We start from the raw sequence: 72,089 nt of genomic DNA, 5'->3' as shown, positions 1-72,089 counted from the left end.
AAGAGACTTTGCTCAGCCGCACTGACATACAATTTGAACACTGATTTTTCCTCTTGTGCATTTACATTTCCATCTTGACATTTATTATCTTAGAGTAAGGGCAGCCGTTGTTTTTTTTTTTAGTATAGACCACTTTTATTTGACTAAAGAATGACTATTACTGTGTTTTCTTTGGTTTGATGGTTGAGACTACTCCCATCTTATATATAGGGCTAGATAGGAATTTTCAAACCCCATATAAATATTCAAATAAAGTTTTTGAAAACTTGCAGCCCTTGGGTCTGTCATACTTTCGATACTGTGATTCTCTCACACCACCCAAAGGTTGTTTTGTGTGCAAGGAGCTGGGCCATAGGAAAGGGGATCCTGCTTGCAAGGGCTTACCTAAGCAAGCCAGAGTGAATTTTTTGGACTCATGGAGGAGGCCATCCTTAGTGTGGGCCTCCTAGAGGAGGACTTCCCACTAGGCCAGGGAGTGGCCGAATGTGGACTGGCTACACTGAGTGGGAATGGTACCGGGTCTCCAGAGGAGATCCCAGTTCCCAATAATACTCAACTCTATTTAGAACATGTGTAGATCCATGGACACAAAACTCCTGCCGTCCGAGAAACCGCGGCTAGCCTCACTGCTTTCACCTGGCAGTGGGAACAGCCACGCCAGTATATTGATGGGCCTAATTGTAGCGTGAGTGGGTTTGATAGAAAAAGTAAGTACCCCTTGGCGATAGTAGAGTTCAGCTGGTGAGGTGAAACGACCCAGCGCTGTGTAGCAGTCTGTTGGGTAATGCTCTTCCTGATCCTGAGATAGTCGCAGGGCCAAAGAGATTACCAGATTGAACACTGTCAGAGCCTTAGAGCCTGAGTGCTTCCCGAGAGCTTGTTGGAGGGACTGGTGTGGCCGGTAGCCCCTAGCCCAGTTCCACAGACTGCTGAGTCGCCTACTCCAGTGGGAGAGGGGCCAGTAGGCGTTTAGGACTGTACGTTGGTAGCAGGATATTCAATGGCTTCAGAGTTGCCTGGCGCAGCGCAGGAACTTGAGGTGGCGGACCAGGTGAGCGCATGGTTGGACTGGGACAAGAAATAGGCCCGGACACCAAAAATAAAGTGGCCCACCTCTCGCCTCAAAAAAGTGGCCCACCCCTCACCTCAAAAAGTGGCCCACCCTTTGCCTCAAAAAAGGTGGCCCTCAAACCATCATCCGTGAATCGCATCAATTCACGCCTTTACAGAAAATGCTACGTATGGAGGGTTCAGTACATTACAACACAACTCATAAAATAACATTACTTTGCATACAGTTCTGTGACAGGGTCCGTCCACAGCTCAGAGGTGCAGGAGTGGCATGAACCAACCACCCCCATTGCGGTTTTGGGACCTGCTGCAAGTTAATGCTTATACACTTATACAGGGCTCCGCAACCCCAGCAGGGAAGGAGGGTTAGGGTGACGATGGTTGGATAGGAAGGGGGAGGGGAGGGGAGTAGGGAAACCAGAATGAGGTTTAGGGAGAAGTTATGGATAGGTTGGGGATGTTAGAGTAAGGTTTTGATCAATGTGCACACTTCTAGCATGCTGTTACACTCATACAAATACACGTCTCTGCTTCTGACTCTACACACATATACAATATCATTATAGCACTATACAAAGGCAGAGCAATATAATAAACACACATGAGGTAGTGCAACACTTAGCTTAGGTTAGTTGTCACGAGAGTGTCCCTTGTTGTCTCCTGCGATTTCGTTGTGCCAGGATGTGTCGTAGTAGCTGTTCAAATGCTGCAATAAAGTGCTACAATTAGTGCACATATCAAACACTGCCACAAGTTGCTGTTCACAGGCTTGTACACAGAGAGGCCATACGCATGTGACTATTACTAAACATGCACAGTAGGGTTGCATGTGGCTCTGGTAAGTGGTGGTAAAGTGTTAGTGCTTGCAGGAGTAAGCAGTAATAGTAACGCCTTAGGAAGATGTTCCGAATTGTGTCCACAGCTAGCAAGCTGGCCCGCAATCCAATGATGTATGGTGCTGCGCATGGCTAGGAAGCGCTGATTAGTGTTGTGCTCTGTTACGTGGCATGCAGTGTCCTACTGGTACAGTTACCTTTGTAGGAAGCAGGTGCCAGTTGTCTCTGTCTGGTGGGGCTGGCTGGGCCCCCTGTGCGACCCCACTGCTCCCCGTGGTTATGCAGAGTGCTGCAGCACTTATCTGTGTCAGGCGAGGGTCCGGTATGTCGATCCGGTGGGGCGTGGCCCCTCGCAATGATATGAAGCCGGAGTTGCTCTGAGACATGTCTTCTTAGCAAGAGGACTTGAGCACAAGCACTGTGCCTTTTGTCCCTGGGCACGCATGATGACGTGCCACTCCCAACATGGCCTTCCTGTAGCTCTGGGGCGAGGTGCTGCTGGGAAACAGTTTGCTAGGTGGTTGCCCTACAAAAAGGGCAGAGAGAAGTCTTCTAAAAGTCTGTATTGTCCATTTGGGGTGCATTTTAGTTGGTGATGTGTCTTTGGCACTATTACAATGTCTTTGGCTTGACTATATATTGCTTGCTTGCCTTTCTTGCCGGTTGGGTGGTGCCTCCCCTTGCCCCCCCAGCCCTAGCATCTGTGAAAAGTCTTTTTCTGTTGAAAGTCATGTAGCTGGCCTGGACTCAAAATCTGATGATACACAAAGATGTAAAGCTGAATGATTCATATATTGTCCCCACTGATGCTAACACTGTCTTGATGAACGGTACTGTCTTCACAGAAACTTTATTAATCTAATTACTGTGTCACCCTTCCCACTTTGTTCTATGATTGGACACATCATCATGGTTTCAGAGTACATGATGTATTGCACATTTCAACTGAACCAAGTCAAGGTCCTAGTGATGATGGTCAATTGTGAATCCTGCAGGTGCCATACATTACGTTTTTAAGATGTTAGTTAGTGACTTATCCAAACTTAAATGTTTTGTTTTACTTTAAAAGACGAAATTAGGCTGTTTGCCTTCAAGAAATGTGGTTTGGCAAAGCAATCTAAGAACATTGTTGCATGCATTGACAAGCTGGCTCTAAAGTCTTTGTGGAAATCATGAAAAATCACTCAATCAAGAGGTCCCTCAACAATGCACTTTTTTGTGCAATCAAGTCGATTATGTCCGAATTTTGCAATTGGACAATCAAATTCCGCTCCACATCCATGAGCATAAAGGGTTCGAGGTTGTCCTGGCAGAGGTGATTTCATAGGCGGGTTTTAATATTCTTCAATTTCGAAAAACCTCTTTCACATGCTACCTGTGTGCAAGATAAGGTCAAGATGAGCTTGTATGCCAAATACAATTGCTTGTAAGCACTGCTTAAAAGTTCATACCTTTTTAGAATTGCATAGCAACATATTTCACAGTTACGGCATGTATTGCATTTCTGTACAAAATGTTTAGGTAGCTCTCCAAATTCTTGTAGTGCTGGATCTTCACTATGCAGGGCGTCAAACGCATTCTCTTCTGATAGTGTACTCCTCAGTTATTCCACTTGCTTGCAAAGTCTGAGAGTTCTTCCCTTAAACCCTGTAGCATTATGGAGTCATCCAGTCTTTCAAGCAAGGAGCAAATATTTGTAAGAGCATTGTAGGGTAGACACTCATTGACATTTTTGGGATCCAGGCATGCCATATCTGTGGCAAGAGATGAGTGGGTTTTAAAACGACTAGTTAGGTTGTGGCATTATGTACAATAACTCTAAACTGGTCTTTAGCCACAGTGATTGGCTCATCCCTTGCATTCATTCCAGGCATCCTCTTTTGTAGGACACTCTCTCCCCTCGAAGTGCAGTTTCCACTCCTTTATCATAGCCTCTCTCTTCCAAGCCCACGTTGGCCCATTCTGAAATTTTCTCAGCTGCACAATACACAGAATCAAAATTTCTTGATTGTGCAGCAAGTGCTTTTGTAGTGTCCGAGACAATTGTTTGTGCCTGGAGGATGTCCATTCCACTTGTCTCAGAAAAGTCTAAAGCTTGGTAACGGACGTTTGCATTGAATTTATCGGTATTTGAGCAAATATTATTGAGTGCAACAACCACATCAATGAACATTGCTTTGTTTGGGTTATTAAAGGAGCCAGAAACTTTCCATAGTGTTGCATCCTTTACCCACCACCTTGTTTCTCCTATTATTTGGATTGTGCGGCCTTCTACAGACAGCTCACGCCACACATCCATCCTTTTGTAGGACTCCCTGAAATAAATGGCACAGGAGTTTAACAGGCCAAACAAAGACATGGATTCATTTGATGCTTGTGTCCTTTTTACAAGTACAAGATTTAAGAAACATGTGCATAGCACCAGACATGTATTTGACCAGGGGATTCCTTACTGAGCCAGGATGTGAGACCATTCTACTGCCCCTGCATATTGGATGCACCATCGGTTGAATTTCCAATGCACTTTGCGTAGGTCCAGACCATTATCTTAAATAACACTCTGCACCAACTCAAACAGCCCCTTTCCAGTAGACAAAGTGCAGTTGGTTACTGCTAGCAGGCGTTCATGTACAGTTTCAGTAACATATCAAATAATTATAGAGCACTGATCAGTAACACTCACATCTTGGATTGAGTCTATCTGAATGGAAAATATTCCTTCTTCCTTTATTTCTTGACAGATTACCATTTTGATCAGTTTGGAAATGGCTTCAATCACATACCCAACTGTAGTCTTTGACATGAAGGTCACAGAAGCACCCCGTCCTTGCCCAGTTTTCCTTTTGGATTTGGTTTGAATGGCCTCAATATGTTCCTTTAGAGGTCTGTCATATTTACTTAGAAGCAGAAGGATTTCAAGGAAGTTGCCATGATCCAGCTCTTCGTTATCCAGCTCGGACATGGACTCTGATTTCCCACGAAAAAACTGAGCCCCCTTTTCCCAATGACTTTTACAATGTCAATAACACGCTCCAATATGTCTCTCCTTTTTCTGATTTGCTCACTTCGAGCTAATTTCTGTTGGTGAAAGAGTAAACCGCCTATGTCGACCCCTGAAAAGTTCAACATATATGAATCTGTGCACCTCCGGTGACCTTGGCCTGCCTCATGTTCTGCAATGCGCTGGTAAATACGCCTCCAGTTTTTCATCCCGTTGATGAAAAGACCCCTCAGTCCACGTTTAGTAAACGCTAAACAGACTGTGAAAAAAGGGCCTTTTGTATTTCAGAGTAACTTAACCAATACCGTTCTCCCCCATCTTTCCTCCAAAAGGCTAAGCTTGCTTTAATGTGTCTATGTTTGAGAGGTTGAATTGGATGGTGCTGAAAGAAATAGGAAGGTTGATCTAGTTTTGGAAGTTGAAACAAATATTCCACCACCTGTAGATCATCTTTTCGTGCTCTGTGCTTCACACGCCCGTTCCCTGAGTCTTCAGTATGTTGTAAAGCAGATAAAGATTCTTCCGAATGACTAATATCTGCCACTTCCTCTAGGGGGATGATGTTGTCTCCAATTATTTCTGGCAGACTTGATTCCGACACTTCTTCCTTGGGGGAATCTTCAATTGTTTGTGGCAGACTGGTATCACCACCGACTGCCTCTTCCTCGAGATGGACAGCCTCAGTTATTTCTGGCAGACTTGATTTCGACACTTCTTCCTTGGGCGAATCTTCATTTGTTTGTGGCAGACTGGTACCACCACTGGCTGCCTCTTCCTCGAGATGGACAGCCTCAATTATTTCTGGCAGACTTGATTCCGACTCTTCCTCTCCGGGGGCACCTTCAATGATTGCTGACATTGTAGTTGCTGCAGCATCTGCCTCTGTTGAGATGTCCCCAATAACTGCAGAGCCTATGGCTTCTAGTCTTCTCACATCTTGAGCTCTTGTTGATGGGTCCAGTGAAGAACCAGGTTTAACACTTGTACCTGAAGAAGATGGCTGGTCACCCTCATCTACTTTTCTCCCAGCAATACCACCACGTGACATTTTGATGGTCTGACCTGTAAACAGATCTTCATTTTTTTTGTTTTGCCGGATTTCCTCTTCAATTTGCTTTTTCTTATTTTCTCTTAGTTTTTCTGCTCCTCTCTTTCTTTTTTTTAATCCATTTCTCTCCTAAAAAATAAAATGAGCTTAATTGTGCATCAGATTCCTACCTTTATCACAGTAGGTCTAAGTAACCTGGCTGCCAACATCCAAAATATCATTTCATTAAGAGGAAACAAGTGGTTGTCAGCATTTTCAGATTTGACAGTCCCCAGCCTCACCATAACCCCCCTCCCAAAAAAGAGAACAATATCCAGCTGGGTCTATAAAATGCTGAGTCTAACAGTAACCAAGTCCCATGGCATGGTAAATGAACTGGATGCATGCATGTTATTTCTCCAGGCCAGCAGTGGCCTGGACGTTGTATTATGGTATGACGTCTCAGAAAAAATTAGTAGCCAAAAATGGAAAGCTGCATTGTAATTAACTTATGAAAAACACTAAGGGTGCATGCAGCAACATACATATTGCAAGTGAATTCCTGCTCCATGCACACAAATGCATACGTTTGTGTAACCATCCTACCCTCCATCCCAGTGTTTGAGAGAGGTATAATCCAGGTTTTCCTTTTGCCCTAGCACACATGAGGTCTGGATGCAATGCAAATTCACAATAACAAAACTTGGTCAGATTATGAGGAATAGGATAGGAGTTCTGCCTGGCCACTGTGCTGCTTATAGGCTGGACTGGAGCCTAGGGTGGCCTTGCTGGGGGAGACAACAGGTGTGCATAATAAAGGCTGCCAAAATGGTTTGAGTGTGCTATACAGGACCACCTTACATTGCACTGCATTGAAGACATACAGTCACTAGTGGTTACTTACCCACAGGGATGGGCTCACCTGGCTGGCTGTTACTGGTAGCTCCGCGCTAAGGCCTGTCTAGAATTGATACTTGAACAGCGACCTGTCTGCAAAAAGAAACAAGGTAAAGATGACGAAAAGCCAATAAACACAGTATATATCATATAAATACAGTGCATGGCTTGTAACAAAGACATGATGGGTGCCGAAGTATCCTCCAATAGCTAGGGGCTAAACCATAGATAGTCTGTCACAAAAAAAGGAGTAGAGCATCCAGGTCCATAAAGGCTGTATACAATTGTCAAATTGAGCTAAAAAACAATAGAGGATGATTTGTAATGTGTTGATGTATTCCTTGTTCAATTTGGAGGTTGATGTATTTCTTGTTTCATCTCTGGGGATAGACGGCCAAAGGGTGGTGTTCAGCGCCCTACCAAATGAAAAACAAACATTGGCAATCACAACAGTTTGGCCTTTTGTTTATATATGACAAAGGCATTTGCCAGGCGGTTTTAACTGCCTGATAACAGGTGCAAAATGGTGCGAGTACTCGGGCAACTAATAGCACCGCCAGGCAAATGCCTGATTTTTTTCTATTCAAGCCAAAACTGTTGGCGCTGCCAATGCGTGGCTAAAGGCAGACCTGGCTAAGAAATTTGTATCACACTAGTAGCACTTTACTGCTTCATTTAAGTCATTAACTCTCTGAAAACTGCTTTGCAGAAATACTGGCAGGAACTTCGAGTGCAAAGTTTGAAGGTAAGGCTTGATTAAAGCGAGCTGAAAGAGTTCCCATGAGGTGGTATTTTGGGCGTGGAGGGCCAGGAACTGGGTGGGAATGGCCATAGGGATGAGCGTGGCCATGGGAACTCAATCGGTGGGCAAATAACTAAACCACACCTACAAGCTTTGTGTCCCTCCTCATGCCATTTTTCCCTAGTTGTACTCTAATGCAGTAGTTTCAACGTATAGGTGGTGCAATATCCAAACTAACAAGAGGACCCTGGAGATATGTAAGACAATTACCAAGTGGCACTAAAAAGAGTAACAAAGCACTTTTACTTGAAAGGCGACATACTCAAGCACCATCTGCTATACCACAACAATTGCCTTAAAAAACCAGGTCAGACTGTGGATGACTTTGTGAATTGCTGTGGAAACCAGCAAGCAGGATAAGCACCTGCCAGTTTGGAAGACAACAGGTAAACAGGGGTGGACTGGGAACCAAAAGGGGTCCTGGAAATAATGTTCATTGTGGCCGCATTTTACACATTTTCAGCAAGCCCTGCCCAACCCGTATCCTATGAAAAATGTTTAAAATAAAATATTTTTCCCCACGAAAGAGGCCCAAGGTGCAAAGGCGTGCCGGGAAATCTCCATCATTCCCTGCAGGCCAGTCCACCCCTGGCAAAGGCGCACAAGGGGCTCCCAGCTTGAAACAACTTCCTCTCTGTCTCTAGAGCGACTGGAGGCCATGATGCAAATGGCAGTGGTGTGCGTGTGAAGTCCCAGTAACATCATAGCATAATATACCATGTCCCTACAGGTTGCACAAAGACATCTTCAGTCAGCGCATTAACTCACTCAGATGATATCTTAATGGAATCCAAAAGAGCGACATTTAGCTTGCACATAGATCAGTGCAAGAGATACATTAGCCCTCTGAGCTACCTAATGGGAATTCCATGCACCGAAGTGCCGTTGCAGTGCTGTTCGAGTGGGCGGTGGGCGTGCTTAGCCTTAGACCTCTTCATAGCACCTTAACTGTTGCAGCGTTATCTGCCGCTTCTTTATAGGGCTCAGCACTTCTGCATCTACTATGGGGAGCTTTTCTTGCATGCTGTGTAACGTTTTACCCAAGCTTCATTTGTGTATTCGCGGAGGGACTGGAGCAAGGGCTGGCTGGCGCGTTTCATGCATTGCTGTAAAATTGCAGCACATATTACTGTCTAGTTAAACTTTGCAGGTGTTTAGTGGACCGCCCACACATATTTGGTTGCGCTGTACTCTGCAAATCTCCCTATGCAACTCGGAGCTTGTTCTACAATTTCCACTACAAGTGGTGTGGTATTCTTAGTCTCGCCTACTTCCTATTGCCTGTAACTGCTACTTTGGGATTGGGGCCGAGCACTCCGCCATAGTGGCAGGATTTGTAAAGACCAAATCAGAAAAGGTAACACCCCGGTCTAGTGCCATCTTGCAAGGCGAGGCTATGCCGCAGCCTAAGGTGGATGCTTTTAAGCCGCACCACTTGAGCCCCTGGACTGCAACCCTAGATTTAGCATCAAGGCAGTCACGTTTTCGACCCGAAACTTGGCAAGATTTGTAAAGACCAAATCAGAAAAGGTAACACCCTCGTCTAGTGCCATCTTGCAAGGCGAGGCTATGGCTGGGCACCCCCTGGCTGGGTGGGCTGGCCCGGCCCCCCAGGCCCAGTTGTGACTGACATCGTGGTGTCAGTTTCCTTTGTTTCCTTTTCAAAGTTTTTGGGCCCGGCGCCCGAGGCTAGCTGGCTGCTCGGGCCGCACCCAGCGGCCCAGGCGCCACAGGCATGGCACGGCACATGCACTGTGCGCACTGCACACACACACCATCTTATCTAAAAAAAAAGGCCCAGCTAAGCTTGGGCCACCTGCCCGCGCGGTGCTGACCTAATATAAACAATAAAAAAAAACGGCCCAGACGTGGCCTCAGGAAAAAACTGGCCCCCAGGTCCCAAAGGTCATCGGCCAGTGGCCGATCGGCTGATACGGCCAGTCCAACCCTGGGTGAGCACAGATTTGAATGAGTTTGCATCAGCTAGGGGCCTGGATCAGACTGACTTCTTTAAAGCCCAGAAAGAGTGTCCCAGTCTGGCGGGTCTGCGGAAGCAGGCAGGGAAGTAGGCTAAGGGCAATGCCCCTGGACCGGTCAAAGTGTACTGCGAGGATGGACTCCTGTGTAGTGAGCCAAATGGCTCTGAGGGTGAAAGCACCAGAAGGTCGGTGATTTCCCAATGTCAGAGAAACCCCTTTATAGTCGGGATGACATGGTCATGGCATTAGTGACTGAAGGAGAGGCTGAAGAGGAGACCCTCCCCCCCGGCCTCCTGCACACTGAAGCCACAGATGGGTCAGTTGAAGGAGTCAACCTTGGAACGGACATGTCAGAACAGCAACTGACAGTCACTGGTTACTGGGACAATTTGCTGGTATGTTTTGCTGTCTCCAGGTCGCGTATATTGGGGCACCCATGATGTGGACACTAGAGACAGTGTGTCGGTGAAGAGTAAGACTAACTGGATGTCTGATAAGGTCAGAGACACCATCAAGGAACACGTTTCCAAGATGTTGTCCCTAGGAGTGATAGAGCCATCCCACAGCCCCTGGGCTAGCCCACTGATAAGGTCCCCAAAATGACCAGTGGTGAGAAGACTGAAGTTCACCTTTGTGTGGACTACAGGGGCTCAATTCTGTCACGAAGACAGATGCTCACCCCATTCCTCCGGCAGATAAACTCAATGAAAAGCACAGCGCTGCCAAGTACATGAGTGCCTTTGACCTCACAGCAGGGTATTGGCAGGTCGGTTTGACAGATGGAGCAAGAGAGAGATCTGCATTCTCAACCCCAGAAAGACATTATCAGTTCACTGTGATGCCCTTCGGATTGAAGAATGCCCCACCACTTTTCAGTAGATGGTTAACCATGTTTTTACTTGGCTGGAAAACTTCAGTGTCGCCTATTTAGATGACATTGCTGTGTTCAGCCACACCTGCAAAGATCACTTTTCCCACCTGAAACAAGTCCTTCAGGCACTCCAGAATGTAGGTCTGACAATCAAGGCCACAAAGGGCTGTGAAGGATTAGGACATCCTCAACACACAGACGCAGGTTAGAGCCTTTCTTGGTCTCACTGGGTACTACAGGTCGTTCATCAAGGGGTATAGGACCATTGCCATGCCCCTGAATGATGTAACTTCCAAGAAAGTGCAGAATAAGGTAACTTGGACCCCCTCCTGTTAAACCTCCTTTCAGGATCTAAAGGATGGATTGTGCATGGCCCCAGTTCTGAAAGTGCCAGACTATGGTCAGGAGTTCATTATCTAGAGAGACACCTGTGATTTTGGGATTGGAGCCGTGTTAGCTCTAAGTCAGGCCTGGCCTGGCGTTATGGTCTGGACATATTGGCAGTAGTAATTGATTCTGATTTCAGGGTAGATGTCAAGGTATTGATGCACAATAATGGGAAAAAACCCTATCAAGTTAGGGCAGCAGAATGAATAGCTCAAGGAATATTGGAGAACGCCCTGTTTCCAAAACCTCAAGAAATTAAGAATCAAGACTAAAGAGGAACTCAAGGTTTTGGAGAAGCAGATATGGAACCTCCATTAGAACCTATGGTAAAACAGTAGATTGAAGAGGACAAAATTATTCTTGACTTGGGGTTTGCACAAAGAAATGATCCTTTGTTGGCAGAACCCTTTCTTCAGCTCATACCAGAAGATGAGGGCAGAAAAAAGGCTGGTCCATTTTTTTTCTTAAGTCCGGATTATTATATAGAGGAGATGTGGGACCAGAGGGTACACCCCTTTCACAATTTGTAGTACCTAAACGTCAAAAAAATATTGTTTTGGAAATAGCTCATTCCCATCATACAGGAGGCCATTTAAGAACCACAAAAACTCAGGCACAAATTGTAAATATATTCTATTGGCCTGGAATTTATGCAGATATAAAAAAAAGTTCATCAGTACCTGTGCCGTATTTCACAACACTAGTACTCCAATTCCTACTCTGGTTCCCTTGCAGCCTTTACCTATTATAGACATTCCCTTTCACAAATAGGAATAGATATAGTAGACCCTTTAGAAAGTTCAAAACTAGTACATATTGGTGATTCTAGACTATGCAACTCGTTACCCTGAGGCCTTTTCCCTGTGAAATAATACTTTGCATCAGATCTTGAAACATTTACTTCTTTCTTCTCTAGAATTAGATTCCCTAAAGAAATTTTAACAGATCAAGGGTCCACATTTATGAGTAAACTCATGGCAGAAGTTAAGGAGATACTTCAGATGAAAACTTCGGACGCATCCATTTATCAACCTCAGACGGATGGATTCGTGGAACGATTTAATCAGACTTTAAAACACATCTTGAAGATATCAGTGGAAGCAGATGGGTAAGAATTTGGCCCTGTTTGCTGATAGGAAGACTCCTCAGTCTTCCACAGGAGTTTCCCCCTTTGAACTGTTGTATGGACGGGAGCCAAGGGATGTATTAGACATGTTGTGTGAAACATGGGAAGAGAGAGAACAAGCTACTATCCCCTTATCCCAAACGGCTCAATGCTTGAAAGAACATATGTCAGCTGTCCGAAATATAGTCTAAACCAATATGGCATGAACTCAGGAGCATCAAAAGGAATATTATAACAAGAAAGCAGGGATGATACCTTTCTCTATAGGTCAAAAGGTATTAGTTTTACTTCCATCTTTCAGAAAATAAATGCTTTCTAGAAGGCATGGTCCTTATGAAATCATAGAACAGATGGGACCTTTTTATTACAAAGTTTCCCAAACCAGACTGGAAAATTAAAATCCAGTGCTTGAATAGAGGGCTGCCATTTTGGAATGGTGAAGGCCCAAAACAGTGATGAGGCCCTAATCACGCTGCCACAAGAACTGAGAGCGCTCAAAGATGTCAAGCAGCACGAAATCGAATAAAAGTTAATAAAGTGCATTTATCGCACCAGTTCTTGAATAGCGCAGTCTGTTTTTGTGCCACCCCAAATGGGCTTACCTAGTGTGTTGGAGCTTGATGGAGATCCCAGCTGCTCCTGCGGGCTCGTGGTAGAGCATGGGGATTGTAAGTGGTGGATTCTTTGATGTGGCGGCCCTCCTTTGATGCAGGCCAGGATGTTAAGGAGAGAGAGGAGCATCAGAGAGGGGACTTAGGAGTGTGCCTTGTGTAGGGGGCTGGCATTTGCCTGCCAGCTTCCTAATTAGCTGTAATGCTCACCTGGTATCCACAGGGACGTCACTCAGCCTGTTCTGACCTCTTACGACCTCAAACCCTTCCCTGAAGTCTACTCGACTGGAGACTAGGCCTTGTTTTCTTGGAAAGTGTGCTCTCTGTCCTGCTTTCAGCGCAGGGGCGCGTTGATTGATGCAGGCTTGTTGCTGCCTAGTTACTTCACTGGCAAGAGTCCGACAGGTAAGTATAATGAGTCTTTTGAACAGTTCTCTAATTTCGTTCCTTTCCTTCCTTAGATGATGGCCGGCGTCCGGGGATGGCGACGTGCTGCTGAGATGAGTAGCGCTGAAGGTGAGTGAGAGCGCGATGCGACCCTTTTGTATTTGTATTGAACTGGATTCTTTTTCTTTGTCTTTTAGGTGCCGCGATGTTTTCAGCGTGGATGCCGGTTATGAAGAAGAAATGCGGTGAGTAAGCGCGGTATGCGGCGCCTCTAGATGTTTCTACGCTAACCTGGAGTGGTATCTTCCTTGTCCGTGGCCCCTACCGTCCTCCTCGTTGGCTTCACAGGGCACTCTTTTAGGCAATGGCCCGACCTTCCGCAGTAAAGACATAACTGCTGTTGTCTCCTTTTATCCCTTTCCGCTTTAGTCAAGGGGGATCTGACCCCCCGATTTGCATTGTTTCTCCTGAACCTTCCGTTGTTCGGGAAGTATTGTCCTTTGAACGCACATACATAGGACGAGGGTCCGGTCTGGTTCGATCTGCCTTTCGGTCCTGCAACATATGATCCAGTTGAACAACAAGGTCAATGAATTCTGAGCAGTCTTTCGGGGGTTCACTACTTGTGCGAGAACATCCTTGAGCTCCCCCTGCAAACCGATGAAATAACGTAGTTCTCTTCTCCACTGGCCATTCTGCTTCAACTACGAGTCTATTGAACGTGGCTATGTATGTTAATAGGTCTTGATTCCCTTGATGTAGGGACAGAATTCGTTGTCTAATGCCTGCCCATGAGTACGACGGGCGAACACGTTTTCCATCTCCTGCTGAAAGCCCCTAAAGTCATGCAGCAAAGGATCGTCTTGGGCCACAAAGGGTACAGACAAGTCCGCGGCGCTACCACTCAGGTGGGATAGCACAAAAGCGACCCGTGATTGGTCATTCGGAAAGGCCCCTGGCCTACAAAGGAAGTGCAGGCGGCACTGGTTCATGAACGTTGCAAACCTCTTGGGATCCCCCGTAAATCATTCGGGCGGGGCCAAGGTAACTGCCCCAGGAAGGGTTATTTGAACGGAATTGACTGATGGCGCAGGCATCGAGGGCACGCTTCCCGGCAATGGTGCATGCCCTGCTTGTGACTGGAGAAGTTGCCGGCTTAAATCATCAGTGCGTTCTTTGGCTACTATCAGCTCTCTCCTCAGGGTGTTGGTCTCCTGCCTGGCTGCATGTACTTCGGAACGTAGCTGTCCCAACATGTGGGCTAACTAGTCGGTTTCTGACTTTTCCATGACGCCCAGGTGGATTTTGATGTGAGTCTTTGCATTCTGTAACGCTCACCTGGTATCCACGGGGACGTCACTCAGCCTGTTCTGACCTCTTACGACCTCGAACTCTTCCCTGGAGGCTATTCGACTGGAGACTGGGCCTGAAACACAGGATTGGTAGAGTTTAACTCCCTATTGTCTCTGTGTGCTTGAACCCCTTCTTCCCCGGGGTCCAACCCTTCCCTTTGATCCACAGCTCACCTTGTTGGATAGTGTGCTCTCCGTCCTGCCTTCAGCGCAGGGGTGCTTTGATTGATGCAGGCTCGTTGCTGACTAGTTACTTCACTGGCAAGAGTCTGACAGGTAAGTATAATGAGTCTTTTGAACAGTTATCTAACTTCGTTCCTTTCCTTCCTTAGATGATGGCTGGCGTCCGGGGATGGCAGCGTGCTGCTGAGATGAGTAGCGCTGAAGGTGAGTGAGAGCGCGATGCGCGATGCACCCCTTTCGTATTTGCATTGAACTGAGTTCTTTTTCTGTGTCTTTTAGGTGCCGCAACGTTTTCAGCCTGGATGCTGGTTATGAAGAACAAATGCGGTGGGTAAGCGCGGTATGCGGCGCCTCTAGATGTTTCCACGCTAACCTGGAGTGTCTTTTCACTCTTGCAGATGGATGAGAAGTTCCAGAGACAGAGTTCCGCCAGAGCGGCTGGGATTCAGGTAAGCGTTTGAAGCTCGTACAGTATTTAAAAATAAGCAAAGATTTGCAGAATGCTTACTAATGCCTTTTTTCTGTTCTTTTCCCTTTTCCTTAGGAAGCGGCGTGCCGGGATGGGAATGACACCGCCGAAGATGCCCGCAGAACAGAAGGAGCAATGAATGATGGGCAGAAGCGCCACAAGGTAAGGCTGTTCCTAACAGTGTTCTTGTTCTTGCAGGAGCTGAGCACAGAAGAAAGATGCAGGTCTACTGGAGACCGATCTGAACACGGTGAGTGTCACGCTGCAGGTGCAGAAAACACAAAGCATGTTTCTCAATCTGGGTGTGGCTTAAATAGTCTCTGGGTATCCCAGGTGCATCTGGGCTGAACCACACCCAAAAGACTAGACCGCACATGCAGTTCTGGGAACCGAAAAATGTGGGGGCATCCATCTTGTCCCCATCAATGCACTACAAGTCCAATCCCCAATGTTATCCTATGGGAGTGAGTGAGTCTGGTGCCACAAGCGCCAAGTCTGACTCCAAGTGGGTCTTTGGAGGGATGGAGAGGCCCTTGAGGGCCATGTAGGTGATCGTGGCCTGGCTCCAGCCTGACATCTTAGAGGGCTGGGGACATAAGGGGCAGGAATCATGACATTAGCTCAAGTAAGGAGCTGCAGCCAATCAAATGCACAGTAGCATTCTGTGGACACCGGGCACTCCAGTGCTTGAATAGGGGGCCGCTATTTTGGAATGGTGAATGTCCAAAAGAGTAATAAGGCCCAAATTACGCTGCCACAAGAATTGAGATCACTCAAAGATGTTAAGGAGTAGAAAATCGAATAAAAGTTAATAACGTGCATTTATCGCACCAATTCTTGAATAGCGCAGCCTGTTTTTGTGCTAGCCCTAATGGGCTTACCTAGTGTGTTGAAGCTCGGTGGCGATCCTAGTTGCTCCTGCAGCCTTGTGGTGTAGCGAGGGGCTTGTAAGTGGTGGATTCTTTGATGCGACGGCCCTCCTCCGATGCAGGCGAGGATGTTAAGGAGAGAGAGGAGCATCAGACAGGGGCCTTAGGAGTGGGCCTTAGGTAGGGGGCCTGCGTTTGCCTGCCAGCTCCCTGATTAGCTTAAGTAAGCAGCTGCAGCCAATCAAATGCACAGTAGCAGGCTGTGGGCACCGGCACTCCAGTGCTTGAATAGGGGGGTGCTATTTTGGAATGATGCAGGCCCAAAGCAGTGATAAGGTCAAAATCACGCTGCCACAAGAATTGAGATCGCTCAAAGATGTTAAGGAGCACGAAATCAAATAAAAGTTAATAACGTGCATTTATCACACTAATTCTTGAATAGCACAGCCTGTTTTTGTGCTAGCCCAAATGGGCTTACCTAGTGTGTTGGAGCTCGGTGGAGATCCCAGCTGCTTCTGCAGCCTCATTGTGGAATGAGGGGCTCGGAAGTGGCAGATTCTTTGATGCGGTCCTCCTCCGATGCAGGCGAGGATGTTAAGGAGAGAGGCAATTTCGAATCCAGGTGTGTTTAACAACTGTATATCCCCCATTTTTTTCATTGCATTTGTGTGCTGTTTGGGCAATTTCCAATCTAGGTGTGTTTAACAACCGTACACCCCCTCCCCTTTTTGTACCCAAGTGTTTTTACTGCATCTGCTTGCTCTCCTTTCTGGCTACTAGGCCGCCTGGCGAGTTTGTGCTTGTGTCGTGCAGTCTCTCCTTCTATCCCACATCCTTATCTCTCTGCCACCCCTATGGCTCTCACTATCTAGCCTATCTATTCTAACTGCATTACTATCACCTATCTTCCTTCTCTCACAAAATCTGGAAGAACCTGCTTAATCTGGCCACGCTTAATGACTCTTCATCTTATCTCTACTCTCCCTTCTTTCCGATCCACACTCATTAATGGTGGCACTAGATGGGAAGTACTCTCGGCGGGCTTGTCATCATCCAGGTGTATCATTAATGTCTATCGCAATAGCACTGTCATGGCTCAGGGTCCTCAACCCAACCTCCTCCTCTTTGACCAGTGCCTGCCTCCTCGAAAAACCTTCATAGGCAGACACCTGATTTATTTTGCCACGCTTAATGCTCGCTCTGCTAGCAAACACTATGCTGACCTTTGCCTTTTCCTTGAAGACATTGGGGGTCATTCCGAGTTGGGTGGTAAGGGAAAAATGATGCCGGTAAAGGACTACCGGCATCGTTTCCTGTTACGGCCCATTCTGACCCACCAGACCGTTATTTACGGCGTCGCAAAGTACGATGCCGTAAATAGCGGTTTAGTGGCGCGCGCTTGACACGCCATGCCATAATTAGCGGCATGGCGTAAACCGGAGCTGATCCCAAGTAAAGCGGACATGGAAAAAACGGCCTCCACAAGACCGCAAAGTACCTTACCACCATGGAGTAAATACCGGCATCGCCGAGAAGGTGTTAAGGACCCTGAGCAGTGTTTCCAAGAGGAACAGGTGCACTCAATCAGCACAGGTGGAGGCAATGGAGTCTGGCACAGCACAAAAGGAGCACACCCACACACCACACCCCCTCCCACACCAAGATGATACCAATTGTAGCAGCATTCCTGGAGCTGGAGGCCCTGCTTGCAAGGCAGCAACTACAACAACAGCAACTACAACAACCACAACCCCCACCACAGAGGATACACAGGAGGAGAAGGAGGGTGAGACAGGTTCAGCATGCCCTACCTGTGCAGCCACCATTACCATGCCGGCAGCCCCCAGTCCGCCGCATCAGAGCCACCCCCTTCAACCTCACACCAGAGCAGATCCACACCCTGTACCGGCTTGACTGGGACACCATTACCAGCATAGTGGACATGATACATGATGATATAGTGAGCCGCATAGAAATCCGCACTGCCATCCCTCCTCTACTGAAGGTAGTGTCTGTGCTCCACTTCCTTGCCACAGGCAGCTACCAGCATACAGTGGGGCACATGCATGGCATTTCACAGCCCATATTTTCACGGATACTCAAAGAAGTGCTGGATGCCCTCCTCACCCACACAAGGGAATACATATCCCTACCCCGTACTCCCCAGGAGATATATGACACCAAAGCTGCCTTCCATGGACTGGCAGGCATGCCAAATTGCATAGGTGCCATCGACTGCACCCACGTGGAATTAGTGGTCCCGCATGCCATGGAGGTGCCGTATCGCAACCGCAAGCAATACCACTCCATCAACGTCCAGATGGTGTGTAATGCCAGTAAATCCATCACACATTGCAATGCCTGATACCTCGGATCAACTCATGACTCCTTGGTCCTGCGGAACTCAACACTACCACGCTACATGGAGCGACATGCCGGACGACGTGCCTGGCTGCTTGGTGAGTAACCTGAATGGGCCATGGCAGTGCATTGGGGCTATGAGTAGGTCGCCTGCATACTCCACCTGGGTGGGAAAAGGGGGGGGGGGGATGCATACTCCACCTGGGTGGGAAAGGGGGGGGGATGCATACTCCACCTGGGTGGGAAAGGGGGGGATGCATACTCATCCCAGTAGTCATCTGCGCCCATGTAAGACTAGTACAATTCTCCACCATGAATGCACACACAATTACCTCTTTTCCACTTCCATGCAGGTGATGCTGGCTACCCTCTAAAGCCGTGGCTCATGACCCCGGTCCGCAACCCACAGAACAGGCACGAGGAGGACTACAATAGATCCCATACCCGTACACGGGTGGTGATAGAGCAGACCTTCGGCCTGTTGAAGGCACGATTTCGTTGCCTCAGCCGGTCTGGTGGGGCACTCATCTACAGCCACGAGAAGGTGTCCAAGATCACCATGGCATGTGTAATGCTACACAACATGTGCATCCGTCGGAAACGTGCCACTGCCCCCTGACGTGGAACTGCTACCACCAGATGATGATGACGGGGAGGAGGAAGGAATGGCAGGACAGCAGCACGGTGCCGATGCACAGGAGGGACGTTCAGTGCTTCAATCATTGATTGGACAATATTTCTGACTCACAAGTCAGCTGAGGGTGTGAGGGTGAGAGGACATTGGGCACTGGGTGTGGGGATACATGTACACCATGCAATGTGCGACATTAAAAGACACAAGCAAAATGAGCAATGTCCACTCTGTTTTTTGGGAATGAACAATCAGTGTATTCAACATTTATGTAGGAACGTGTACAACAAAACCACCACCCTCACCCCCCTCCCCCTCCCTCCAACTCCCACACACACCCTCACCCCCCTCCCCCAACTCCCACACACACCCTCACCCCCCTCCCCCTCCCCCCACAACAACCCCACAATAGTCCCATCAGTGCAACATAGGCCACATGTGTGTGGCAGTATTTTCATTGTGTACTTCCAGAGCCAGGGGTATCCATGTTCTGGCGGCGGAGTGTGCGCATTGACCGACGGACAGGGCTGGTCTGCGTGGAGGAGCACTGTGAGGGTGGGTACTCCCACTGGGGCTGTGGTCTGGGGGGTGCTGCCTCCAGGGCATCAGCGATCCGGCCCAGCACCTCACAGAGCCGGTTTGTGTTGGCAGTGATGACTTCACCCAGGGCCTGCAGGTCATTGTGGCATTCCGACCTGGATTCACGGTTGTCCCCGGTAAAGTCCTCAATCAGGCCCGTGAGGCGCTGGGAGTGCAATCCATCCATGGCCTGTGTGGCAGATGTGCTTGGCAGCCGTGGTGTTGAGCCTACAGCCCTTTCGGGGCTTTCTGCATGGGAGGTGGATCCAGGACTGGCAGGTGGTGCTCCTTGGCCTGTGAGGCCTGGGGTGTCACTTTCCCCGGAGTCGCTATGTGCAACTTGACTGTAGGATGGGGTGTCTGGGCTGTGTACAATGTCATAGGGCTCCTCCACGTCGGATACGGGAACTGATGTTGGGCTATCTGGCTCCTCGAGGAGGCACATGGCAGCATTCTCCCCTGCCACACTGGACTCCTCTGAGTGCACCGTGGGGCATGTCTCCGTCGGCAGTGCAGGCATGGGTAGGGGTGTGGGTGTGGGTTGTGCAGCCTCCATGGGGGTTGCTGGTGCAGGTGGTGTTGCCTGTGCCTTCTTCCTTCCTGCAGGTTTACGCTGTCCCCTGGCTGTGCCCCTGGAGGTACAGGGTTGCGTGACTTCCTGGCCCTCACTTTCATGGCCGCTGCCTGTGGGGGGGAAGAGAGAGATGGCATGAGCTATGATTTGGGGGTCAGCATTTCTTCAAGCCTATGGTATAACAATGGGATTGCAGCGTTTTGTTGACATTTGGGTGGGGAGTGGGACAGTGATCTGGGCTTGGATGGTAAATGCATGCAGGTGTCTGGGTCACTCATGTTGATGGAGTACTGTGCTGACTCACATTGGGCCTCATTCCGAGTATGGCGGTAAGCGATAGCGGCCACCGGTAACAAGACCGGTGGCGGTAATCCCTTACCGCCATACTCCGAGTTCCCTTTGCGCCCTCGCCCTTAACGCCTGCTTTGAGCAGGTGTTAAAGTCGAGGGGGCAAAGGGGCCTCCAAGCCAATAACGGTGACCGTAATGAACGGTCACCGTTATTTGCATCTTCCCCATTCCCATTGAGCCCTATGGGGGCTCATTTGGGAATGGGGAAGAGCCTTGGTGAATGGGGAATTACCGCCCCGCCAACCTTGGAATGGGGCGGTAATTCCGCCATCCACCAAGGCGCTGCCGGTCCGGGTACGGCGTTAACCAAGGCGTTAATAGCGCCGTACTCGGAATGAGGCCCATTGACTGCCTCTTTGTGTGCTATGGCCAATATGGGTTGGAGCCTTGCACCTGGCATCCGCCTGGGTCTCACTTGTGACGGCATGATTTGATGGGGGGGGGGTTCCCATACGTGATGTGACTGCTTGCCCAGCCTTTGGTGGTGCCTTACATTGGGAATGCATTTACTATCTTCACTCATGACACTCACCTCCATCTGCGGATGACGGGGCACCGCACTCCATCTCGCCGACCCCCTCTATGGCTTCAGTGCCCATCATGTCCGCACACGTTTGCTCCCAGGGCATCATCTTGATGGGAGAAGCTGGGCCTCCTCCTGTCTCCAGGGCCTGTGTTCGGTTGGCCGATAGGATGGCCCGCACCCTGAGACGGAGGTCATCCCACCGTTTTCTGCAGTCCCTCGTCGTACGGGGGGTGTTCCCTACGGCGCTCACCCTCTGTGCAACCAAGTCCCAGATCTCCTTCTTCCTGGCAATGGTGGGCCTACGCATGTCACTGCTGAATACTATCTCAGCATTTGCGTGCAGGCTGTCCACCAGGACCTGGAGCTCGTCCTGCATGAAACGCTCCTTCCTGATGCGGGCGGCACCTTTCTTCAGTGCTTTCGGCATGATACTGGTCAGTGATGGCTTTTTTAAGGGTCAAAATATACCTCTGGGTACTGTATTAAGAGGATGGCAATGGATTGTGTTTTTAAAGATGGCCGCCGCGCTCCTTCCCGTTCCTGTGCGATGACGTAATTTCCATATCCGTTAATTAGCGGTGACCGTAATTTACAGATACCGTAAACTACGGTCACCGCTAATAACGGACAGCGAAGCTTCGGTGGCGGTGTTGTAATGACCGTCTCGCTTCATGCCGCTAAGGGGTTTTTACGGGCCCTTTAACGGTATGCCGCTAGGGGATTTACCGGCATGGCGGAAAGCTTGTGCCCGCGAAGTCGCAATGGCCTGTAAATTGCGGCGTCGTACCAGACCGAACTCGGTCTTTCCGCCATGCCGGTAAAAACCCATACTTACCGCAAAACTCGGAATGAGGCCCATTGACCTCGATGTCCTTGCTCGTACAAAGACGTGGTTCAATGCCAGCTCAGTCACTGCTGTTGACTCCTTTCTCCCTAATGCTACAAGATCATCTCTAAGCTTTGACCTGACGGTTCTGGTGGTGGGGTTGTCCTGATCTTCCCTGAGTGGGTCCCTTCTTCACTCATAACCACCCAGTCATACTCCTCCTTCAAGCGCCTGGTCTGCAAGCTGGTCATCTCTCATACCTCCTCTCTGATCATTGCCATTTTCTATAGGTCACCTGGCTCTATCACTGTGTTCCTCTCTGAATGGGCTGATTTCTCCTCCTCTCTCCTGTATATACAGTAGGTAAACCCTTAATTTTTATTTCTCGAAAGGTCTGTGACATAGCAAGGGTGATTACATTATCAGAAAACAATAATCACAGACTTCCTCCTTCGCCTGTATTTTAATGCTAAGGACCCGCACTAGCTGAAAAACAGTTGACTATGATGTCAACCAACGCACACACCACAAACCGCCCCAAAATAATTTTTGTTACTTTTTATACCTGTTCAATTGCAGCTTCTGTAGACTTCTTAAGGTTATTGATAAGTTCTTTATTACAAGTTATATAAGGTGATAGCTATGAGAGACCACCGGGTCCCATCACCCAGGCTCAACTGACAGCATTGGAACTCTGGTGCTGGTCTCATAGGCAAACATTTCAAGCACCTTCACAGTGTTCCATGCGATCTCATACCAATGCACTAAGCAACATCATAACACATCTCCTCCCTTTCCGATGACAACCAATCATGAGATGCTCACCACACTCACACCCCTCCTTAACACAGACAACCCTTATAAGGAAAGGCGCTGTGATGGAGGACCAACTGAACACGTCCAACATGTGCATACCTCTCCTTACATGACACCACCAAGAAAGCAACACCCATGCCAGGGTATACTTTCACAGAAATATTAACTCCAGAGAACTATGCCAACGAAATTGCATCTTTTAGAGATGATACAACTCAAATCATCTTGGGCGACACCACTGCCCACCATGGTGACAATCACCCACAAACATTCGCAGGCGCTACCTCCCTACACCTTGTGGCACTCAACCACACACTCGGAGGTGCTACCTCCCTACACTTAGTGGCACTCATCCACACACTTGGAGTCGCTACCTGCTATCACTTTGTGGCACTCACCCACACAGACTTGGAGTCGCTACCTCCTAACACTTTGTGACACTCATCCACACACACTTGGAGTCGCTACCTCCCTATACCTTGTTGCACTCACTCACAACACTTGGAGTCGCTACCTCCTAACACTTTGTGGCACTCACCCACAACTCACTTGGAGTCGCTATCTCCTAACACTTTGTGGCACTCACCCACACTCTCAGAGTCGCTACCTCCTTACTCTTAGTGGCACTCACCCACACACTCAGAGGCGCTCCCTCCCTATACCTTGTTGCACTCACTCTCAACACTCAGAGTTGCTACACAACTAGGAACACCTCACATCGTTTGAACACTCAACTTTTAAACAGCCGCCATATTCGGGCACTTCATGTTCCTAAAAGTCCATGTTGCCATTTGCAACGTATCCTAAAATGCCTCAAAGGATTAACTCTAGCCACAGCACTCCTTGCTATTCACAAGCACACAAGCACACTTATACATGCTGAGTTTATAATCAGGAAGTCCAACATGTGTCTTTTTAAGCTAAAATTCCTCAAATGCGTTAACACTAGTGCATTTCACTTCCTACATACTTCCACCCAGTCAAACTTCTCGTGCACCTCTGATGCATACAAATCCTTAATCTGTTAAAATACTCTTTTGAAATTTCACCCACTATAAGGAACATGAAAGGATACACAGGCTGCTCCTGAGCGGCCCCTGTTGACTCTAAACAACCAATGTTAGGGTCATCATTAAACTCCCAACTTCAAAGGTTACATAAACAGCAACAATCCTCTGCTTGGCGCAAGACTCCAACACTCCGTCAAGATGAAATTGTACTTTATACATCCTTCGCCATGCGAGACCGACACGTCTACCGCTCCTTCACAATGCTGCTGTAGCCATGCACGCCACACACTTGACGTGCACACAGTTCTCGTCTAATTCTTTCTCCGCTGTGTCTCCTTCTGAGACCTTTACCCCAAAGTGAAATATCAAACAGGCTGCCTTCACTTCCGCTGCAATGACCGACGGCTGCGTTAAAACAGCCTGCATTAACTTCCTCCTTTCTCGGATGAACTTCCTCATTACACTGCGACGTACATAAGGTCCCTTTTTTTATATGCGTAGCACATCAAAACTCCTTCAACTTAAACGGCTTCCGCGTTACCTCTTCCATCTTACTTGAGCAGAATGTCAGGGTGTCATGCTCTACATCGTCGCTGGCTCCCATGGACCAGCTCTGACGTCACCCTTACACCAACCGGCACCAGATGCAACAGAGCTCCGAGGTCCCAACCACCACTCAACCAGCGGTGAGTAACTGAAAGACTGTTGTTACTCACAATGGGTACCCATTGCTAGCCCCGCACTGTTGAAGCCTCTGTTCACTGTCCCAATGTCCACACAAAATCCCGTGACATCGGTGGCTCTACTCTACTTTCTATTTCACCCTTGGGAACATGCAGCAATAGGGTGACTGCTCAAATCTTCACCCCCTCCTTCACTACAGGGGCTTCCTTTGATGCCCTGCGCACTTCACACTTAAACAAGAGCATGAACCTCACTAGGCCTGAATTAACTACACTCGAGGTTTTCAATAATTGCTTACTGGGGTTACGAAGCTTTCCCCCAAGTACTACTACTTCTTATACTTCTGAACCCCTCAATTATTTGCGCAGGGTCTCTTTAACTTCACTTTCTTGACCCTGGGTCCCGCTGCACATTTCTTCTTATGGCCCTACAGAGTTTCTTTACTTCCAAACCCCATGTGCTCTGCTTAAATTACTTTCAGCTTCATACTTCAATTGTATGGAGCCCTTCCTGGGGTTTTAATTGTCTTTTTGGGGCTTAGCTGCTTCTCACTTCTCATTACCCCCGTCTCTTCTTAACCCCCTCTGCCCTGGGTGATGGGACTTACTTCTGGGTTCCTGGGGGCAGTGGTCTCTCTCCTTCTTCTGCTGCTCCCCCTCCACAGCTTTCTTCTTGTTTGCATGGGTTGTCAGTAATCGTCGTCGCCAATGTTAAATTGCAGCTTCTGTAGACTTCTTAAGGTTATTGATAAGTTCTTTATTACAAGTTACATAAGCTGATAGCTATGGGAGACCACCGGGCCCCATCACCCAAGCTCAACTGACAGCATTGGAACTCTGGAGCTAGTCTCATAGGCAAACATTCCAAGCACCTTCACAGTGTTCCATGCCATCTCATACCAATGCACTAAGCAACATCATAACACATCTCCTCCCTTTCCGATGACAAACCAAACATAACATGTCCAACACAGTCAACATCATAACAATACCTTTTATCAAAAACACTTTTATTGATTTACCACATTTCTTTCCACTGGAGAATGTGTTTATGTTAAAAGGGGTGTGTTGTCTCATACATTCCATATTTACATACATCAATTCAACACATTTATCATGGGTTAGTGTACAAAAACAATGGCCTAATTATTGGACCACAGGTTCGATTGTTACCCAGCTGTAATATTTACAGATATTCACTTAATTTCTGAACATCTACAATAATTAAACATGTGTATTGTAAAGTATAAGAAATGGAAAAAATGTATGCGTCCATTCCTATATAATGGGGAAATTTGTGAAGGTAGGCAAAACATTAGTAGAACACTATGTCGAAAAAAGTCACGCTCACACTGATTTACAATGGTTTGTGATCCAAACCGTAAAAGCCACGAAAAGAGGAGCCAACAGAGACCTGGCTCTCAGGAAGTTGGAACAAAAATGGATAAAAAAATTGGACAGTGTGAAAGATGGCCTAAACATCAGCATAGAATGGAGCCTTTTCTTTTGAATATGGGGTTTCCTTTGTGAATATGGGCCTGCCTTGAATATAAGCGGTTGCTAAAGTATTCAGTTGAACATCAGTATCCTGCTTCTGAATATGTGTCCCTGCCATTACATCTATACATGGTGAAGGCGATTGAATACGAGGTAAACACTACCGACTGTCTAGCCATTCCTGTGATATACCAGCAGGAAGAGTATACACTAATGTGAGATCAGTGTCTCCATTAATCTTAAATAAACCGTCCATATAGCACTCACAAACTGTCTGTTATATAAACACTGGCATTGTCACAGATGGTTAAAGTAAAGTTTTCCTTGGTAACCAGTCGTCACTGCTAACTGTGTGTATTATTGTCAGAATGCTGCCATTGATGCTGGCACTTATCTTATGTACATCCAATGATGGTGTTACGTGATTAATTCAAAGTTGTGTAAGCTATCGATGCTCCACTGTGGACAATTACAGATGAAGAGAGTCCTACAACATAAATGAATCTCCACATTACATAATAACCACGATGCCTTGTTTTTCTTATTTCTTAGACTTGACATAGCATGTATATAGTAATTAATAACGTCAAACATATTATGTGTGAAAGAGATGTCAGTACCTTCACAAATTTCCCAATTATATAGGAATGGATGCATACATTTTTTCCATTTCTTATACTTGACAATACACATGTATAATTATTACTGACATAAAGCAATAAAATGTCAAGAATATATCAACATCTTGACTGATTTACCTATTACATAGAGGTACACAGATACATAGAGTGTCTTAATTCTTATGTTTGGCAGTGCTTATGTATATTTGTCAATGACAGAGAATTTTTCGATAGGTAGGGCCAAATTCGAGAGAAAACATATTTCCTTTAACCATCTGTGACAATGCCAGTGTTTATGTAACAGACAGTTTGTGAGTGCCATATTGGCTGTTTATTTAAGATTAATGGACACACTGATCTCACATTAGTGTCTACTCTTCCTGCTGGTATGTCACAGGAAAGGCTAGACAGTCGGTAGTGTTTACCTCATATTCAATCGTTTTCACCATGTATAGGTGTATCGGCAGGGACACACATTCAGAAGCAAGTCACTGATGTTCAACAGAATACATTAGCGTTTTGCTTTAAAAAAAAAAAAAGCCTGAAACAGATGCTTGTGTAAACCTTTCAAGGCCAGGCGGGGAATAAAGAAAAATGTGGTAAATCAATAAAAGTGTTTTTGATAAAGGTAAATAAAAGTTACAAAAATTATTTTGGGACAGTGTGTGGCGTCTTTGTTGTTTGACATCATAGTCAACTGTTTTATCAGTTAGTGCCGGTCCTTAGCATTAAAAAACAGGAGAAGGAGGATTTTGTTTTCTGATAATGTAATCCTCCTCTCTCCTGACATCTTCTTCTAAACTCCTTCTATTGAGTGACATCCACCTTGACTCCTCAATCATGGCGTGCACTCTCTTCTGTGACCTCTGCACCTCGCTCTCCCTCTCCATTCACTCCTCTGGTCCTCCTCGCTCAGCTGGACACACCCTTGATCCCTTTATCCACATAGATCTTTCACTTTCTGCTCCACTCATCATGCCGTTCTCCTGGTCAGACCACTCCCCCCTCTCATCCCACCTGGTGTAACGCTCACCTGGTTCCCACGGAGGCGCGGCGTCGAAGGCGCAGAACTCTGAAGATGGACAGGAAGGGCCCCTCTATTCTGGCTTCCCTGGCTCGTTGGATACCCTCCTGTGCATGAAAAGGGAGTATTACCAACTGTGGAACAATGCTCAAGCCTCCCACTCCCTTCCAACCCTCCACGATACCTCCTCCACGATTCCCCGTGAAGCCTCACCTTAGGGTTTGGAAGGATGAGCTCTCCATCCTGCTTCTGATGCAGGGGCGCGTTGAAACCCAGTTACTTCACTGGATTGAGGATTGATGGGAGTTCAGGTAAGCTTGACTGTTCAGGTAAGGCGCTGTAAAAGTTCTGTTCAAAAGTTCAAGCTTAATAATAATGTTCGTTGTCTAATTGCAGCAAGCGCTAATGCTTATGTCTTTTTCCCCTTAGGGGCCGGGGTTCGGAGTGCCGGAGATATGGCGCCGACCCGAAGTGAAACAGTTCTGGATGAGCGCTCAGGTAATGTCTTTGCATTCGCTCATTCAATGTCTTTGTCTTTTTTCCCCATAGGGGCCGGGGTCCGGAGATGCCAGGAAGCGGCAGGACCCGAAATGCAGTGGGAATAATCCAACAGGTAAGACTTAAAAGGAAACTGAGCTTTCCTTATTCCTTTTCTCCCTCTCACCTTTGTTCTTGTCTTTTTTCCTCTAGGCGCCGGGGCGTAGCTGAATCCGGAAGATCGGTGCTGAAGATGGAAGCGCCTTGCAAAGGTGAGTAAAATGCAGCGCTGCAGCGATCGAAATGAAATGCCTTTAAAATGATGTCTTCCTTTTCAGGGCCGTTGGAGAAATGACTCCGGGATGCAGATTTAGCAGGTAAGGGCTTTTCTTCTCCTATTCTCTTCCTTTCTCCCCTTGCAGGTGTTGTAACGCTCACCTGGTTCCCACGGAGGCGCGGCGTCGAAGGCGCAGAATTCTGAAGATGGACAGGAAGGGCCCCTCTATTCTGGCTTCCCTGGCTCGTTGGATACCCTCCTGTGCGTGAAAAGGGAGTATTACCAACTGTGGAACAATGCTCAAGCCTCCCACTCCCTTCCAACCCTCCACGATACCTCCTCCACGATTCCCCGTGAAGCCTCACCTTAGGGTTTGGAAGGATGAGCTCTCCATCCTGCTTCTGATGCAGGGGCGCGTTGAAACCCAGTTACTTCACTGGATTGATGGGAGTTCAGGTAAGCTTGACTGTTCAGGTAAGGCGCTGTAAAAGTTCTGTTCAAAAGTTCAAGCTTAATAATAATGTTCGTTGTCTAATTGCAGAAAGCGCTAATGCTTATGTCTTTTTCCCCTTAGGGGCCGGGGTTCGGAGTGCCGGAGATATGGCGCCGACCCGAAGTGAAACAGTTCTGGATGAGCGCTCAGGTAATGTCTTTGCATTCGCTCATTCAATGTCTTTGTCTTTTTTCCCCATAGGGGCCGGGGTCCGGAGATGCCAGGAAGCGGCAGGACCCGAAATGCAGTGGGAATAATCCAACAGGTAAGACTTAAAAGGAAACTGAGCTTTCCTTATTCCTTTTCTCCCTCTCACCTTTGTTCTTATCTTTTTTCCTCTAGGCGCCGGGGCGTAGCTGAATCCGGAAGATCGCTGCTGAAGATGGAAGCGCCTTGCAAAGGTGAGTAAAATGCAGCGCTGCAGCGATCGAAACGAAATGCCTTTAAAATGATGTCTTCCTTTTCAGGGCCGTTGGAGAAATGACTCCGGGATGCAGATTTAGCAGGTAAGGGCTTTTCTTCTCCTATTCTCTTCCTTTTTCCCCTTGCAGGTGTTCCAGGGTGCTGGCAGGCGTGGCTGAAGTCAGGATGCAGGAGCTGACACGGTGAGCGTCCAGCTGCTTGGTGCAGAACAACGCGAAGCATGTGTGGCTGTTCGGGTGGGGTTTAAATAGCCTTGGAAGAAGTTCCTGGTATGTATCCTTCCACCAATCAGGTATGTATCCTTCCCCGACCACACCCGGGTGGTGAAGTAGTCCTACAGGTTAAGTAGTCCCATTCAGGCCTCAAGAGGGCCTGGATGAAGCAGTAAGGTCTGCATCAGGTAAGTGTGCACCCAAGCACTTAAACACATATCCTCTTCTATGAGCCTGGCGCCTAAGGCGCCAGGACTGGGGTCCGCTATGAGCCTGGCGCCTAAGGCGCCAGGACTGAGTCCAAAGGGCCCCGACTTGGGCCCGCTGAGACTTCCCTGGGGAAAATGATGTCTGCCTCTGGGGTTGCTGGGCCCGGCCTGGCTCCTTAGAGGTAGGCATCATGACAGTACCCCCCCTCAAGGCCCCTCCCAAGGTCTTTTCCTCCGGGGGTTTTGGTTTGTGCGGGAATCTTCGATGGAATCTTTGAATTAATCGTGGTGCGTGAACATAGTTACTGGGTTCCCAAGATCTTTCCTGAGGTCCATATCCTTTCCAATCAACAAGATAGAAGAGTTTCGACTTAACTATCTTGGAATCTAAAATGTCTTTCACTTCGAATTCTAATTCTCCATCAATTTGGACAGGGCCTGGGGGCTCAGACAGTCTGGTTCCAGGTTGTACTGGTTTTAGAAGAGATGCGTGAAAAACGGGATGAATCCGCATGTTGGATGGTAAATCGAGTTTAAAGGCCACTGGGTTGATAATAGCTTTGATGGGGTAAGGCCCAATGAATCTGGGATTAAAAGTTCGCTGACCCTTGAGGGGTAGATGTTTAGTTGCTAGCCATACCTGATCTCCTACTTGGTAAGGAGGAGTTTTACTTCGGTGCAAATCAGCGTTTTCTTTATACTTTTTCTTGGCTTGCTGTAAGTGGGTTGTAGCTTCTTTGAAGGCTTGGGTTATTGTGGAATGTAGGTGATTTACTGCAGGCATCTCCAGGGTCAGAGGTGGATCTAGGTCAGAGGTCCGAGGATGGTGACCATACAGGGTATAAAAAGGAGTCTGTCCGGTTCCAGAATGCACTGAATTGTTGTATGCATATTCTGCAATCCAAAGGATGTCCTTCCAATTCAACTCGGATTGGTGTAACATGCACCTCAGATATTGCTCGAGAGTCTGATTGGTTCTCTCAGTTTGTCCGTCGGTCTGGGGGTGGTGGCTGGTGGATAACCGCACGTCTATTTGTGCTAGTTGGCAACATTTCTTCCAAAAGTGGGAGATAAATTGACTTCCACGGTCTGATACTAATATGGAAGGGAAACCATGTAACCGCACAATATTTTCCATAAATTCCTTGGCCAAGGTGGAAGCTGACGGCAATCCTTTTAAAGGGATAAAATGGGCCATTTTGGAGAATAGATCCACTATTACGAGAATCGTGTTGTAACCACCACAAGGAGGCAGGTCAGTTATAAAGTCCATTGACAAGGTGTGCCAAGGTGCTGGTGGAATGTCCAAAGGTTGAAGTAGGCCGGCTGGCCTTTTCTTTTGACTCTTATTTTGGGCACAGATTCCGCAAGACAACACAAATGACTTTATGTCTTTTCTCCAAGAAGGCCACCAGAAGTGGCGTTTGATCTTTTCTTCTGTTTTCGCGATACCGGGGTGTCCTTCCATTAATGATTCATGATGACGGTTAATGACAAGTTCCTGCAATTCTTTGCTTGGCAGAAATAACCGCTCTTGGAAGTAGGGTAAATCATCCTTAACGGTGTAGTGAGGACCCTTTTGACTCCATTCCAGTAAGGCAGAAGAGTCAAAAAGCTGTTTTACTTGAGCTTGGATGTCCTCAATGGTTTGCAATGAAGTCAAGCCCAGAATTCTTTGTTCCGGTATGATTGGCACAGGTTCTAAACTCGAATTGGGTTCTTCCATGCCTATCCGGGATAAGGCATCTGCCTTACCATTCTTGCAGCCAGGGCGATAGGTAATTACAAAATCAAATTCCGCAAAGAATAAAGCCCATCGGAGTTGTCGCGAAGATTGAGCTTTGGCCGTCTTTAAATACTGCAAATTTCTGTGGTCCGTAATTACGGTGATGGTGTGTCTTGCACCGAGAAGATAGTGACGCCAAGCCTTGAAAGCTGATTTAATAGCCAGTAGTTCTTTGTCGGTAATTGCGTAATTGAGTTCAGGTGGAGAGAATTTTCTGGACCAAAAGGCTACAGGGTGTAGTTGGTTAGTTTCTGGGTCTCTTTGCGACAGGACAGCTCCCATGGCCGAACTGGATGCATCGGTTTCCACGATGTAAGGGAGATCTGGGCGCGGGTGCTTCAATACAGGTGCAGAGGTGAATTTGGTTTTCAGGTCCTGAAAGGCTTGTTCAGCCTCAAGAGTCCATTCAAAGCGTTTATTTTTCTTTAGGAGAGCTGTGATGGGTTGAACAGTTCGAGAAAATTCCGGGATGAACCTTCGATAGAAATTGGCAAAGCCAAGCATGCTTTGCACTCCCTTCACAGAGCTAGGAGATGGCCATTTGAGAATGGCGTCCACTTTCCGCGAGTCCATTCGGATTCCTTGAGGTGTCAGGATGAATCCGAGAAACTCCACTTCTGTGGTATGAAAAACGCATTTTTCGAGCTTGGCAAATAATTTGTGCTGGCGCAATTTCTCAAGAACTGCCCTAACATGGTTTCTGTGATCAGATTCTGAGGAGGAATACACCAGGATGTCGTCAATATAAACGATGACACAAACATCGATAAGTTCCCGAAGAACATCATTCATGAAGTACTGAAAGGCGGCAGGTGCGTTGCACAAACCGAAGGGCATTACTTGATATTCGAAGAGCCCAAATTTGGTGCGGAATGCAGTTTTCCACTCGTCGCCCTCTTTTATACGTACCAGGTGGTAAGCTCCTCGGAGATCTAGCTTGGTGTACACACGAGCATCTTTTACTTGGTCGATAAGCTCAGGTATCAGGGGCAAAGGGTAACGATTCTTAATCGTTATCTGATTTAGGGCGCGGTAGTCAATACAGGCCCTAAGGTCTCCTTCCTTTTTAGGTACGAAGAACAAAGCGGAAGAGACTGGTGACTTTGATGGGCGAATGAAACCATTGGCCAGGTATTGATCCAAATACTGGCGCAAATGCAGGTTCTCAGGTTCAGTAAGAGCATAAATCCTACTACAAGGTAGTTGTGCATTGGGTACCAAGTCGATTTGGCAATCGTAAGATCGATGGGGAGGTAAGGTGTTAGCCTGCTCTTTCTGAAAAACGTCTTGGAATTCGTGGTATTCAGATGGTAGCTGTACAGGGGTGGAAGTTACAGAGGCTAGACCCATAGCTGGATTCCTTGGGTAACAGGTTGGTTCACAATCAGGAAAAGTTATCTTCTTTGCTCGCCAGTCTATTCTCGGATTATGTGTTTCTAACCAAGGGATTCCAAGAAGTACTTGAAATTGTGGGGCCTTGATCACATCAAACACGATTGCTTCCCGATGTCCGTCCTGACCCACCAGAGTGATTTCAACTGTGGAATGCGTTACAGGCCCTGAGGCTATTTCGGTTCCATCAACTGTAGTAATTACATCTTGGGTTACTTTCGGGCGGAGAGGAAGCTTAATCCTGGAAGCCAATTCACGGTCTATGTAATTTCCAATAGCCCCACTGTCTATGTATGCTTTTATAGCATGCAACTGCTGAGGCTGTTTTGGGTTCACAAGCACCATTGGCATGACAAAATGCGAGGTCAAAGAGTTTGTTTTCAAGCTCGGCAAGCGGACCCCTACGCTTGTCGGGCTAGGTCGTTTCCCGAACCAGGTGTCAATAACTCGTTATCAGTGGCTCCAACCACCTTCTTGGGTGGTTTAACTGGACAACTTTGAAGAAAGTGACCGGAAGTTCCGCAATACAGACAAAGTTGCATTTGTCGCCTTCTCTCTCGTTCCTTCTGCGTTAATGGTCCTTTAACACTGCCAATTTGCATAGGTTCGGAAATGTCAGTACTCTTGGAGTTAATGTGGGTCTTGATAGGTACTCTGGTTTCATACTTGAGCCGATCTGCTTTTCTATTTTGAAGTCTGTGATCAAGTTGAACCACTAAGTCTATGTAGTCTGCGCAGGCCTGGGGTGGATCTACTATCTGAGCTATAACATCTTTAAGCTCTCCGCGCAGGCCTCGATGAAACAATGTGATCCTTTTATTTTCAGGCCATCCGGTTTCCACAACTAGTCTATTAAAGGTGGCGATATAGGACAAAAGATCCTGATTACCTTGTCGTAAGGATAGCAGTTCGTTGTCAAGGGCCTGTCCCTGCGAGTGTCGAGCGAACAATCTTTCCATGCTGGCCTGGAAGCCCTGGAAATCCCGGAGAATGGGATCATCCTGATTTACCAATGGAATAGACCAATCGGCAGCACAGCCACTGAGGTAAGATAGTACAAAGGCTACTTTGGTCTGGTCGTTGGGGAAGGCCCCGGGCCTGCATAAAAAGTGTAAACGGCATTGGTTCATAAAAACGGCATATTTCTTGGGATCCCCCGCAAAACGTTCCGGCGGGGCCAAAGGCATGTGTCCAGGTAGATTGATTTGTACCGGGTTATTCAAACCCATTGTTGTAGAAATATCTCCGGAAACAGGTAAAGGAGTGTGCTCTGCCTGGCCCTGCAATAACCTTTTGGCCAGATCATCAGTTCTTTCCTTGGATAGGATTAGTTCCCTTCTGAGAGCATTAGTCTCCTGGCGGGCTGAGTGCACTTCTGCCCGTAATTCCCCTAAAAGATGGGCCAGCTGATCTGTCTCGGAAGTCTCCATAGCGCCCAGGTGGGAAATTGTGGTAAGGCTTCGCGTTCTGTAACGCTCACCTGGTTCCCACGGAGGCGCGGCGTCGAAGGCGCAGAATTCTGAAGATGGACAGGAAGGGCCCCTCTATTCTGGCTTCCCTGGCTCGTTGGATACCCTCCTGTGCGTGAAAAGGGAGTATTACCAACTGTGGAACAATGCTCAAGCCTCCCACTCCCTTCCAACCCTCCACGATACCTCCTCCACGATTCCCCGTGAAGCCTCACCTTAGGGTTTGGAAGGATGAGCTCTCCATCCTGCTTCTGATGCAGGGGCGCGTTGAAACCCAGTTACTTCACTGGATTGATGGGAGTTCAGGTAAGCTTGACTGTTCAGGTAAGGCGCTGTAAAAGTTCTGTTCAAAAGTTCAAGCTTAATAATAATGTTTGTTGTCTAATTGCAGCAAGCGCTAATGCTTATGTCTTTTTCCCCTTAGGGGCCGGGGTTCGGAGTGCCGGAGATATGGCGCCGACCCGAAGTGAAACAGTTCTGGATGAGCGCTCAGGTAATGTCTTTGCATTCGCTCATTCAATGTCTTTGTCTTTTTTCCCCATAGGGGCCGGGGTCCGGAGATGCCAGGAAGCGGCAGGACCCGAAATGCAGTGGGAATAATCCAACAGGTAAGACTTAAAAGGAAACTGAGCTTTCCTTATTCCTTTTCTCCCTCTCACCTTTGTTCTTGTCTTTTTTCCTCTAGGCGCCGGGGCGTAGCTGAATCCGGAAGATCGCTGCTGAAGATGGAAGCGCCTTGCAAAGGTGAGTAAAATGCAGCGCTGCAGCGATCGAAACGAAATGCCTTTAAAATGATGTCTTCCTTTTCAGGGCCGTTGGAGAAATGACTCCGGGAAGCAGATTTAGCAGGTAAGGGCTTTTCTTCTCCTATTCTCTTCCTTTTTCCCCTTGCAGGTGTTCCAGGGTGCTGGCAGGCGTGGCTGAAGTCAGGATGCAGGAGCTGACATGGTGAGCGTCCAGCTGCTTGGTGCAGAACAACGCGAAGCATGTGTGGCTGTTCGGGTGGGGTTTAAATAGCCTTGGAAGAAGTTCCTGGTATGTATCCTTCCACCAATCAGGTATGTATCCTTCCCCGACCACACCCGGGTGGTGAAGTAGTCCTACAGGTTAAGTAGTCCCATTCAGGCCTCAAGAGGGCCTGGATGAAGCAGTAAGGTCTGCATCAGGTAAGTGTGCACCCAAGCACTTAAACACATATCCTCTTCTATGAGCCTGGCGCCTAAGGCGCCAGGACTGGGGTCCGCTATGAGCCTGGCGCCTAAGGCGCCAGGACTGAGTCCAAAGGGCCCCGACTTGGGCCCGCTGAGACTTCCCTGGGGAAAATGATGTCTGCCTCTGGGGTTGCTGGGCCCGGCCTGGCTCCTTAGAGGTAGGCATCATGACAGGTGTTCCAGGGTGCTGGCAGGCGTGGCTGAAGTCAGGATGCAGGAGCTGACACGGTGAGCGTCCAGCTGCTAGGTGCAGAACAACGCGAAGCATGTGTGGCTGTTCGGGTGGGGTTTAAATAGCCTTGGAAGAAGTTCCTGGTATGTATCCTTCCACCAATCAGGTATGTATCCTTCCCCGACCACGCCCGGGTGGTGAAGTAGTCCTACAGGTTAAGTAGTCCCATTCAGGCCTCAAGAGGGCCTGGATGAAGCAGCAAGGTCTGCATCAGGTAAGTGTGCACCCAAGCACTTAAACACATATCCTCTTCTATTAGCCTGGCGCCTAAGGCGCCAGGACTGGGGTCCGCTATGAGCCTGGCGCCTAAGGCGCCAGGACTGAGTCCAAAGGGCCCCGACTTGGGCACGCTGAGACTTCCCTGGGGAAAATGATGTCTGCCTCTGGGGTTGCTGGGCCCGGCCTGGCTCCTTAGAGGTAGGCATCATGACACCTGGGCCCCCTCAACGCTCTGACCGCACCTCCCCCAGATCTTCAAACCTTGTTAACGGACATCTGCCCAATGAAAGGAGTGTCAGTTGCTGCCTATGCATCCACCTTCATCCCACCCTCTCATCCCACTGCAGATGCTACCTCCAACGCTGCTTTCAGCAACTTCCATCTCGCCATCTCTAACACTCTCGACATTCTTGCCCCAGTCATGAGAATCCACCTGAAATGCGCCACCAAGTGTAACACTTGGTACGACTCTGACCTAGCAGACTTGAACCACACATGCAGAGCTGCAGAACAGAAGTGGCAGACCATAGGCACATCCTCTGACAAAACTGTCCCGTCGCCTTCTCCAAAAGCAACATCGTCTCACCAATCATTCTAAGAAGAGGGCCCACATCCATTCCTGCATCTCTGGAGCATCCAACAACAGCAAGGCTGAACTCTTTAAAATCTGCAAGGAACTAGCCAATCCTTCTGCAGGCACTTCTCCTCTTTCCTCTCAGGCCCACTGCTCTGCACTGGCCACCCACTTCACTGCTGAAACTCAGGACATCCTGATCACTCTTTCTTCCTCCCTTCTCCCCCCTCCTCCCATCCCCCTGGCCTCCCAACTTCCCTCAGCCTTTCTCGCCTCCTTCTCTCCTATCACTTCAGACGAGGTCACTAGGGTTGTACACTCTATGAAGGTCTCCTACAAGCAGGTCTCCCCCTGTTCTTTAAGAACTATAAAGGACAACATAGGCTCTCTTGCCCCTGCACTTGCTGATTTACGCAATCACTCTCTTAGTACTGGGTCTTTCCCCTCTTCCCTCAAGCACTCTCTTGTGTGCCCCCTCCTGAAAAAGCCTTCTGCCAACCCCTCATGACTGGCTAACTACCGTCCCATCTCTATCACTCCGTTCCTTGGGAAACTCCTGTAGAAGCTGGTCTTCCCCCAACTGGCCCAGCAGACTGAGCTCGTTGGTTGCCAACATTACCATCAATCTGGATTCTGAGCATCTAGATGCACGAAAACTGCTCTTCTGAACACCCGTGAAGAACTGCTCACATCTCTTGATACAAACTCTCCTGCTGTCCTCATTCTACTCGATCTTTCCTGTACATTTGATACGGTCAACCACTCCATCCTCATTAAACGGCTCCATGATACCCTTGGTATCTCGGAATGGCGCTGGTTTGGCTGACCTCCTTCTTCACTTACCGTCCCTCCCAGGTAATCCTGGGCTATTTCCCCTCTCATGCCTCCATCTCCACCTGTGGCGTACCCTAGGGTTCTAACCTCTCACCCTGGCTCTTTAACGTCCATATCGGTTTGCTTGCTCACCTTATCTCCACTTTCTCCACTCACTTCCAGTGTTATGCAGATGACACACAACTCTTCTTTAAAATTCTCTCTGATGCTCTCCACACTCTCCACCTCTACCATCCCCGACTGCCTATCTGCTATCCAGGCCTGGTATGCCTCCAATGATCTCTGCCTCAATGCCAGCAAGACTGAGATTCTTCCTCTTGGGATTCTCACTCCTTTTTTCTTCCCTTCACTCTGTCCACCCTCTATGGGCTCTACCCCTTCTCCTGCATCTGAAGGCAGAAACCTTGGAGTCATCTTCGACTACTCTTTCTCTCTTTCCTCCCTCCCATCTTGGACCTTGCCAGGAAGGCCTATTTTCAACACCATCTCCTCAGAGGTATCCATCCTTTCCTCACTTTTCCCCAAGAAGCTCAACGTCTCTAGAGCTCTGGTACTCTCTAGGCTGGAATACTGCAACAGCCTCTTCCTTAATCTACCCTCTTACTCTTTCCGCCTCTTCCAGTCTGTCCAGAATAGGGCTGCAAGACTTATCCTTGGCCTCAAACTCAGGGGCCGTATCTCTATAGCCCTGAAATCCCTCCAATGGCTCCCGGTTGCTGCAACAATCAAATTCAAATGCCTCTGCATCATCCATAAGGCTGTCTGAGTCCAAGGACCAATATATCTACAACTTGCTCTCCCTAAATACTTTCCTTCCAGATCTAAGCAGCGAGCTGGTGGCAGATCTCTCTCCTCGGCTGGTTTTCTCCTCTGGAACAGCCTCCCCCTTCCTCTCCAACTTGAGCCGGATCTCCTCAAATTCTGGAAGCTCTTCAAGACTCTTTAACTCCTCCTCCCCCCTCTCACTCCGTGGTAATGCCCCACAGTCGCTGAGATTGGAGGCCTGGGACTTTATGTGTCCTTCCGGGCCCGGCCTTCCACCTAATCGCCCTCAGCCTGCTGCTCCATCCCAGCACTTGCCTTCAGGCATCCACTGGCCTGTGTTCTCACAGACCTGCACTTATTGTTGGCAGGTGATCACTCTGAACCAAGCAATCTCTGCCAGGCACTTACAGTTGCAGACAACTGATTCCTTGGCACTTGCCTCTGTGGAACTCACAGCACTTACCCCTTTCCCTGTCCCTTCTCTCTCTCCCTGCACTTGCATGTTCTGAATGCTCACAATGCCTAGTAGGACTGCCCCTTTCCTGTGCATCAGTTTTCTATTTGCCTTTGTTCCCATGTTCCCTTCCCTTTGCCCTGCGGGCTCTTGGAAACACAAATTTGTGATGTATAAGCGCCTTACAAATGCACAATAAATAAATAAATAAATAAATAAAGTTAATTTACTCAAGGAGTGGAAAGAGGACCCTATTAAAACCACTTCATTTAGAAAGCTTATTAAATGAGGAAAACAGCAACAACAAATTCATTTCTCCCGATAAGTCACAAAATCAAAAACAAAACATAATGCATTTTTTACAGCAGTTTCCGGATGTATTTAAAAGCGGAACTAGCAAGAGTAAAAGGGATATATCATTACATCCGTACCCCTACAGCAAAGGTTATTTATTTATTGATCACTTGGTAGGCGCTTATACAGCTAGTAAATCCTGTTTCAAAGCAATCACAGGACAACAAGGAGGCAAAATGGGATTGAAGTAAATACAAATACAGAGAATACACAAAAAGTAAAAAACAGTGGGGGAAAGGGAAGTTCGAGCCTACTATGCCTTGTGAGTATTCAGTACATGCAAGTGCAGCAAGGAAGAGGGAAGTGGAGTAGGTGCTGCGGTGTCTGTACTCATGGGTGAAACACAGATGAAGTGAGAGGTAAGGTAAGTGCTACACGCCCTGGTGCCTCCATCCGTGGAAAGTGTGAGTCCCCAGGGCGGAGGGTATGCCGAAGCAAGTGCTGAAAGTAGGCAGAAGCTGGGGTGTGTGCGGTTAAGGGCCCAGAGGATGCATAAGGGTCCAAGACACCAATCACAGCAATTGAGAGATTAGCAGAGTAGCAAAGAAGGGAAGGAGGATGATAAGAGGAAAGTCTTGATGTGCTTTCGGAATTCGAGAAGGTCCTGCTCAAGACGCACAGGGATGGGGAGGCTGCTCCATATTAGGGATCCAGCTGAGAAACCTTATAGAATTCCTGAAAGTAGGAAAATAATTATTCAGGAAGAGATAGAAGCTATGGGTAAAGCAGACATTATTGAACCCTTTCAAAGCTCTAGGTCTTCCCCTATTGTTCTTGTTGCTAAACCTGATCATACCTGGAGATTCTGTATTCATTTCAGAAAGGTCAATGAAGTATCACAGTTTGATATCTACCTCATCTTTCGGATAGTTGATCTCATTGACAGGCTAGGAGACGCAGTATATCTCTCAACGATTGATTTAACAAAAGGATATTGGCAGGTACCAGTTAATCCCATAGTTAAACCAAAGGCAGCCTTTTCTACACCAATAAGCCTATTTCAATTCAAGGTCTTACCCTTTGGCTTACATTGTACCTTCCAGAGGTTAATGGATCAAGTTCTTAGATTGTATGCCTCATTCTGTAGAGCTTATATTGACGATATAATCATACGCAGTAAAACATCGCCAGAACATATGTCTCATCTGTACATGGTAACCTGGGCCCTCAGAAAAATAGGACTTACCGCCAATCCAAAAAAGTGTCATCTTGCCAGGTCTGCAGTTAAATATCTATTTTTTTGTGGGGAATGGATTGGTTCAACATCAAACAGAGAAAGTTAGGGCAGTAGAAGAAACCCAGGCGCCTAAAACCAAGAAAGAACTACGGCCCTTCTTGGATTTAGTCGGGTATTACCGATGAATTATTCCTAACTTTGCTTCCATCACTTCCATTCTCACAAACCTAGAAATAGAGAGCCTCAAAAGCTTAAATGGAACCTTCAAGACCAAGTATGTTTTGATAAATTAAAATGTATACTATGTACTGAACCTGTATTGAAAGCGGCAGATTTAAATAGACCATTCAGCCTACAAACAGATGCTTCACATACTGGCCTATCACACACCAATCCATGATGGTATAGAACATCCCATTCTTTACATTTGCACAAAACTATTTCCGCGAGAAACAAATTATGCTATGTTCGAACTTGAGGCCCTGGCTATTAAATGGGCTGTAACTTATTTGAAATACTACTTTATAGGAAGAAAAGTTTGACTGGTCACCGACCATGCTCCCCTTAAGTGGCTGAGTTGAATGAAAGATACCAATGCTAGGGTTATGCACTGGTTTTTGGATTTACAGACCTATTCCTACTCTGTCGTGTACCAGAAATGAAACAAGGGAATGTTGCTTTCCTTCCGCTATTCCCGCTAGAGGATGCAAAAAACTGTAGCATTAGGGAAGGCTAAGTGATGAATCAGAGGTGATCATCCCAGAAACCTTGGCCTGGACCCCTTCTCATGTGACCAGGGAAAGTCAGCCACTTCTTGATCCTGACCCTGGGGGCGGTATTATGTGGGAGGATCACATGGGGATATGTTCAGGCAGGAAGAATGGGAGAATACCATAAATAACTTCCCTACTGATGGCCTATTGTAAAGTTGAAAATCCTGGAATTAAAAGATATAAAACCATTATGGACTTCAAGTCCCATAATGCCCTAAGTACTGGGACGGAAATGAGGGGTGCAGAGGTACGTAGCTGCAGTATGCAGTCTAGTGGGTCTGATGGCCCACACATTGATCTCCAAAGTCTTGGTACGTGAGCATTGTAGCTGTTCTCCATTCTGAAACTGTGAATTCAGAGCAGGGTCTGAAGGCATACCATTATCCCTCAATCACTCCTCTGTGCTCCGAGGTGTGTGAAGACTGAATGAAAATGTGCTGTTCCAGAAGCCCCAGATCACAGTCAGTGTGGCAGTACAGCCCCTAACCCACACAAGCTGACTTACTCTGGCTCCTCTCCAACTATTTTATCAAAACCCTTCCTGAGTTTAAGCATATCATTGATAACTATGACACTCAGTGACCATATATTCAGCATTATTACTCATTTGTGGCTTCCTTTCATTAAGTAGTTGTGCACAGGTGTCCCATCATGCCCCATATTATGTTGTGCTTGAAACCTTATTAACAACCTCCCAGAGGTAAATGTTGCCCCTCTCTAATCAGATCTAGGCATCGTCATCTTCCCGATCACGACACCCCACCTTTCTGCTTTCGTTGCACAGAGAAGAAAAAAACAGATCAACAGCCAAATCCAAAACTAGCCGACACTTGTTTTTTATCCCAAAGACCTGCACCTATCCATAGAGCTTCCCATCTCTGAGGTCTAAAGCCAGCCCTAACCAATAAAGAAAGCAAACCTACACTATTTCTGGGGTAACAATCCAGTCACTGGATCCTGAGACGTCACATCATGAACATACTCTCCCCAACATTTCTCCTTTTCCAATCAGACCCCACATATTTCCACTCTTCAAGAATATCCCCCATATTGCCTTCCCACATCCCTAACCATAATGTTTCAAAGTGTTGGGCATCTAGGGAGCAATCCCATAACATTCACAAGAGCAGCAACAGAGAGGACCAGTCCATTAACTCCTTGAGTTGGGGTCTCTAATTTACCAGTAAATTAACACCTTGGGCCCTTCAAACGCAAGTTTTACATAGGTTGTGAAAGGAAGTTAACTAGATCCAGGGTCACCCCAGGCTCATGTTCATTCACCCACTCCCTTTGATTTACTGGGATCCAGTCTCCCCTTTACCTGTTTCAGCATCTCTAATCCTTACTCCAGCTTGTGTATTGTCACATCCTTATTGCCTATTTTGTATTGTGGGCAAAGGGGAAAAGCTATCGGTATATGATGCTTAGATTGTCGCCTCCATGCAAATGTAGGAGGGTAGATCAATGTACAAATGCAGTTCACTCCCAAGGGAGAGTTTATTCTCTTCTTATGGGATGCAGACATAATCTTCTCTTTCATTATGTAGTCATGAAGTCTGACCAGCTAATCCCTTGACACCACTCTGGGTTCAGAATGCAATTTTCCCACCTTGTGAACCCTGTCAATGGCCATATCTGATCCAGGATCCTAATTTAGAATCAATTAAAACAGTGACTCATACACTCTTTTAAATCTTGAAGCCCTGATTCTTTCCAAGTCTCACTATTTCTCATGAAGTCCATCCACTTAGCCCTAGAGCTTTTCAACCATCTTAGAAGACGAATCCACTACAAAGCAGGTCCCACCTAGATCATTATTGACCCGGTTCTCTCATTCCCTGAGATCATCAGTCTCTTTGCCATTCTCTGCAATTGACTTTGCAAGATCGGCTTCCAAGAGATATATATCACTGTGTAGAGTAGCCGTTAAATCTGCTTTCAGAGCTAGTAAGGACGCTTCAAAGATCTGTATTGACAATGGATCTCTAACCGCTCCCCTTTCCATGCCTCCGATCTTTGGAGGACTCACCTCAGTGCCCCCTTAGGAGCGCCACCTTGTTTAACATGTCTAAAAATTCTCCTACAGGTGCTTATTTTTTCTCATTTAGTTATTTGTATACAGGGAAGAACAATGTTTCTTTGATTACAAAAGAACGTGCATTAGGTAAGATATCATATTTGCCTGATAATGGTTGTAGCTTGTGCTAAGGCTTCTCTATTTACACATCTCATTGCAGACGGGTGGGCGTCGACATGTGACTCAGCCCATGGCCCCAATTTCACCGGCCAGCATGTACACTTCTGTGGGTCGTGGTGTTCCAGAAGAACTCCCTTGAATTGCTCTTTAGTGCCCTTAGGTGCTTGCAAACACTATATATAATCCAATTATAGATGTTATTTTTAGCACTGTGAGTATTTTAAAATATCCGCAATTACCTTGTAAGAAATTGTATGTTTTCTTTGTTGTGTTTCTCAAAAAGACCCAATTTTGTACAAAAATTAGAAAAATCTCTCCTTTCTTTTCAAACAATTTGGTGTATATTACTATGAAAATAAGCAAAAATGTCTTGTAAAAATATTGTTTTAGGTAATCCTCATCAACAAATGTCAATTTCACTAATTCATTAATACCTTTTGATGTATTATTGAAGGTATGCTTCCCATCAATCTATTGTTTTTTGGTTCTCATCTGTTTTTTTCCATCACCTATCAATCGGAAAGGGTACATTGTACATATGTATGTTAGCATTTCCCTACCTTCTGTTGGGTAACAAAATATATAGATCTCTTGTTAAGTTATGTTTACTAGGTTTTCTGAGTTTATATATAGCGCTAGATACATTTTCTACTTGTTTGAACCAATAATTCTTACTTTAAGTTTGGAGTTGAAGAGCACAGCATGTTAACCGTGTGTTGCAGCATTTTCGCGTGGTTGGCAGGCATTTTTTCAGCTTCTTTTATAGTTAATTCCTAGAAATAGAAGTAGGACTATTCAAAGACCAAATATTCATCTCTATGCATCTCGCCATCTGGGAATGGTAAAAACCAACAGATTTTGTTATATAAACATCCACTTTTTGTATTGTTTAGTGTTTATTTTTGATTAATGCCATAGCATTAATTTATATTCCAAATTTTAAATATGTAACACTGTTTGCTAATGTATTTTGAATTTTTGAAACTTACACAATCTAATATAATTTATTTTTTGTCCGTTACAATATTCAATTTTATAATTTAATGACATTTCATCTGAGCAAATTCCTTAGCACATATTAATTTCTTAGCAACTACTATTTTAGCCTTCTTTTATTGTTTGTTTTTAGACATTGAAGTAGGACTATACAAAGTCCAAAAATGTATCTCTATGCATCTCGCCATCCTGGAATGGTAAAAACCAACAGATTATGTTACTAAAATGTCCTCCTTTTTATTGTTTTTGTTTATTTGTGATTAGTGCCTTAGCATTTATTTATATTCCACATTTTAAATATGTAACACTGTTTGCTGATGTATTTCTGAATTTTTCCAAATGACATGATTTAATATCATTTAATTTTCATAAGTTACTATATTCAATTTTAATATTTAATAACATGAAAAATGTTACCTGAAAGTGCTATGGTGGAAAGGATTGCCATGCAAATGGACCTGTTGGGGGTGTTATTTGGGTTGGAAGACGACAAAGGAAGGTGAAGGCTGCTTCCATAAATGGCTGATTTTTTGTTGGTAGCTGCAAGAGCATTTTTGGTAATTGGCTGGAAAAGAGACTCTTTGCCAACGGAAAAGGAGTGGATGACCAAGGCTAAAGAAATATACATGATGGAGAATCTTACAGCTATCTTGCATGATATTTGGATTTCTAGGCAAGGGGAATGGTTGAATTCTCTGCATAAATATAAATGTAGGAGAAACTGAGCGGAGAAGAGGCGACTTCATGGCAGTTGGGGGTTGCTAAATGAATTGGCAGTGTGAGTAATTTCCCTTCCACCCCATAATTACATGTATAAGAGAGAATTATAATTCTTGGTTGATAGAAGGAGACATGTTTCTAAGGAGACTTTAATTATGTGGTTTTGTTATTCCCTGAATCGTCATGTTGAAGTAGGCACCAGCATCGGGGTTGAGAGCGGGAGGGATGAGGATGGTACGGTTGTTATTTTTAAATGTATGAGAGAGTAACTGTTGTACTATACTTTGGGAACAAAATAACAAATAACTTTAAAAAAATTGTAACTCAACAAATTCCTTAGCACTGAAAAATGTCTTAGCATGTAGTGCATTTTTATGCATGCATGAAATCCTTTGTTGGTAAAATGTTGTGTTAGTTGCATCATTACTTGCTGTTATATCTTATTAGTGTTATGTCAAACATGTCAGTGTATCTATTATTAGTTCACCTATTCTTCCCATATCACTGTTCCTCATTCTTATGTAGTTAATAGAATAAAGCCGATCACAATACTACGTTTCCATTGTGTTGCTCTCCTGATGCTTCTAATAATGGATTTGGCTTCCATTTGTACCCTTTGTCATGTCAGTTGGGAAGCAGAACTACAAAAAATGATTCATTAATGATCAGAGTTGAGTCCAAGGCATGGACTCCGAAATAAATAAATATATTTTTCCTCTTGTTGTCTCAATATTATTTCTTGATCGGGCCTGCATTTGGCTGTGTGACTTTACAAATTCCACAAAAAAGTATTGCTTCAAAGTTTTCTTCTTTGTGTTCTACTGCTCAATGCACCGCTAACGGTTGTCTTGGATTCATATGTGTGCTTACATGCTCATAGATACTCATTTTTTTTTAAACTTTAGTTTTTTATTGGCATTTGTTAAGGGAACAAGACATACCAATGTTGTTTTCAAATTCCAAACCACATAATAATCGACATCCTTGGTTCCCAGCCCTCCCCAGCCCTCCCTCTCCCCCTGCATCCTCACAGGTAGCACACCACAACTCCCTTTCCCCCTGCATACTAGAACCTCAATAACCCCTCCCTACCCCCCAAACCCCATCTCTAAAAAGTATCCAAAAGTGCAGAGACCCATTTACCTATGTCTCAGAGGAACTGTCCATATTGTGTATCCACTCGCCTGCATCCGCTCCCTCCTAGGTCTTTCCCCGACACTGCCGTTGCTCAAGTGCCTGTATGACCTACTGTGTTCTCCCCTTCCAACCCCATTTCAGCAGTAGCACACTCCACTCCGCATAAAAATCACTTAACCTGTCGTACACTATCGCTGTCAGCTTCTCCGTTAGCATCATGCTATGTACCTTCCCCTCCCAAACTTCTTTCGATGGGAGTGTTTACTTTTTCCAGGTCTGCGCTATGGCCAGTCTCCCTGCTCTCAGCATTGCTTCCCACATCCTGGGAAGCCTATATTCTTCTCTGTCCCTTGCAGGGACCCCCAAGAGCATTTGCATAGGGTCCAAGCCCATCTGGACTCCCGTGATCGCTTCAATCCAACTATGCACGTCCTTCCACATCTGGGCCAGAGATCCCTGCTGCCCACATCCCCTGGGACACATGGGAGAGGCTCCCTCAAACATCCTGGATAACCTCAAAGGGTCCCTGTGCCAACCCATCAACACCTTGAAATGATGCTCCACCGTGGAGGTGAATAAACCACCCTGAAAGGCCAGCTTGTAAATGTGTGCCCATAGCTCCTCCGAGATCTTCTCCCCCACCAGGTCCACCCAATACTGCTGGAATGTTTGCCTCCCCTCCAAGCAGGCCTCGTTCATGGCTTTATATAGTCTTGACAAGATGTCCCTTCATGTGGTAGAGACATCTATGACCTTCTCAACAGTCCTAAACCCTCTTGCCACTGAGCCTGTTAAACTGTATTTGTATAATACCGCCTTGGTATGAATATTGGCCCAAGCCCATTCGCGTTGTACAGAAAACCACATTTGAAATGCTCTGATTTCTAATCGATTTAACTGCCATTTTAAGAACTATCCTCCATTTTGATTTTAACTATTGCTTTGTGTCCTAAAATGGTGGACTGTGTTTTCAACTACAGCCGAACTGAACAACCTTTGAGTTACGGCAACATTTAGGCTGATCAAGAGCAGACTGCTTGTTCTGTGCAAAGATTGATGTCACCTCGCTGAAAAGAAGACGCGGCTATCGGAACGGAATCGGAGAGTGGAAAAAAGGGAGCCCCTTTGTATGAGACGCAACATCTCGTCAGTACTGCACAATCCGATCCCTGGACGGTGAGCAAGCGGGTCGAGAGGGCATCTTGACGATGGTCCCCATATCGAGGCGGGCTCTTTGCCAAAACGCCAGCCACGAGGACCCTTTGTAATCCGATCGGACCTTCTTAGTCTTTGAAATCAGGTGAGTCGTGCCCCGATTCCTAAGAATCCTGCTATTGGTTGCAGATTTGTACTCATGAGTACAAACGACGCCAGGTAACACCAGTAATCTGACATGCCTGGGAAATTGTCTGCCTGTTTCAGGGGTTTATTCCGCAGAGACAGACAATCTTTGGGATAAGATCAACTGGCACCACCTGTTAGCTCACCGGCTTGGTTAACGTACTGTAAGTACAACCTCAATAGTATTGTATTTAACGATATTTGGCACAGACAAACTAGACATGCTTCCGAATTTCAGTGGCCAGTTTATGGTAGTTTTGAAAATGCCCGTATAGAGTACTTAGAGTCTATATTGTTATATTATTGAATAAAAAGGCTAGGCCCGCAGCATTTGATGTAATTAAGGATTGGAGAAAGGAAGCTATGCAGCAACTTGAGAGTAAAGAAAAACATGCACATTGACATATGTCTAATACTGAAAAAGCATTATTGTATGATCAGCAGAAACAGTCAGAATCTGTTAGATGTATGGATAGAGCTTTTCAACTTGGAGTACAGAAACTATATCCGTCTCAGGATTTTCATACCTCAGACGAGCTGATCAATAAGCTATTGAATGAGTGTAGGACTATTGCCACTGCACCATCTCCTTATGTGACTCTCCATGTTGTCTTACCTCTTCCCGCTGTTGCACCTCCTCCCGTTGTTGCTCCTTTTCCTCCTGTTGTTGCTCCTCCTCCAGTTGTTGCTCCTCTTCCTGTTGTTGTTTCCCCTTCTGCATCCTCGCCTTTACCGACAGTTGTGGTTGCCTTAATTCCGTCTTTACCGCCAGCGGTAGTGTCTCCACTGCCTATTGTACAAGATTTGTCTGAAATTTCTTTTCCAAGTGGTTCTGCTCCACTTGGAGCGATTGAAGGGGCGAGCGTTGATTCAAGAATAGTGGCTCCTGGTACAGTATCTAAGGCTAGAAAAAGAGAATTGTATGCATGGGCTAAGAATTATATAGAAGAAGGTGAAAAATCAGCTGTCTTAACCGCAATTTCTGACCAAGAAAGTATTCCCGAACAAAATATTTTGATAGAAGGGATGGGAATGCATTTGGCTGATGTTTGGAGTGATTTGACGGACATGAATGTCCCACAAGGGTTGACGGATTTGTAGTCTTAGCTCACTCAAGGGACACTGCAGAGAAAGTACATGTCATGATGCCTACCCCCCCGGGCATCCGGATCGAGTCCATCAGCCCCGGGAGCAGGCATCCAGATACTCAATAAAACCCCAACAGCCCCGGCTGGGGGCTGTTTGGATTCAGTCCTGGCGCCTTAGGCGCCAGGCTCATCATAGAAATCAGTCCTGGCGCCATAGGCGCCAGGCTCATAGACTTTACTTGCCTTATGCAGACCATGCTGCAAATGAGTCCAAGCCAACGTGAGGCCTGGATGGGACTATTTTATTACAGGGACTATTTTTTACTCGGGTGTGGTTCTGGGGAACTTCTTACCTGGGACTACTTTGCAGGCTATTTAAACCACGCCCGAACAGCAGCTCATGCTTCATGTTATTCTGCATCCAGCAGCGTAACGCTCACCGTGTCTGCAAGTCAGCATCCAGTCTTCTGCCACGCCCGCCTCGAATCTGGAGCTCCTAGACAAAAGGAAAAGAAAGGAGAAGAGGTTAGATCACGGACATTATTTGATTCCTTACCTGATTCCGGACCCAGCACATCTCCGAGCCTGGAAAGGACATTATTTAAGCACGCGTCGCTTCGCCAGCAGCAGCGGCGTGTTATACTCACCAGTCCACCGCATCTTTCAACTCGGCACCGCCTCCATCATTTTCTTCGTCGAAACCCAGCACCTGCGGGGAAAACAAGAGGAATAACAAGGTGAGCCGAGAAAACCGACAAAGACAATCTCTTTGCCACCATAGGCTTACCTGCTTTACCACCGGAGGTATTATCCTTTAATTCGCCGCATCTTTCTATGCCGCACTTATAAAGGGAGAGAAAACAGCAAGTTAAACTCATGCAACTTTTACCGGACAGTGTTTGGTAATACAGACTCTTACCTGAACGCCATCAGCTGCCTCCAGGCAATATTCTTTTGGACCCAGCTGCAACCTAACGAGGGAACGGAACAAGAGTGAACATCAGACATATTGAACTCTTTGAACTTTATAGACACTAGAGTCAATATTCCTCCCGAACTCCTCCAGTACCTTCAAACCAGTGAAGTAACTGGTATCTACGCGCCCCTGCATGCCATGCAGGATGGAGAGCTCATCATTTAAAAACATAAGGTGAGGTTACCAAGAGGGGATATCGGAGGTGATTAGTGGGGAGAACGAGAACAGTTGGGGGGGGCCATCACTAAAGTCCACGGGTGGCTAAATCCCTTTCTCCACTTGCAGGAGAATACTACTACGAGTCCAGCAGACAAGATTAGGCGGGCCAGTCCAGACTGTCATCTCTTCACTACGCATCACATTGGTGGAGACCGCAGCTGTCCGGGTCTGATCTACGCCCCTGTGGGAACCAAGTGAGTGTAACAGTACATGAGCATGTTGAGAGGGTTTTTGAGTTTAAGAGGGAGTTAGATCGGTTACAGAATAATGAATTAGATGGTAATAGATTGGAAGCCTCGTACGTACAGAAACGATTCATGTAAACCAATGAGTGAAGAGACGTGTTTTTGCACAAGAGACGGGCTTAGATGGATTTCGGATGTTTCAATTTCTCCCATTGAAGTATATGACACTTTTAGTCAGTATGCTCCGACTATGCAAAGGAAAGTGTTACAGGTAATGGTAGAATACCTGCAGGATGAGTTCATAAAGAAAAAGGTTTGTTGTCCCGCAGATTTGATGGTCATTTATAAGAGAGCATTTTTGCCCGATACTGCTCTGGCTACTTTGTCACTTGATTTAGCTTTGTTGCTTAATGAACGTTCAGAATTGCCTACTTCTCAATTGCCAATGAGGGAGGTCCCTCCAACATTTGTTCCTAAAGTAGAAATTCCAGCTAATGCTGCAACAGGCACAGCAGCCACTACTATTGAAGCTCATTATGTCTCACAGTTTGTTCATGTCCCATTTTCTAGACAGGAAGTGAATACCATTAGACAAATGATTCCAGATAACAGGAAAAATCCAACAGGATTTTATAAAGAAATTGAATCTGTCTTACATTTGTCAGTTTTCACGCTGGGTGATATAGACTTGTTGTTCCCTGTGATCCTACCTGCTGATTTATTGAAACAGATTAGAACTGTAGATGATCAGGCAGGACTGGGTGACAGATGGGTTAACTTGGTACGGATAGCTGGAGAAAGGAATGCTGGTGAGAAACCGCTGCAGGTGATATTGACACTGCCAGACAGAATAGTAACTAAATTGAAAACTTTGGTTCCAGAGAGAAGAATAGTTTGGGACAAGCTCACAGCTTGCATCCAGGGGAAATCCGAGGGTGCTACCAAATGTTTTAATCGGTTTAAACAAGTGTTTTCAGATTTCAGCGGTCAGGACTTAAGTACTGAGTCAGGAAAACAGCTGTCTGTAGACAAATGTGTGCGTGGATTGTTGCCTGATATCCAATCACAAATTATGACTTCCGAAAGCGCCTGGCAAGCAAAATCGCAGTCTGAAGTAATGCATATGGCTCAGTATTATGAGAATAGGGTTAATACTGAAAAAGAGAAGATAGAAAAGAAGAAGGGAGACTTGAAGACAAAAGTATTGTTGCAACAAATAGTAAGAGGAACCAGAAGTGGGAATACACAGTTTAGAGGTCAGTTTGCCCCACAGAGTAATGCGCAAATGGGTCCTGTACACATGAACCAATGTGCCTATTGTAGACAGGAAGGTCATTGGCGAGTACAATGCCCAATCCTTAAGCAGCGAGCCAATAACACGTATGGTACCATTACTAGACAGTCCAGAGGGCGTGCTGGGATAGTGGGTCACGGTAGAAGTCAGTTCGCTCAGAATCAACAGTCATTTTCGCAGGATAGTCAGCATCATAGTGTTAATAATGGGAACATTTTTGTCAATCCTTTGACTGTGTATTTTTCTGAGGATCTTGCATTTGATGATGTACTGTTCGTTAGGACAGCCCGAAGCAGAGTCTGGAACCAGCACCTAATTCCGTTGATCAGAAAGGGCCCTATATTGAGATGAAGGTGGGGAATAGGAAGCATCTATTTTTGATAGATACCCGAGCACAGAAGTGTTCCGTTGATCATTCACAGGTTCCAGATATTCCACTGTCAGGGCAGAACAACATTTCTGTAGGGTTCTCTGGTATGCCAGTGGTTAGTCGGGTCTCTCAGTCGGTACCGATCTCACTGGGGCCGTTCACCGATTTATGTCCATTTCTTTTGACGACGAATTGTGATGAGAATTTGGTGGGATTGAATCTGTTGAAAGAATTGAATGCTCTAATTCACTGTTCTCCGGATGGAGTGAATTTGACGATTTCACCTGAACAAACTTCCGCTTCACAATTCTTGACTAGGCCTTTACCGACTGAATTGGATAAAGTTCTGGCATGTTTATGGGCGGTTGATGATAATGACATTGGTATTTTACAAATTGAGCCTGTTAAAATTGTGTTGAAACCAAGTGTTAAACTACCAAGTATTCCACAGTATAAGATTTCAGTTGACGGTGAACAAGCTTTAAAGAGTATAGTTTCTGATTTTGTACATCGAGGAGTGATTGAAGAAATTGCAGGAAGTTTGTGTAATCGTCCGATTCTACCGGTGTATAAGAAAGGTGATAATGCAATTCCTTTCCATTTTATTATTGATTTGCGCGCTGTTAAATATGATTGTTGATCCACAATTTCCGATTTTGCCTGATGTTATTACAACATTGACAATGATTCCGGCTTCAGCTACTCATTTTAGTGTTGTGGATTTAAAGAATGCTTTCTTTAGTATTCCTGTACATGTTGACAGTAGATATTTGTTGGAGTTCCCCATAGGGGGACGCTCGTTTACATTTACTCGTGTGCCACAAGGGTACACTGAGAGTCTGAGCATTTATAGTAGAGCATTGAAGGAACAGCTTGATACACTTGAGTTGCCTTCTACCTGCACGTTGTTGCAGTATGTTGACGATCTTCTTTTCGCTGCAGATTTAGAGGTTGCTTGCAAGGATGGCATTGTGTTACTGCTTACCCATCTAGCAGAACATGGGCATAAGGCTTCATTAAAAATGTTGCAATATTGTCGACAGGAGGTCGCCTATTTAGGCTATCTCCTGTCAAAGGAGGGGAGAAGACTGACACCTGAATGGAAACAAAGCATCTCTAGCATGTCTGTCCCAAATACACAGAAAGAGGTCGGAGCCTTGATAGGTATGGCTTCATACTGTAGACAGTGGATCCCTAACTTTTAATTAATGATAAAACCAATGTTGGCATTGATAAAGAAGGGCATTTGTTTTCCTTTACCGTGGAACATGGATTGCCAGAAAGCTTTTGATCTGCTCAAGGCTGCGTTGTGTTCAGCACCAGTTTTGGGCACACCAAATTACAACAAGGCCATTATTTTGTATGTACATGAAAGTGATGGATGCGCTTTGGCTGTGTTAACGCAGGAGCCTGTGGGGAAGAATAGACTGTGCGGTTATTTTTCCACCAAGCTTGATCCTGTTTCATGTGCTTTGCCGAGATGTTGCTGCTGCCGCTGCATCTGTAAAACAAAGTGAGGGTATGGTTCTGGGTCACTCCTTAACTGTGATGGTACCTCACTCTGTAGACGTTCTATTAAACAGAACACAAACGCAACATCTTACATCAGCACGATTAACAAGATACGAGCTGATTCTATTTGCACTGCATATCCAAATTAAGAGATGTTGCTCATTAAATCCATCTGAATTATTGCCTCTTCCACAAGTAATTGATTGCAGTGACAAAATGTCACATGACTGCCTCTATACAACAGAACAAGACTAAGGGCAGAATTGATCTATGTGATACACCGTTAAAAGATCCACAAGGGGAGCTGTTTTGCAATGGCTCCTGCTTCAAACTTCCGGATGGTACATCCACTGCTGCTTATGCAATCACTACATTAAGCACTGTTGTGGAAACCAAGAGAATTCTGCATAACTCCGGGAAGGCCGCAGAGATTATTGATTTTGACTCAAGCTTGTGAACTTTCCGAAGGGCTTAGTGTGAATATATTTACAGACAGTCAGTATGCCTTTGCGGTGATTCACAACTTTGGTCGATTATGGGCAGAGAGAGGTTTCTTGACCTCACATGGAACTAAGATACAACATGGTAGGTTCTCTGATACTTTCAACACTTGCGCTTCCTACTCAGTTAGCAATAATGAAGTGTGCAGCACACCAGAAAGTAACAGATCATGTGGGGAAAGGAAACGCTTTTGCTGACAGAATAGCCAAACAGACTGACACCGATTTGCATTCCAGAATGTATATAACGAAAGAGGTCACTAACACTTGTGTGATAGATGTAGGAATTGGTTGCATAAAAGACATTCAGGCTGATGCCACTCCAGACGAACTTAAACAGTGGGCTGAGGGTTCAGCAAGTTTAGACGATGAAGGTTGTTGGGTAGATAATGGAAGACAAAAATTGATGCTGCCCGATGCTTATGTCACCACTATGGTTACGATGGTTCATGGTCCAACTCACATATGTGCCAAAAAGATTTGTAAATTGTTAGAACCTGTCTGGGTTAATGAATATATTTCAAAAACTGCTGAGCGTTTTGTTCAAAATTGGATGGTATGCGTACAGCATAATGTTGGGAAATGTATATCGACACTCATGGGAATTTTTGGTCACCACTCTATATCTTTTGAGGTTCTAAACTTTGACTTAATCGAAATGGAGCGTTGTCAGAATTATAAGTATGTTCTAATAGTTATTTGCACTTTCAGTAAATGGGTCAAAGCTTTTCCTCTAAAAGATGCCACAGCAATGACGACGGCAAAAACCATGCTGAAGGAATATTTTCCTGATTTGGTTTGCTGAGAGTCATTTGGTCGGACAATGGTCCACATTTTATATACAACAGTTCCATTCAGCCAGACACGCTCAGAGTGCCAGACTTGTAGAACGCCACAATGGTATATTAAAGAATAAGATCGCCAAAGTCTGTGTAAGTAGCAATTTGAAATGGCCCGATGCCTTACCGATAGGTCAATTGTCCAAGCAAAGACAGTGCTCTCTCCTTATGAGATAATCATGGGGAGACCATCCAATATTTGGAATGTACCTAAACCCAAGCGGCTAAAAGATGTAGAGCATTTGCTCCTTAATGCGTTCTGTGACTTGTTAACTCAAAACTTGTATTTGATTTATCAACAGGTGCAAGAAGCCCTCCCAGTAAAGTACAAGGGTCCAGGTCATCGACTCTGACCTGGGGAATTGGGTGCTCATAAAATCATTTGAAAGAGCCTCCTGTCTCGCACCTCGCTGGAGAGGGCTGCATCAAGTCCTCTTGGCCACACAGACCGCTGTACGAGTGGAAGGGAAACGACACTGGATCCACGCAACGCACATCAAGAAGGTTCCTTTTCCTCTGCCCCACGACAAAGGGGAAGAGAGGGAGATTGTTCACTTTGATGCTCATCACAAGCCTTTTTTGTCTATGAAACCCCTTCCTGAGCACGTGGGGCTGGGGAGACTGCTGCTTTGCCTTCAAGTTCTTCTTTGGATCTTTCTTCACTGTTGAGCAATCTTGCTTCCACTTCATCACTTCCTTCAGGAAGCGACAACACTTTGTTTGCAGATCACACCATACCTGGAGTCTTGCGGTACGATCTGTGTCCGAGACACCGAATTTACAGCGCAGCATCGGCTGTGCCCATAAGGAATCATCATTGAGCCAGTCCCTTGTCACTCTTTTGCTGAAAAATAAATAAGAGGCGGGACTGGCAATGTTACCTTCAAGCAAGATAGACCACGTGGTCAGGAGCCACCAACGGATGAACTAAAACAGCCTAACGGAAAGGCTTCTAAACGGACTCTGAGAAACAATGGCCCTTCCTAAATCCACTCGTGCGGAGCAAGCGATTGGTCTTGTGGCTGATAAAGACTCTGTTCATCGAAGATCATGGTCCTTGAGGACCCACTGTTTTTTAGTCATAGTACTGTTCTGTTTCATAGTTTCATAGTTATATTTATGCTTGGGTTCTGGTACATAGAAAGGGTGCATCCACTTGGTAAACTGTTAGCCACTGAATACTCCCCACTGTGTCTCCACCTTTCGTGCATCTGCACACTCTTCCTTCTCGAGACCCCCAACATAGACAGGGTTATCATAATAACACTCTCTTAATGATCATGAATGTCACCCATGCGATTCTGAATGGAACGAATTGCTGAGTGTGTTCACACTTGCCACAACATGGGGAAAAGGGACTGGGCTGGTATATTCATCCTCTTCCTTTAACTACTGCATGCTATGCCTCGCTCAGGGCACTATTCTTTGGTCGTTGGAATGATAGTATTTCTGGGAACTTCGATGGGACTAATCTGAATGAATTTGAAAAGCGAGTCTTAACATCTCTGGGATTTTCTCTCTTTGCAAATACAAGCAAACCCAATGTTGCTTCTATTAGGCCTTCCGATAGACTCTCTAGACCTTTCAATCACTGATTTCCTTCAAGATGGCTCCCGTAGGCAACCGGGATGCCATGCCTCCTTCCTATACTATTAATCATAGCCCCAACTTTGTTTTTTTCTGTATACTCAGCCAATGGGGACATTCGAGGGTTGTACTAACATTGCAAATCTAACCAGTGAGGACAGACCTTTGTATGTAGGAGACCCTGTTTTCTTTGTTTGTGGCAATGAGGCCTATCCTTGGTTACCCAGAGATTGGCAGGGTACTTGTTACTTAGGTATCTTGTTACCAGTGGCTACCACCACTGAAGTCTCTAGAGCTCGTCCAAGGCGGGATGACACTACTTCACAAGTTATGGGTAATGTAGCAAAATCCTTTGTGCCGTTTTGGTGACAGATAATGAACTCTGAGGATATCAGAAGACTAGCAAGGGTGCTGGAAAAGACCATCAATAGGACCACTGATATTCTGTACAACATGACGCTGGAGCAAAAGGCAATTAGATTGGTGGCCCTCCAAAATAGGATGGTGTTAGACGTCATCCTAGCTGAGCGTGTTGGGGTGTGCAAATTGGTGGGATCTGCATGCTGTGTTTTTGCACCTGACTCCTCCCCTACTATATTCAAGGCGATACAAAATCTACTTATCTTGAGTACTGAAGTACATGTCCCGAGGCAAACTGAAATCTTAGTGCTTGGTTCTGGGACTTACTACGATCGTGGGGTTGGAAATTCTTTGCAGTTCTAATGATAGTTCTTGGTGTTGTATTGTTTTGTTGTTGTTGTATACAATGTCTCCCTATCATATGTTCGATGTTAGGAGAATGTTGTGCACAAACAATAGGTACACTAGGACCAAAGCTACATACGCCCAAGGAAACTGGTAATGCTTCAGTAATGAAGGATATTACTATCAAGGAACTCATGGCGATCGATATTTCTTAAGAATGTGATTCAGGATGTACAGACATTGAGGCGTGGGTTTTTGAATAAAGTGAATGTTTGGGTAATGCTCTTGGTTTAGGCCAAAAGGAGGGTTTGTTGAACGGTATTCGTATAATACCGCCTTGTTATGAATATTGGCCCAAGCCCATTCGCGTTGTACAGAAAACCGCGTTTGAAATGCTCCGATTTCTAATCGATTTTGCTGCCATTTTAAGAACTATCCGCCATTTTGATTTTAACTCTTGCTTTGTGTCCTAAAATGGTGGACTGTGTTTTCAACTACAGCCGAGCTGAACGACCTTTGAGTTACATCAACATTTAGGCTGACCGAGAGCAGACTGTTTGTTCTGTGCAAAGAAACCTTGTGACTCGTATGAACTGCAATCCAAATGTTGTCTGCGCTCACAAGCCTCATCCTCATATAAACAACGAGACAATGTAGAGCAAACTCAAACCGTGTGCTGTGGTTGTAATATATTTGAAACTAGGCTTACTATGAGCCAGAGACCCAATACTGCCATTGTATCTTCATGGACAAGCAAACTTGTTAAATATGTTAAACAATATTGTCATATTTGTTATGTGAACTGGGAACAAACCCTAGTATGTAAATTATTAGTTTGGAGAGGGGCTGGACAATGATTGGAAAAATGTATAAATAAACCTGCATTAAGATGTGCAGCACTTTCACCCCTCACTGGATGTTTACGCAAAGTAGAGTTAAATAGTTCCATCCCGTCTATAGAGCTACAGACCTACTGCAATAACATACACTGTAGTCAGTCTCCAGAGCTTGCTTTGCTCTACGGTGATGATTGCATTATATACTAGAACTTGGGGAAGAGAGCTGGCCAGTCAGGATGCCAGGAATGTAAGTGGAATCTGAAAGTAGCCACCTGAATTTCATGCAGGCCCGCTCCGCATCTACCCAGCTTTCACCTTGTCATCTGAATCAATGCCCCAGACCAGGACTTCACTGTAGTACCCCTCCCTGCCCAACCACAGCACCCAGCGACCTCCTTGTCCACTCACCAGTACACCTCCTGTCCCACCTCCAGGTCTTGAAAACAGATATTTCCAAACGCAGATACATGTGTAATTTATTTTTAAGGGAAGCATGAATTGCGCAAAGCGTGGTTCCCTTAAAAACAAGCAAAACGGTATCAGCACCCCAGATGGTGGAACAGGGTGCTAACAGCTATAAGTACTGCTTTCTTAGGCACACAGGTCTGGTTTGCTGCACTTGGATTTACCTGACACAGGTTTGAGGGACATTAGTGGTCCTGCCCGCCCCCAAAGTGGTATTTAACTCTATATTGAAAACAGTTGATATCACTGACAGACAAGAGCCATCTTGTCCACCTGAAGTTGACAATTACCATGCATGCTGCAATGCCATACTAGGTACTTAGTCTCCAGCTATTACTTTCCTTTAACATTACAAACTTTTTGATTAATGAAACTTCTGAACTTTGGCTTACACATCAAATGATGAGACAAGCATACAGTATACAGGACACTGCCCTATGCAACACATTCTGGACCCAGCTGCAGAGAGCCTTGCACTGAAGACTGCTTTCAGAGCCCTTTTATCATCTTTTTATTGATTTGTTTCCATTGATGCAGCTGGCCTTTACATTTTGAAGACCCTCACCTCACTAGTGTCTTACTTCACAGGTACACAAACATGCTGTATTGTTTCATTTTATGTCTTGGATACAAATATAATTTGGTGACGTTAAAGATATTAGTCCATAATTGCTAATCTAATAAATGTGCTAATTAGCCATATGTTAAGCCGCAAACTCTGCTAATCAATTTTTGAAAACTTGTTTATGCCTTGCAACAAGTAGCAATGACACACTATCAAGACACATCAGAAGAATTTGAAGAGGTACATTTTGCATTCAATGTATATCAGGAAGTCTTTGCTAGCCTTCTCTGCAAACACAACGACCGGTTTTAAGATGTATGATGCATGAAAGTTCGGTGTCCAGTCAACTGGTCGACTGCAATTTGGTCGACTACAATTTGGTCGACGCAATTTGGTCGAATGCCAAATGGTCGAATTTTTTTTTTTTTATATATATATATATATGTGTTTTGTGGGTTTTCGTGTGGGGAAAAAAAATAAAAAATAAAAAAAAAGGGGGTTGGGGGGGGGACCCCCCCCAAAAAAAACCAAAAAATGGGTAAAAAAAAAAAAAAAAAAAATTCGACCATTTGGCATTCGACCAAATGGTGTCGACCAAATTGTCTGTCGACCAAATGTTTTCGACCATTTGACTGGTAACCTGAAAGTTCATGTAGGCCTGGACGTTCTTATGGTCAGGTTACATATAGACACCATCCAGCCAGTTGCCTTGAAGCATAGAAGAATCCTTTTCCATCTCAGAAAAAACATTTTTTATCAAGAATTAGGCAAGCTCAAACATGGGGACCTAATGGAAATGGTGAAAGGTTCCACCCTGCAGATATCCCCACAGTGGTTACAACCACAGCTAACAGCCAGGATACGTGAGGATATGTGTGGACCTGCAATTGCCAAATAAAACAATCAAAGCAGAGTGGCATGCCGCACCCACCATTGAAGATCTAGTAGCTGACCTGCATGGAGCCAAACCATTTTCAAAGTTAGACCTTAATGCAGGGTATCATCAAATAGTTCTACACACCTCCTCAAGATATATAATAGCATTTTGCCCACATAAAGGGCTCTATCAGCACAAGAGACTTTGAATAAGGTCTCCGGCTGAGGTTTTTCAACACATGGTATGGAGTGTGCTTGCGGGCCTGCAAGGAGTGATAAACGTCAGTGATGATATCGTCATACATACCCAGACAGAGGCACAAAACCACAAACACCTTTTGAAAGTACAAAAGTGTCCAATCTAAGGTATTAACATTGAATAGGTATAAATGTCTGTATTTGCAGACAAAATTGATTACTTTAGATATAAATTCCAACACTTTGACTGTCTGCTGACCCTTGAAGGTGAATGATGTGCATTTGTCAGTGGAACCCATGCACCCTTCGGAAGTAAAAAGCTTCCTCAAAATTATCGCCTAGTGCCGCCACTTAAACAATGAACTGGCCACATGGTCGGAAACATTTACAAGCTTCAGATAAAAAGATCCTGTGTGGGATTGGACGGTGCTGGACAACCTAAAAAAAAGTTGGACGATCTGCTTAGGAACGTGAGAGAGACATTTCTGGAAGCAAAGGAGCAGAACCAAAAAAAAAAGAGATGGTGGTTCGCCATATGATCCTGGTTAAAGCCTCATATAGGAGAAGTTGCCTCCAATAATGGATTGTGGCAATTTGCAACGCCTGCGTGGTGCGGACAGTAGAATTGACTTATCAGACATTGAGTAAAGCTATGTGTACAGGGCTCTCTTGTGACTTTCTAAACAATTGCTTTTCCATGGTGAATACTGAGGTGTGTCCACTTTTACACTTGTTGGAACTGAGCGTTATCATTGGGCCAGCAAAAGTGTGCGTTCCAAGTTGACAGATTAAGCAGAGGAGTGTCAATGCAATGATCGGGGCAAACGTCACAGTTCTGCAAGTCTACCACTGGAGAAAACTAGTGGCACCATTTTCACCTCTGTTCATCCAGATTATGATGGTAGGTATGAAACTGGGCTGGCAAACCTATATGCATCCAGGCGTGGTTCAGAGTGTATTTAATGTGCAGCAGGACACCACACCATGATGCCATAACTTAGGTGCCCAAGAAGAGTCAGCCAACACGAGGAACTTTAAAAGTGGCTAGTTCACTTGTGATGATGAATAGCAAGGTGCAATGTGGGAACAAAAGTAGGACAACCAGTGAAGAAGGCACGTTGCAGCCCAAATAAAACATCATAGACGTACAAATGTAAGCAACTCATTCATACTGCATGGAATCATGCTGTTTACCAAGAGTATAGTCCTGGTTGCCAAAGCAATTGCCCTCTGCAACAGACCAATGATTTCATTTCAGCATGGCAGTAACCTGCACCACTTCTATTGCGTCATGCTTGTAAACACTGACAGATCTTGTTTAGCGTTCAAGCACAAAATGCAAACACGACTACTTTGTTTCGCAAGAGTCGCTAACTGTGTCCACTGAGTATTTAAACAATGACGAGAATGTGCTGCTATCTTTACCTGTGAAAAGAATCTCTGTTCAACGTGCACGTTGCAAGGTTAACTCGCAGGGCAGTAGAACTGTAGGGGTGTTCATGATGAACTCCCACCCTAGAACCTACAATTGTTCTATGTCTAACCATTTGTTGTCAACGCAAAATGTGATGTATTTTCAGGTTTTTCTAAAATTGCTGTACATGTTAGATACCACTACCTGGAGTATCTGAGATACCTGTAGCTCAACAGGTAATGTTGATGGTTGCCACAATGTATTTATTTATTTATTGTGTGTTTTGATTACACAACAGAAACTTTCACACATACAATTCATCGGCATCATTACAAATACATTAAAAAAAGAGTTACAACATTTTACAAAATACAGGTACAACACACTAAGAAAACACTTCATCATTATTATTCAATCAGGACTGAATTCACAGTTCGAAAATTGCAATTAATAACAATGTTTAATTTGTGTTTAAAATACGAACCCATAACTGTTCTGCAGGAACCCCCTCAAGTTTATATGTAAATCTGCCTAGTTTCTCGTACCATAGTTCCATAAGTATGGGGCACTGAATGCATAAATATCTTTGGGTCTCCATTCTAGTACCACAATGGCGACACAACCTTTGATCCATCAGGGACTTCATTCGCATACATAAAACATCAAGCGTTTGTAATATGTTCAATTTTAATTTTCAAAACCTAAATCTAAATTCTCTTCAGGGTTTTTTTTTTTAAAGTAAAGTGCCAAAACATTTTAAAAAATGTATACTCCACTTGAAATAGTTGTTAAATCAGAGATACCTTATTAAAACATCCCTTATTCTTTATCCATTCATGTCTGTAGAGTTTTAGTTTAAATTTGTTTGGTTTAGCATTAAGCTCCTTGGGAGAGGACTCGATCCTATCCAGCAAATCATCACAATTAAGTTGCCAGTTAGAGAGTGCCTTACATGTACCCCTATTCAATTCTGTCGTCAAGTTTACATATAAAGATGCTTGAGGGGGCAATAAAATTGAGGCATACATTTGCAGAGTCCGCCATTCAACATACATACCCAGGAGAAGGAGGCCCAATTTGCACCTAATTTCAGCCAATGGAACTGAGCTCAGCAAATGAAGCACCTTCCTCCATTAAAATGCCTCTAGTTAAGACCATGCAGTGTGCGCATTAAGATTCTCTCCACCGAAAATCAGTTTTGGGAGTATTTTGGGAGTATTTTGTGCCTGTACAGTTTAACCATTGGCAAAGATGAGAATCTTCCGAATTTATAGTCAAACTGAGCCAACTGAAAAGCAGACACAAAAAATATTGCTCTATAAGCCTTATATTTATTTATTTATTTTTACATTTATTAAACGCACAAAACCCTCAGGCATCCCAGCGCTCATAAATGATACAATGTTGATTTTGTTTTACTAGAGTATATAAAGCTTTCAATGTATTTAAAACCATTGACGACCTCTAAAATTTGATTTGATATTCTCCATTTACCAGTTTTCCACTCAGATTTCTCTATGTTTAAAATCAGTATTTTAGATATTGAAATATCAAGGTGGAGCTCCAGACTTAAAAAATATACATTTACACTGTCGAGCACCCATTGGAGACCAGTCATATCAAAAATGATAGTGTCGTCAGCATAGTTTAAATACTGCACTTTGCTTTGTCCTATGTGCAGAGGATTAGTGTGTATTGAGTCCCAGCATGAGCCCATGTATTTGATATAAAAGTTAAATAGAAAGGGCGCCAAGACACACCCTTGGCGAAGCCCCCGGTTAGTGTCTGTCCATTGTTTGCCGGTTCCCTGGGTATCAAGCCTCAGCCATATTTTTGTGTCCTTATGCAAGGCAACCTGAATAGTTGTGAGAGAAACTGGACCACCACAATTAAACATCTCTTTCCACAAAATTGCCCGATTCACAAAATTAGAAGCCTTGCTTGAATCAAGAAATACAAGATACAGTGAGCTTTTCTGGTCCCTCACTTGTCTATCCTTCAAGGAGAATACAAAACTGTTTAATGCAGTAAGAACTCCCTTCTTGAACACCGCTTAATAAACATTCTGGTTATCTGTTTCCAAGACCCAATTTTGGAGTTCATTTAACAGCATTTTTAAAAAGATTTTGTTTGTTGCATCCAGTAATGAGATTGGTTTTTAATTTTAGGGGGAGAACCTGCCCCCGTCCCCCTTAAACACCAGGTTCACAACTGGCAACTTCCAGAATGGTGGAATCACTTGGGCTGATAAGATGTTAGCAAACAAGGCTGAAAGGTTTTCTTTTTTTGCCCACAAAAATATGGCAGATTTTAATACATTGCTGACAACCCGTCAGGGCCTGGGGCATTGGATTTTTGATTACTTTTAATGAACTTTATTATGTCATCCAATTCCCAATTAATGGCCCCGAACCAGCTATGACCCCCCTACATCCTAACAAATCGCTCACTTCTACAACGAATATAATTCCTTGAAGTGGTTAATCCAAGTGACTTCTGTTATAGGCTGAATTTGGGGGAAGGAATCGATACCTCCTTACTTAAACAGACTTCAGAATTTGTCAGCATGATTCCCCAATGCACAGCTCAACATTCTTCCAGAGTCATTAATCAACATCCAAAATCTCTGTCCACGTATACAGTTTTTGAAGTTGGTGTTCAAGTTACGCATCTCGGCCGTTGGTTGCGGCCTCTTTCTTTGCAGAACTTTTGTATTAATACGTAACTCTCTCTTACGCTTCTGTACCTTGAGATCAAAACCGTGTTTGTGTGGTGGACCAGATACCCCTTTTAACAAAATCCTAGGATGGTTGCCACAATATTCTGAAGCCTTTAAGCAAGTATGACACTATTTTTGCATTAGTTTATGTTGCGCAACCATGTTGCAGACAAAAAGCCAACACACATTTCATGACCTCCCCCATACTTTACGATGTAATTTCCATTTGTCTCCAGGTGTGTGATGAAATACGTTATGTCCATTTCAATATAGATATAGTCATTGTTATAAGTATGTATACACCATATGTGCTGGGCACAGCATCTGAATTCTTGACGATCTTGCAATTAGAAGAAGACATGTCCACATTTTCCACAATGTACTGAAGCACATAAATGCATTTGAATTACGACGTACTTGAACATTCCAATATGTGTGATAAAGAATGGAAAATGCGCCTTACTGTGAGTGGTATACATTTCTGTATGTGCGATGTGGCATGCATGGCGATGAACAGTGTGCACTGGCATTGACAGGGTACCAGGCAAAATAGTGCTACACATACAATGAAGATTACCCCTGTTAACTGCGCAGGGAGTATTAATTCTAATAAAGACTAGGAGGCGAGCATTATGCTTCAACTTCTATTTATTATACTCCAGCAGTTTCAAATAAAAAACACTGAAAAGGTGTAAAAAAAAAAAAAATAAATAAAAAAAATAAACACTGAAAAGGTATCCTCATGACACTTCTGTCCTCTTGGTCCTCTTGAAAATACAAGGCCCAAAGTCTCTGTAGTTCTCTCGTGCCCAGTCTAGCTATGACACACTTCCTGTTCCTGGACTCTTCTCTTTTACGGCTCTGAACTATGAACTAGAACCTTTTAACCATTGACAACCAACAGGGCGAATAGCTTCAACTTGTTGCAGATATAATGCTGCTGCATCACACTTGAACTAGTCTCCTACATACCGGCTTCGACCCCTCGACCACGTATCTCAATTATTCTTCTGGTCTTCCTTTAGGGATCATACAAAGAACAATATTAGGGTGGACTCCTTGTACTGTCATACTCATTGTACATGCAATACAGTTCAGACATTACATAGCAGGGCGGGAATTTAATGCTTGCCTCCTAGTCTTTAATAGAATTAATACTCCCTGCGCAATTAGCAGGGGTAACCTTCATTATATGGCAAGACTGGAGGCGACCATTATGCTTGTTTAAAGCTTCCCTAATAAAGTTGATGCTAAACTTTCAATCAGTTTGAAATACAATTCCTTAAAGGTGCTGTCGCTAGCCCAATCTGCTGCTTGCATAATATCCTGCAGGGACACTCCTGCTGTGAACACTCTTGATGCCATAGCCCCTATTACTGAGTGTGCTCCATACACATTCATATTATTGCCTGCTAGCCGCATCACTTCTCTTACCCACCGAGCTATGGTGGCTGTCGCTACTGCTTGGAAAGGTTTCCTGCACGCAATCAACTCCTGTGCGGTACCTGCTGCTCTATACTCTGCTGTCCTACTCTCCTATTCTTTAATACATTTCACTACACACCACTTGTGGTTACCCGGAAAATATGGATAGTGTACTGATGTGGTACCCGTCTTAGTTCTAGTAACCACTGAAAACGTCACACCATCTGGTCTGAACGACATTCTGGTAACCTCCAGTGCTCTGGACGTCTGCTACTCTCTTACAGGACACTAGACATTATAACATGGCCAACTTGCCTGATAACTGCTTTAGTGACAGGAATCTGTCCACAGGCCAGCTCGCTAGAAGCTGCAGTACTATTGTCATGTCCCATACTTTAGTATATCTTAGTTCTGGCGGAGCTTTGTATCTTGATTACTTTATGAGCCTAGCCACTGCCGGATGCGCACCCGCTGGCACACCTGCAATCAGCAAGTGGCCTGTCGAAAGGGCTGCCCTATATACTCCGAAGGTCCGAAAAGATTTTCCATCTTGCAACAGCTGTGCTAGGAAATTAAATATAGCTACTGTAGGTGCTGAAAAGGGATGAACATTTCTCCCTGTACACCAACTCGACCACCTGGCCCAAGCCGAATAGTAGCTCCTCCTAGCGGATGGTGCACACGATTCTGCAATGAGCTGAGCAGCTTGCGCCAAAATGTCTGGCAACGCACAACATCTCCTGATACTCTGCACGCTATTAGCGGGAGAGCCCCTCTCACTCTCAGAGAATGATATGACCCAGCTGGGTCTGTGAGCAGTCGTTCCCCTTTTGGGAGGATGTGAGGAATGTCCAATGACATTTCAATTAGTGTCCAGAACCACACCTAAAATTTCCATAATGGCACTATTACAATCAATTCCGCCTTCTCGATCCGACACTTTTCTAACAGTCTGCTCAACATCACGAAGGGAGGGAACGTGTAGCGCAGGACTCCTGCCCACTGCCGGAGGAACGTGTCTGTTCCCTGGGTGCCTGGATCTAGTCTCCAGCTGAAGTAGCTGGTTGTCTGCCCGTGGAGGCGTGATGCAAACAGGTCCATGTGAACTGGTCCCCAAAGCCGATTCAGGCTCTGAAACACTCTCTTGCTCATCCTCCAGTCGCTGGAGTCTTTGAGGTATTGCGAGTTCCAGTTGGCCTCCAGATTCAGTGCTCCTGGCAGATATTCTGCTGTCACTGATGTCCCTGACTGCAGGCAAAAATGCCAGAAATCCTTTGCTAGCTCTGCTAGTAGACGGGATCTCGTCCCTCCTAGGTCTTTTATATATCTGACTGCTGATATATTGTCCATCTTGAGAAGGACACATGAACTCACTCTGCCTCTTGTGAACGCACTGATAGCAAAGGAGCCCACTAGGAGATCCAGGCAGTTTATGTGAAGACGAAGCTGTTCTTCACTCCATTTCCCGTCGGTCTCCAGCGATTCACACCTTTCTCCCTAGCCTACACGACTGGCATCTGATTCTATGATAAGATCTGGGCGATCTCTGAAAATGTCACAACCATTCCAGGAGTCCATATTCTTCAACCACCACTCTAGTTCTGTGACAGACTCTTGGTCCAGGGGCATTAGCTGGTGATACTTTAGGCCCTGCTGCAAGTGCTTTATCTTCACCCTCTGGAGAGCTCGATATTGCAAGGGCCCTGGGAAGATGGCTTGAATCGATGTCGCTAGCATCTCCACTATCCTCGCTAGCACTCTGATTGATATCACTCGCTTGCTCAAGCCGTCTCTTATTTCTTTCTTTATATCTCGTATCTTTCTGGCTGGCAATTCCAGCATTGCTTTCGTGGTATCCAGGATAAAACCTAGGAAGTCTAGTGTCTGTTCTGGTGAGGTGTCAGACTTCTCCCTGTTCACTAGGAACCCTAAGGACGACAGGAGGTCTTGCACCCATGCTGTCTGATATATTAGTGTCTCTCGTTCCTCCGTCAAGAGCAGCAAATCGTCTAGGTATATAATCATCCTGATACCCTTCTCCCTGATCGCTGCTGCTACTTGTCTCATCAATTTTGTGAAGGCCCAAGGTGCCAAGGCAAGCCCGAAGGGCATTGTTTTGAATTGCCATAGCTGATCGTCGCAGCAGAATGCCAGGTAAGCCCGGAATTCTTCCTCTACTGGGACTGTTAGGTATGCATCTTTAAAGTCTAACCTTGTCAACCAGTCCCCTTGTCTTAATGAATCTCTGAGCTGGTGTATCCCTTCGATCCTGAAGTGGCAGTATACCACCCAGCCATTCAACTCTTTCAAGATTATGACTGGCCACACTTTTTCTTTTCTGCTGACCAGTAACATATTGCTTACGAATCTGGGAACCACTTTGCACTTTTCTATTGCTCCTTTCCTCTCTAGCTGCTGGCTTGTTCCATATGTGCTAGGTGAAGCTGCCAAGGCCAGCTTGCCTGAAGGTGTTGCTGGATAAATTCCAGGTGCAGACCTCTGACAGTCTGCAATACCCAGATATCGCTGGAAAGCGCGTGCCAGTTGTACCAGAAAATCACTGTTCTGCTCCCCACTGGCGAGTATTGTGTTACTCTCACCTGGCGTGAAGCTTTGTCCTCGTCCGGCTCTCCTTCCTCTGTGCCCTCTTGTAAATCTTCCTCTGGCTAGGAAGAAGGAATCCTGCTGTTTGTTCTCCCATTATTGGGCTCTGGGATTCTGGGGTCTTTTACATCCTTGAAAACGACCGGCTGCTCAACCCCGATAGCGGCCGGTCCCGGCAAAAACTCTCCGTGTAAAAAATTTCTGAATGGATGCTTGTGCCTTTTCTAATGATGTATATGTGCCGACAAACCGGCCCATATCCTTGCCGAAGGTGTCCCCGAAGAGGAGCCTTTGAGCCAACTCTCCTGCTTCGTACGAAGCAAGGTCGACCAGTTTTGGGTCTATCTTCAGTAATAGTCCTCTCCTTCTTTTGGAGGATATGGCGCAGTTCGCATTGCCCAACAGGCAGACAGCCCTCTGTACCCAGCTTGCCAGTGTGTCTGAGTCCACCTCTTCACCTGTGTCTCTAGCCCTCTCAGCTAGGTCCATTATTTTTGCTAGTGGGCCTGCCATGTCCAGTATTTTCTCTTGACAGCTCCTCCAAGACCTGTCCATTCCTTTACTCAGGTCTTTACTGGTTTTTGACATAAAGGTCAGCATCTTTAGATTTAATTCCAGCATCTCGCCACCTTCCGCGGAAGGTCTGGTCGCGGGCACTCTGCCCGAAGGCGTTGTCTCACCTCTTTGTCTAGGGCTTTCCTCAGCCTCAGACACCTGTATTGTTCCACTCTCGGGGAGGGCTGCCAGTCAGAGGACTTCGGATTCCTGATACTGTCAGGATCAAACATGTCCAGGTCCTCCTCCTGGTCTTCCTCTGGGTGTTTTTCTTTGCAAGACCTATTGCCACCGCTAGGCTTGGCCACTCTTCTTCGACTTGTTCTACCTCTTCTTCCAAGGATAGGTCACCTCCTGCTGGCTCTTCTTCCTTACCCGAGTTATCTTCCCCTGGGTAGGGGGTCGTCAGGCCTGGCACTGTCCGCCTTAGAATAAATGCTTCCTTTAGCTTTGGAAAGGCATCGACTGCCTCTTGGGTCTTGTCATCTACCCCGTATGGTCGACCCGGGGGTCAAAAGAGTATTTTCTCTTTTGGGTCTGCTTACTCCCCTTTGGCCTTAATTTCGAGGGGCCTGTGGGTGCGCTGACAGTTTTCCAGCCTCTCTTGCAAGGGTTTCATCCCTTGCACCATTGCATCCACCAACGAGCTTCCAGCACTTCCTTGAAGCTGGCGGTGAGGTCCAGGGGCTGTTCCTCCTCGCTCCACTCAAACTCCGGCATATTGTTGTCTGCTCTGTGTCAATTACCTGGATCAGGTGTCTTTCGCACGCCCACGGCTACGTTGGTAGATGTATCACCACTTATTTCTTTTATTATATTTAATATATATATAAACTCCTTTTGCCCATAAACAATAAACGTTTGATATTCTTGCCTACATTAATCATTTCCTTCATCGAACAAATTACTACACATGCTTAACCATGAAGAGATGTTAGAAAGGTACTTATCTGCTGAAGAGCAGTAAAAGAAGAGAAGTCCAGGGACAGGAAGTGTGTTATAGCTGGACTGGGCACAAGAGAACTACAGAGACTTTGGGACTTGTAGTTTCAAGAGGAAAAAAGGGTAATGAGGATACCTTTTCAGTGTTTATTATGTGTTTTGTTGAAACGGCTGAAGAGTAGAATAAATGGAAGTTGAAGCATAATGCTCGCCTCCAGTCATGCCATAGAACGTAGTACCACAGCACTGTATATGAGTACCTGAAGGTGAAGTACTTGAAAGTTATGAGGTGGTCGTGGGGGGTTATTACAAGAACCATTTGCCCAATACATTGCTCTATGAAATATCCAAGTGGTCATGAAAACAAATGTCAACCACTTCCCTTCAAGTGGCACTGCGGTCCCGGCCGTCCCTCTCTCCACTTCCTTCTGCCTCATTGTCCATGAACTCACCATCTTCCTCTGGCACTACCAGTGCAATGTGATCTAGCATGACGCAAAAGGGCTACAATTATGCAGAACTCTTGTAGGGCACACTGCAAGTACCCCCAGTATCAAGTAAACATCTGAAATGGCTCTTCAATAACTCAAGTGTCGATCTTATTGTGTTGCCTGTCCAATTGTCTTCAGCATTGTAATACTCTTCATCAGGATCAGTAGGATGCAGTATGGATGTCCGTCACCAACGCATCCGTAGATATACACTGTCAGAATGTTCATGTGAAACAGCAAATAAATGAGAACAGTGCCACATTACTACACAAGTCTAGATGAGTAGACCACAACATTACTTGGCATTGTTCATCGCAACAACATTCTCACTTACCAAGTAACCAGTCCCTTTTCTGGAGAAGACTACTTATTGCATATACACAAGCTCTGACAAACCCGCTCCCTTCTCCCCTTAAACTGGTAAAGTCCATTTGAACCCCCATTTGTTTTATCTGCACCCTCTTTCCCCACCGCTACATCCCTACCTCTTTTCCTTTTGTCCATAGATATTATCAGACTTTATCAGGATTCTGGGAGCCATGTTGAAAAGGCTACACACAGGACTGCAGCAGACATTTCGGCTGCGAAACATGGATTCCATGCAATAGCCTCCATTCCTAATGTGACAGGAGTCACTGTAGGAATTCACATTAGTCCAGTTCCACCATGAGCCTGGGAGCAAATGTTCAGGAACAGGAAGACAAATTAGTATACCAGAATGTATGTTCGAATTATTTTACACTATGCAAAATCACCACCATATTGGTATCAGAGGACTGAAGCTTATTGGGAGGTTGGCATATTGTGCCCTGGTGGGAGAATTTTGTGGCGGAGATCTGGCTACGCTGAAGTGCAAACGTACCAGGTCCCTGCCGCCACATAATGTGGAGCAGCACAATGAGCTCCAAAGCGGTATCACATGAAAGCCCTGTGCGGTCACTCGACCACATTCACCACCACTAAAACATGAACATTGTCTTCATAATAGAAGCCATATCGCTAACACACACAAAATAATAGCATACAGTTAAAGCCTAATTTACCTATATAGGAGACAAGGTCCCTCAGACTTCAGTTATATATCACCATTCTCATAACCATGGTCATATGCACATTTTATCCATCTACAAATGATCAAACACATGACACTGATATACATACAAATGATAGTAAAAATATATTTTTTTAAATGTTGTTAAACATTGTACTTAGTGCAATCGTGCTTAAAGTGCTAGAAGGTGTAAATAAAATGCTTTCTGCATAGTGAAGAGTATGGCTAAGGTGGGAGTGCAATCTCCAGATAGCACACCCGCCTAGTCAAGAATAAGAACCATAATCCAAGCGCCAACTAGTCATGCACAATCATGAGGCTAAAATATTGCATTTGTAAAAGTGCATGATTTAACCACTGGGAGAGGCGTTATTCATTGCTCCAATACACACCAATACAATGGTAAGCTACTGGTTTCGACTTATAGCCGGAATAGCCCTGTCTTCTTCAGGGCCAAGTTCCAAGACTAAAACATAATATAAAACACATACATAAAACTCAAACAATGATATGGCGAAGGGAAACGACTTGTACTCGTAACTTAACAAATACATGTACAGCACCACTCAGTTCCGGAGACATATTTTTGCTTAATTATTTTCCATGATTCTAGAGATCAATACGTAAATAAATACAGAAGGTCATTAGTTCCTTCTGCAAAAGCTGAAGTCTCATTTCTTCACACGAAAATCACACAAAAATCACTAAAAGAGGAACATACACAATAGTCTAAAGCTTGAATGTAGGGGATGTACTTGTTCCACAGCGAACATCATCAAATTCCATAGCGAACATCATCAAATTGGGTCCAAACAGTCTGTTAGTTATGCCACCTAAAACCTAAACACTCCATCTGAGGTAACCTGATCATTGATAAAAGCTCCAAATGTAACATCTCGTCAAACACCCATGTTGAAACACAAAGACAATTATTTCTACTCGTTCTGTAACTTACTGAGTCATCCGGTGGTGCCATCCAGCCACAAAGTAACTGCTATCATCACTGCTGGCACCATCTGCGCGCATACAGTTCATACAGGCTGCTTTCGTTAATTCACATCCATTTGTACAGCATTGCTTATGATGTTTCTCCCACAATGAGAAACGAGGATAGGACTGAATAAAATACGCTCACTGTAGTTGTCCCTAGTATGGTACCAATATTGGAAGAGCTTCTGCTAGCCGAGTTCAGCGGTAGTCTGTATACACAACATAAATAACAGTTGAATAAAGGTCAATCCAAATTGCTTAATCTTGACCAACTTTGTGATTTTCTGCATATATTTTTTGTAACACATCAATTTAAACAGCGTCACATGGGGCATCTGTCGAATAACAAGAAACTAAAATCCAACTCAGTGAACCACGCTCGCTCTGATAGGAACCAATATGGTGGCCATTTTCAAAGGAAATATGGGGCTCCTGGTCACAAATTAGTAAATAGTGTTTGTATGGACCAACGCTAATTTAAATTGCATTATGTCACCAAGCACCTAATGCTCGATAGGTCTAACAGTTGTATGACATAGTGTCATGAAAATAACTCAGAAATAGGTCAACAGATGGTATACTGAAGTGTTTAT

This window comes from Ambystoma mexicanum, chromosome 12, assembly GCF_040938575.1.
Source record: "Ambystoma mexicanum isolate Mex_15411 chromosome 12, UKY_AmexF1_1, whole genome shotgun sequence".
In the NCBI taxonomy this organism is placed as follows: Eukaryota; Metazoa; Chordata; class Amphibia; order Caudata; family Ambystomatidae; genus Ambystoma; species Ambystoma mexicanum.
Note: the sequence above shows the minus strand (reverse complement) of the source record.